Source organism: Azolla caroliniana, unplaced genomic scaffold, assembly GCF_043228905.1.
Source record: "Azolla caroliniana isolate FFs.n. ecotype wild unplaced genomic scaffold, voAzoCaro1.0.p SCAF_17, whole genome shotgun sequence".
In the NCBI taxonomy this organism is placed as follows: Eukaryota; Viridiplantae; Streptophyta; class Polypodiopsida; order Salviniales; family Salviniaceae; genus Azolla; species Azolla caroliniana.
Window position 1 is genome coordinate 4,383,506 of NW_028230452.1, and position 72,089 is coordinate 4,455,594.

Here is a 72,089-nt window from a genome sequence, read left to right on the forward strand (position 1 = left end):
GTTGGCTTTATCTGTCCTGTAAAGAAATCTACATGGCTGAGCCCGATAGTAGTCGTACCAAAGAAAAACGGCAAAATTAGAGTCTGTGTCGACTACCGGAAGCTTAATGCGGCGACGGTAACTGATGCATTTCCACTTCCATTTACGGATGGAATTTTGGACACAGTCGCCGGCCATGAGGTATACAATTTTTTAGACGGATTCAGCGAATACAACCAGATCTGGATGCACCCCGATGACCAGGAGAAAATGTCTTTCGTTACTAAATGGGGAGTGTTTGTTGCTGTGGTGATGATGTTCGGACTCAAAATAGCGTCGGCAAAGTTCCAAAGGATCATCATGGAAATATTCGGAGAATTCATACCGGCGTTCATGTAGGTGTTCCTCGACGACTTCGCCGTTTACAGCCGGGAAGGAGACCACCTTCAGGACCTCCGACTGTGTCTAGAAAAGTGTAGGGCTTACCGGCTAAGCCTGAATCCAACGAAGTGTGTATTCAACGTGTCCAGCGGAACACTACTGGGGCACATTGTGAGCAAGGAGGGCATCGCCGTGGATCCAGACAAAGTAAAAGCAATCTTGGAGGCACCGGCACCAAAAACGAAAAAGGCATTGAGCCGTTTCTTAGGCCAAATCCGTTGGCATAGCCGAATGCTCTGGTATTTGGCGGACCTAGCTACACTATTGCATGTTGCGGTACACCGAACACCGTTCCAGTGGACTGACATTGAAGACAAGGCATACCGGGCACTCAAAGTTCTATTGTCGCAAGCACCAGTAGTGCAACCCCCGGATTGGGCGAAAGAATTTCATGTGTTTGTGGATGCGTCCGACATTGCAATCGGGAACGCGCTGATGCAACTTACAGAGCCAAGATGGTAACGACTCGTATATTACGCAAGCCGGAAGTTATCCCAAGCCGAATGAAATTACTCCACCACGGAAAGGGAAGCTTTAGGCAATAATCTACAACGTAACAAAATTCAGGCACTATTTATTGGGAAGAAAGTTTTCCTTCCATGTAGATCACTCGACACTCCTCTACCTAGTGTCCAAAGCGTCACTTACCGGTAAGTTGGCCCGGTGGACTTTGCTGTTACAGGAATTTGAATTCGAGATATTCCACCGACCCGGCATACATGCGGTAGCAGATTATTTAAGCCGGTTAGATTCCGGCGAAACTGGCGACGGAGTACCAGACGAGTTTCCGGATGCTGAGCTATTTCGAGTCACTGTAGAAACGGCAACAGATGAAACAGTGGCACCAAAAGATAAGTGGCTAACGAATATGCACCAATTTCTGAGCACCGGATTGCCTCCGGAGGAGATGAACCGGGACGAGAGGAAGCACTTGGCGGTACAAAGCCGACACTTCTGTTTATTACAGGACACGCTATACCACAAAGGTGCGGATGGTATATGGCGACGAGCGGTGCACAAAGATGAGAAAGAGCTAATACTACGGGAAGCACACTACGGAGTCGCTGGAGGCCATTATGCCGGGGATGCTACGACAAGGAAGATATGGCAAAGTGGCCTATGGTGGCCGACTACATTGAAAGACGCAGTTCGGTACGCAAAAGAGTGTGATCTATGCCAACGAATGGGCCAGCCAACGGAACAAGCTAGGATGACGCACCAACCCGTACTACCGCTCGAACCATTTCAGAAATGGGGACTGGATTTTGTCGGACCATTTAAACCACCGGCAATGAGAACTGGCAACCGATATGTGATCGTCGCGACGGACTACTGCACTAAATGGGTGGAAGCCAAAGCCCTATGAGACAACACCGTGGCGTCGACGACAAAATTCTTATACGAATACATTTGGTGCCGGTATGAATGCCCCATAGAGCTGATAAGCGACCAAGGAGGACACTTTCTTGGACAGGTAGTGGAGAGCTTGACGTCATTCTATGCGGTAGTTCATAAACGAAGCACCCCGTACTACCCACAAGCCAACGGATTAGCGGAGTCAACAAACAAAACATTACAGAATATCCTGCGCAGGATCGTTAATGAGAATCGGACAGATTGGGACACGAAGTTGCACAATGCGCTCTGGGCTTACCGAACAACGTACAAAACAAGCATATGAACAACGCCGTTCCGGTTAGCATTTGGATTAGAGGCAGTCATGCCGGTTCTAGGTACCGAGCTTACGGATCCAGATTAGGGAAAGACTTAATGAAAAGGAATCGGAGGCAATTCAGTTAAAGGCTCTGTGTGAACTAGAAGAACACCAACTAGCGAGCATCATGCACCTGGAATTGAAACAACGGCGACGGAAAGTGTTTGTAGATTGGCACCGGAAGGGAAACGAAAAGATGTTCTGAATCGGCAAGCCGGTACTAGTGTTCCAGACCCGGATGGGTAAAATGCTAGGCAAACTACGGTTTAGATGGACCAGACCGTACTGGATCACACGCGGGTTCAATGGGTCTTACCAGTTAGGGACACTTGCCGGCGAGGTGCTGGGCAAATGGGTCAACGTATTTAGACTAAAGCCATACCAAGGACCTATGCCCAAGAACCCATTTGAACGAAGGGCCGCCACCGAATCAGACGCCGGTAGGCCAACCACGACGGCAACCCGTGAGGAAAACGGCTACCACCAAGCTGGTAAGGGGGAGCACAAGCCGGCAACCGGGGAAAGCATAACGACGGCAAACCGTCAAGAGGCCGGCAAGATGCGCGTTTCGGGTAAGGGTCCGATAGGACCGGAGAAAAATTAACCACACAATTAATTTTACAAAAGAAAAAAGAAAAAAGAAAAAAGAAAAAAATCAAATGGAATCAAATAAATCATGAAAAGGAGTGGTGGAAACGGCCATGCAAACGAGGAGTAAAGAGGCACGTCGAAAAGGTACGAGGGGCTATGAATAGGACCTTAAACCACCGCCACATGGCACGCAATGCTATTATAGTACACGACCTGCACATGCGGAGGCTCGAAAAAGGCGCCAAGATACAGAGAGAAAAACCCCCGCGCATTGAGACCTTCTCCTATCGTGAACCAAGGAGAACATATGCAGACAGACGTGTGAAGATCAATCGCAGAGAGCTCGCACACAGAGAACCCTCTCACTCAGAACTTTCTCTCTCACACTCTCCCTACCACCAAACCTCGCCAACGCTCTCCGACCTCGACGCAGAGATGGATTGCCAAACACTGTTTGAAGCCGCTAAGAAAAGGCTATGGCAGCACGGTCTGGAGGGTTTCTTAATGATCATGGAGGCGACGCCACACAAGGAGGCCGAAAAGATTATCAAAGAAATCGACACAGAGGTGATCACGGAGGAGGCGATCCGTGCGTTGACAGGCCTTCCGGAGGGAGGCATCTACACGATCGATAATCCGACCTCCGAGCAGCTCATTAAATATTTCGGTGAGTACTCTCTCGCCAGCAAGGGCTACAAGACACAGGGCGGCAAAGACATGTTATTCCGCGAAATTTCCCATGTACTCCATGAGTTTGGCCACGTATACCCTCGACCCCCCGTTATGCCTCAGAACCGAGCAGGCTTGATTATCGCGACATACGAAGGGGTCAAGGTGGATTGGCCGGTGCTGATCGCCGATGGGCTGTGTACGACTATTGATATAGTAAGAGGAAAGGACGGCAAGGAAGGCCGGAAAATATGGCATGCGGTGACGAAATGGCTCACCCTATTGGCGCCACTGGTCGAGCCCGTCCAAATCAAGAAGCGGGGAAGAGCAACGGACGGCACCCCGAAACCTGCTTCGAAACGGCAACAGTTGTTGGCCTCCAAGGCCACTAAGGGGAAGACGGCCGACGCAGAGAAGGCCGGGACTCAAGCGGAGGAAATGGAGGAAGAACCCACGGAGCACCTCCAGTAGCGGCTGGTGAAGAGCACCACTGAATCAGCCGGGAAGCGTTCGGACCCACAGAAGGATGTAACGCCCGCAACTCACACTGAGCATCCCATGCCAAGGGAGGCACCGGAACCGGTTCGGATGGAACTGGTCACAGAAGTCCCTACACAACAGGCAGCACCGGCAAGCCCCGTAACTCAAGAGCCGGTTATACAAAGGCCAACCTCCTCAGCCGGCCAAGAACAAGTAGACAAGGGGCGACTAGCCAAATCACACCCAGAGCCGAAACGGCAAAGTGGTCAGTAGGCAGAACCAGAAGTGCAGCTCGACGCAGTAAGGCGGGACCAGTCACCGACAAGTGAAACCATCAGCCAACCTGCCGTGCAGACACAACAACAGTGCACCGGCAGCCAATGGCTCCGGTGGATAGGAGAACAAATTGCTGGAGTAGTCGGATGCATAGAGGCGGAAGAAAGAGCGCAAACGGAACGGTTGCTCGTCACAACCGATGAACTAGAGACGGCCCGGTCAAGGATCCGGTGCCTCGAACAAGACTTGGATCAGATTACAGAGGACATGGCCAAAATGGCCTTAACTGCCACACAAGTCCAAGCACCGGTGACTCCGGTTGATGTACATATGAATAAAACCCCAGAGATAGAAACTGTTCCAGAGAAAGATGCGGTGCGAGCCCAAGAGCTTGCGGAATTAAGAGACGAACTGGCTGCACAAGAAGCGTTACAGAGCCACGAACGCAACTTGAAGAAGGCGACCGAAGAAGAATTAAAAAAGACTACTGAGAACCTCCGCCGGGTAGAGGAAAACCTGCGTAAAGGACATCATGCGTACGACCGGCTAAAGGAGGAAAAAGAGGAATTGTTGTAGGAAAAAGACAAGCTACGACGGATGGCGGAGACGGAAATTGAGAGGCTGAAGGAAGAACTCTGTCAATAGAAGGACCGGGAGGACCGCGCACGCCGACAGATGAACCAGAGGCTGAAGCAGAAGACCAATGATTTTGATCAACCGCACCGGGACTACAAGCAGCTGGAGACGGAGTATAAGCAACAGCAAGAACGGATGGCCGAGCTCCGGCAAGAAGTTGATAGGGCCACAACGGCACTCGCCAACGAACGAGCTGAGAGTTCCAAGCTATTGGAGGAAGCGGCAAATGACAGGATGGAGCTCCACAAACAGAACCATGAAGACAAGGAAAGAGCGACAATGGTATTACAGAGGTTGCAAACAACCTATCAAAATCAATTGTGGCATTATAGGGAGCAGGAGGCAGACATGGTCCGAATCATCAAGCAATTGAAATAGGAGCGACAAGCCGCAGAAAACAAATCATGGATGGGAGCTAAACGGATCCAGTGCATCCTCCAGTCATGGTTCACCAAGACCAAAAGCTTGATTGACGAGAGCTCTGTGCAATGGTGGATGAAATGGGCGCAGAATACGGCGGAACTCCAATTGTTTAGAGCGGACGTAGAAAACCGGCGGAAGGAGGGTGACGACTGTTGTACGCTGACATCGGAGGACTTCATCGCCATAAGGGATGAGCTGGCCGAAGATTTCACAGCCCTGGCGGATGAACAATTGGTGCAGGTCCGACAGCTCGTAGCTCAACTGGACGATGATCGACTGGAGGCTCAAATCCAGTTTGAGAGCTATGAGCAATCCCGGCTTCAGGAAGAAAAAGCGAGAAAGGCGGCAACGGTCAACCTTAGTGATGAGGAACCGTCGTCGGTACTAGGACCAGACGGGGACCAGGCCGGGGTCAGTCAACCAGAGACAACTCCGACGGAGGAACCAACAAAGGAAACGCCGGTGCCAGAGCGACAAACGGAGCTGCAGCCCCAAACGGACAAGGCACAAAAGGAGCAGCCACAGCCACAAATGGAACAACAGCCACATCAGCAACAACAGATTCCCGACGAGCCATTGGAAATTTTGGAGCAAAGCATTCTGGACATTTTGGACGAAGCGTAAAAGGGCCGGATAATGGGTTCGACGTACAAGGTACTGTCCCACGGGCGTGCCATGTGTTACCGGCTGGCAAGAAGGCTTAAGGAGGTTCAAACCAGAGTGTGAAAAGGAATAGTTTATTTGGGAACTGTTGTAATTAGTAGTCTTAATATATATATTAATATATGAGAAGATGTGGACGGACGGACCGTATGCCGATCCGGATCCAGACCGATCCCAAAAAGGTGCCGGTTGGCACCGTTTTGTATTTCGCACCGGAGACCTATATAAAGGCCCAGTTACAATGTAATCGAGAGCGGATAATTAATAGAACTTATTGCCTTGATCTTTCAGTATTGATTACCTTTCTGTAATCATTGTTATATCTTACACGTGTTAATGGTGTGTTGCTAAGTAATCGATTAAGGTCTAATTAAGAGTTGTGCCGTAAGTCATCTTGCCATAACACCCTTTGGTGAAGTGTCTTAAGTGGACACCCTGTGTTAGGCTTTGTCCGGCCCTAGGATTAACATCTAATTCTATGCAATGGAAATGAATTAGATGTGTGTGTGTGTGTGTGATAGAGAGAGACACGAGGTATACAAAAAATTAGAAAATTGTATATTGACAAGAATAATAACCGACTTACATGAGGAGAGGGTGGTTATATAGTCACCTTCTCTCTATACTCTCTTACTAAAACTACCCCTCGGGAAAGGGGGGAAAAACTGAATTACCTTATAACTATGTGTCATAGAAGTTCTGTCTATGACACATTAGTTATTGTTATATAGTACTAGGGTGTTCACACACTTGGATATTTCTAAGGTGTGTTCCCACACTAGGGAAGTTGAGTTTGATTTTCAACGAACACTAATTCTTGTTTAGACTCCTTTGCATGGTCAATTGTCATTTGAACATTTAAAATGTAATGTAAAATGTCTCTTTTTGCTAATAACCCATATTGAGCATTATGAATAATAGAAGGTAAAACGTTATGTAATCTATTGGCCATCACTTTTGCGAAAATCTTACACATTCCCCCCATCAATGAAATAGGTCTCCATTGAGCAAAGGAAGATGGAGAACGCACCTTTGGCAAAATCTTTATCAAGCCAATCTTCCAAGAATGAGCCATTTCCTCAAATGTCCACACCTTACGAAATAAGACCGTAAAAGGCCCATTTAACTTGATTATATATTTCTTAAAGAGTTCATTTGTTAATCCATCCCACCCCTGACTCTTATCATTAGCAACATGTAACATGACATGTGGAGTGTGAAGTCTTCTCATACAACATCACATCCCCCCTAGTTCAGACTAGGAATCGACAATGGTTTGGTTTAGGCTTAACCAATTTGGCTTATCCAAGCCAAAACAGTTAAGCCTAAACCATTTTGGGGTTCTCAAACCTTAACTAAAAGAGATGGTGGGTTGCCCCCATGCTTATCAAGTTGGATTTAGAACCCACCATTGATGTTGCTTGGCATTCAAAGTAGGGATCAGCAACGGCTCGGCTCAAGCCTAAACCATTTGGCTTAGCCGGTTTTAAATGGCTTAGCAGCTTGAGTTTGGCTCGGCTTGGCTTGAGCCTCGCCAAACCGGCTCAAGCCAGTTAAGCTGGTTAGAAACTTTACCAAGAGAGGGAGAGGGAGGGAGGGAAACAACAGACAAGGAGAAAGAGAGAGTGTGTGTGTGTGAGGGAGACTAAACAGATGATGAGAGAGAGAGAGAGAGTGAGGGAGGGAGAACTACACAGACGAGCAGAGAGAGAGAGACTACACAGAGGGGGGAGAGAGAGAGGGAGAGGGAGAGAGTCGAGACCACAGATGTGAGAGAGAGAGAGTGGGAGGGAGAGCTTGTACAATGTATACTATATAGTGAGAGGGAGGGAGAGAGGGAGAGGGAGGTAGAGAGAGAGAGAGAGAGAGAGAGAGAGAGAGAGGTTTCCAAGCCGGTTCAGCCTAAACCGGTTCGGTTTGGTTCAGGTTTGAGATCCCTTAAACAGTTTAGGCTTAGCCGGTTTGGCTTGGATCAGGCCAAACCGGCTAAGCCTAAACCAAACCGTTGTCGATCCCTAATTCAAAGCTAGAAGTTGCTTGTTTAATTTGGTTTGACAATTGAGAATATAAGCTTCAAGTGGGTTTTGTGAGTTTTTTTTCATATATAAGCAAAGACATTTAGGATCTTGATGTGTAGAAAGCAAAAAGTTTGTATTTTACTTTATGGCTTTGGGATTGTATGCATACATTTAACTTTAAATCTTGGCATCAAGGCAATGTTTTTCTCACATAAGTTGCTTAATCATTACGTAAGAGATTCAAATTGTTCCACCTTGCATCTCATTATATTAATCGAATTGCAGAGTGGTGATTTTGATCATAATCCATGCAATGGTCATGTTTCTAAAAATCAAGGTATTCAAATTATTAAAAGAGATAATCTTATTCTCACTAGGCCCTTTTTACCATGGAAGATGACATCCATGTTAAACAAATTGTCCAAATGTTGCATCAAATAGTATGTTTAGAATTAAATTTTCTTGTATAAGGAAGGTGAATAATTTAACCCATTGTCTTCATTGCTTATCTGACATTCAACTTAATTGTTTGCATATTGTTCTTCGTACCATCAAGAGATGTATGATCCACATTTCATCGCATCAAGGGATACATAACTCATTCCTCGGATACCAATTATGCCATCACCCCCAAAACCTCAAAATCATTGAAGAAAATTGAAAATGAGGTGGTAATACTCTTGAACCCACTTGTGCAAAGACCCATCAGAAAAAAAACCTTCACAGTTTAGTTTGAAACCATGTACTCTTCACAAGTTTGCTCATTGACAATTGGCTTTACAAGATTGGAAACAATTCACTTCCTGCAATACAAAGAATGTGTATGTTGAGAGACAAGCTCAACATTGGGTGCTAACCCAGTGTGTAGACTGGGTGCGTAAAACCGTATGCAAAATATGGCCGTAGTGGTGTGTAAACCGAGAGGCCGTTAGAACGTTATTCCTCGTAAGGAATAATTTTAGGGGTAAGTGTAGGATGCTCATTTATGAGCAATCAGGTACTGTAAGTACTTGTGTCAACTCGATAGTCAAGGCTTGTATAAAAGGTGCTCACGAGCACCAAGCATGTACAGAGAACATACAAAGAATTACGATTTTGAATATAGTTACGTTCTCTCTCTCTCTCTCTCCCTCTCCTTCTTTGTGATTTCTGTGTTTTACCGAACCGTCGTACTTCCGAACCATGCACTCAGTGTCTTATGCATATGCTTCCGCACACGTATTCTTTTACATGGTATTAGAGCGCGAGGGTTGAGACTTCTCTGCAACCGACAGATAAGCTTGCGATAAAGATAGAGTTAAGTTATTGTCTTTTGTCAGAAAGGATAAGATAACAATATGGACAAAGGAATGGCAAGCTCGCTATCGACTAAGAAGCTCGATAGAAGCAACTACGCATCTTGGTCGTACAAGATGCACCAGTATCTACTTGGTCATGGTTACTAGAGTTAATTTCAAAGGAGCTAATGATGCAACACCTGAATCGACACACAGAGATTTTTCGGCTTGGGAACAAACGGCAAGTAGAGTTCTTTACTGCTTCATGTCATGGTTACTTGGTCATGGTTACTAGAGTTAATTTCAAAGGAGCTAATGATGCAACACCTGAATCGACACACAGAGATTTTTTGGCTTGGGAACAAACGGCAAGTAGAGTTCTTTACTGCTATCGACTAAGAAGCTCGATAGAAGCAACTACGCATCTTGGTCGTACAAGATGCACCAGTATCTACTTGGTCATGGTTACTAGAGTTAATTTCAAAGGAGCTAATGATGCAACACCTGAATCGACACACAGAGATTTTTCGGCTTGGGAACAAACGGCAAGTAGAGTTCTTTACTGCTTCATGTCCTGTGTGAGCGACCAGCTCTTGAGCTACATTCGGGATGCTAAGACGCCAAAGGATGTGTGGGCGAATCTCAAGAGTATTTTCACCGCTAGCACAATGGCCAGGAAGCTGCATCTCAGACAAGAGCTTAGCAATGTCCGACAGAAAGATCTGTCTATGGCCGATTATATGGCCCGAATCAAGGAGATATGCAATTCCCTCGCCTCCGTCAACGTAAACGTCGAGGAGGACGAAATAGTGCAAGTGTTTCTTGGAGGGTTAGTGTCAAAGTTCGGAGCATTCCGAACGGCGGTCTGCACAAGCGAGATTACGTCTTCATTCTTCGAGCTTCAGTCGATGTTGATCGTGGAGGAAAATCACGCGGGTGCATCAACGAGTACGCATACCGACAACAAGATGTTGTACACGGAGGAAGATAGGCCCCGTAGTCGTGGCGGCCAAGGCGGATCGGCGCGCAATGGAGGCGACCGAAAAGAGAAGAACGTGCAGCATAATCGAAATGCCGGAAGCAATTCCGAAACCTCCGGAAGTAGGGGAGTCACAGCGGCGCCAGAAGCCGACAAGAGAAGGCCGCGACGGAATGTTGGTACTGTGGCAAGAAAGGCCACAGGGAGAGCGAGTGTTGGAAGAAGAGAGCTGATTCGGACAAACCCGAATCAAGCGGAAGAGACGTAGGAAGGCGTCAAAAATCGCACTACGCCGAAGGCTCCGAATGAGCCGGAAATGGATCGGGCCCAACCTTCGTAATGAAGCACAAGGCCAATTCGATGGCCGTGAACACCTCGAAATCAAGCGAGGTGTGGTATGTTGATTCCGGAGCGTCAAATCATATGACGATTCATGAGGAATGGTTCTCGTACTTGGAGAAACTAGAAAAACAAGGAGTGGTCAAAACGGGAGACGACACTCTGCATACCATCGAACATGTCAGAGAAACTCCTCTCAGCCACATCGGGTAGAAAGGGAAACTTATGAACGTGTTGCACATCCAGACAATAACCAAGAACCTGGTGTCGGTTGGTCCGATCTTCGACCAAGGGATGCAAGTTCGATTCACGCACCTCGGGTGCTACATCGAAGAGGAAGGCCAAGTTATTGCGCAAGGGCGTAGTGAAGGGACAATGTTCATCGTCGACACCAATCAAGCCGGAACCACGTTGTTTGCTAGAGGACAGAAGGTCGTGTTGTACATCGACTTGTGGTACAAGCAGTTCGGCCATGTTAACTTCCCACGTCTTTGTGAAATGCAAACGAAGAACATTGTTTTTGGTTTGCCGAAATTTCGAGACTATAATGGCCAAGTCTGCAAAGCCTGCCAACTTGGGAAACAACATTGACTTCCATTCCTCAATGAGCGTAATCGTAGTTGAAATCCATTGGATTTGATCCATTCGGATCAAATCCATGTTAACTTCCCATGGCTTCGTGAAATGCAAACGAAGAACATTGTTTTTGATTTGCCGAAATTTCGGGACTGTAATGGCCAAGTCTGCGAAGCCTGCTAACTCGGGAAACAACACTGACTTCCATTCCCCAATGAGCGTAATCGTAGTTGAAATCCATTGGATTTGTTCCATTCGGATGTGTGGGGACCAGCACAAAACATGAGTCTCAATGGAAGACATTACTTTGTAACGTTCATCGATGATTTCACTCGGCATACCTGGGCGTGCTTGATCGCAAAAAAGAGAGAAGTCTTCACGTGGTTCCTGAAGGTGAAAAACCTTGTGGAAAGGGAAACAGGGCGTAAGATCAAGTGCCTACGGTCCGATGGCAGGAAGGAGTACTTCTCCGACCAGTTCACGAGTTATCTACAGAAGGAGGGAATTCGACACGAATTCTCATGTAGATATACGCCAAAGCAAAACGGCGTAGCCGAGCGGAAGAATTGGACGATCGAAGAAGCCGCTAGGGAAATGCTTGAAGAGAAGCATATGCCGAAGTTTTACTGGGCTGAAGCCATAAGGACAATTGTTTACTTGCGGAATCAAACCTCTACTAATGGAGGAGTGTTGCCACATGAGTTGTATTTCGGAAAGAAGTTGAACTTAGCACACTTGAGGATTTTCGGCAGCATTGCGTATGTGCATGTGCCGAAGAAGAAGGGGAGGAAGTTGGACGCCAAAGCCGAGAAGTGTATCTTGGTCGGCTATTCAGACGACCGGAAGGGGTATAAGTGCTATAACCCCCGGACAAAGGAAGTTCGCGTAAGTCGAGATGTCGTGTTCGACGAATCCGCTTCGTGGTACTTGCCTTGACCTCCAATACCTCATGATTCTTAAGAAGAGGTCAGTGAGGCTGTGATGCCTCTGCGTGATGAGGATATCGGAGCTCTGATAGAGAGTCTTATGTCATTTCCGCTAACTGGGCCAAATAAGGGGTTGGGCCAAGATGGCCAACCAAATGAAGAGCCGGCGAGTAGTGGAGACTCGGTCGTGTTGTCCCCGCGTATAGAATCGAGGAGACGGTTTACACGTAAAGAAAAAGGAAAGAAGAAAATGTCGGAATACGATTTTGGCAATGTTGAATCAGACCGGAGTGAGTCCAATTTTGGACCAATAAAAAAGGAATCTCCACGGAAGAAGTCGAAATCAGCCGAAAAGGTCGTGAAATCGGGTAATCACGAATTACGCCAATCTACTCGCCTGAAGAACCCCGTAAAGAGGTATGGGTACAATGAATACATGGCACACCATTACGCATACATGACACGAGTGGTGGAAGTGCGTGAGCCGGAGAGTTACGCAGAAGCGGCGGAAGATGCAAACTAGCGTGCCGCGATGGAGGAAGAGATGCGCTCATTGTCGGACAACAAGACTTGGGACCTGGTTGAAGCACCTAAAGGTGTTAAGCCGATCAGATGCAGATGGGTGTTTAAGGTGAAATACAACACCAACGGCTCGGTCAACCGATATAAGGCCCATTTAGTTGCGAAAGGCTACACGTAGAAGCACGACGTAGTTTACGACAAGACCTTCGCTCCAGTCGCGAAAATGACTACCGTTTGAGTTCTGCTAGGAGTAGCTGCAATCAAGGGGTGGCATCTACATCAGATGGATGTAAAGAATGTGTTCCTACAAGATGATCTTGAGGAACAAGTGTACATGGTACAACCCCTTGGATTTCTATCCGAATAGAACACTTCGGTAGTTTGTTGATTGAAGAAGGCGTTATACGGACTTAAGCAAGCCCCACGAGCTTGGAACGCAAAGATTATGCAACGGTTGCGTAGAATGGGGTTTATGACATCAAAGTCAGACTCCTCATTGTTCGTTCGGCAAGGTCGACATGGACCGGTTTATCTTTTACTTTAGGTTGATGATTTAGTCATCGCCGGTGCCGACCTGGATGAAATCGGCCGCGTAAAGTCTCAGCTTGCGGCATCGTTCGACATGAAGGACCTTGGCGATCTTCATTACTTCCTCAAGATCAAAGTGATCCATTCCCCCGAAGGCATATTGATCAGTCAATGTCATTACGCGTTGAATATGCTCTTCAAGTTCGGGATGGCAGATTGTAAGCCCATCTCAACCCCTCTAGATAGAAACGGGTAGCTTTGCCGAGATTCGGGAAAGGCATGCAACCCGACACGGTTTCAATAGATTGTCGGAAGCCTCATCTATTTGACGATCACTTGGCCGGACCTCAGCTATTCGGTCAGAATGATCAATCAATGTATGTCACAGCCCACGACCGAACACCTTTAGTGCGCGCAAAGGATATTACGATATGTCAGTGACACGAAAGACATGGCGTTCTTGTATCATGCAAACGTAGTCGAGCAGTTAGTCGGCTACACGGATATCGATTGGGCCAGAAATGCCCACGATCGTAGATCCACCTCCGGATACGCATTCTCATTGGGAAGTGTGGCGATCACGTGGAGCAGTAAGAAGCAGCTAACATTAGCACTATCGAGCACTGAGGCCGAATATCGAGCGACGACTGGCGCTACGTGCAAAGTCATTTGGCTAAAACGAGTATTACGGGATTTGCACATGGAGGTGTCTGATCCAACGATCATGTATTGTGACAACTGTTACCCGTTCCTTTGGGTGAACACCTTCGATAGATCTGCGTCTATCGGTCTTCAAGGGCGTGGTACGTGAAGGCTCGTACAAAGGCGTCGAGAGAGATACAGGGCTCAGAGAGAAAACACTAGCGAGGTTTGGATAGACGTGGCGGCGTGAAACTCATAGATATAGATTGAACCACAGACTCATGCAGCAAAATAGGCACAAATAAGATATATTACTATGGCAAAAAAGGATTACAGAACACGGCCTATGGTCGGTGACCTTTCGAGTTTATCTAATTCGAATGACTAGACTAGTGCTTCCGCCTATAATTTTCTTCTCCCCCTTTCTGAGGTACTGCCCCTTGTTTAAATAACTTTTCCCCTAACACACCGTCGAGCCATCGGTGGCCCGTGATACTCGGACTTGGCGTTTGCTAATTTCCTAATTTTACATTTCTCTCCTCTGGACAACACCTGGCACGCCCGTGGGACAGGACCTTGTCCGTCGGACCCACGACTTACAAAATACTACAAAATTACAAAAATTGCCTTTTAGGCGTGATCCTCGTTTCATTCCTCCTTTAAGATGTCGAGGATGCTTTCGGGGTCCGGGGAGGTGGTAGGGTGGTCTGGTTGGACTGTCAGTGCGGGGGGTTGAGTTTGGTCCGGGGGTGGCATATCTTCTCGGGCGCCCGCCTCGGGTGCGGCTAATTCTTCTAGTGGGGGTGTGGGTTCGTGGGCGCTGGCCTCTCCTTCGACAGGCTCTGGTACCGTGTGGACGTCCATGGGATGTCTGTTGGCCGGGGCAAGTTCCTCCTGTGCCGTGTCTGTGATCTCCTTGTTGGGAGGTTCTTCTTTCTGCTCTGTGGCCGTTGGAGGGCTCGTGGGAATGGCTGCGAGTCGTTCTCGTTCGAAGGCTTCTGCTTCCAGGCGAAACAGCATCTGACCGTCATTGAAGTCCTCCATTATTTGCTCGATTGCCGCGGTGTGAGATTTTGCCAAGGACTGGTAATCCTCGGTTAAATCTGCATGCAGGTTTTGAATGCTGGCTTCGTCCATTTTGTAGAAGTCGCGGCCCTCCTTCCGTCGGTTCTCGGCGTCGGCGCGTAAAACATACAATTCGGCAGCTTGGGCTGCCCATTCGTCTCCTGCATGACTTAATGTTTCCTCGACCTTTTTGGTAAGGTGCTAGCGCTGTTTCTCGAGCAGTATGCGGATGCGTGTCTCATCCATGTCGGGCTGTGCTCGGATGGCTGCTAATTCCTGTTTTAAGCCGTCGACCTCGGCCTGAATCTTCTGTGTCTTTAGCTCATAGATGGTCTGACTGTTCTTTGCATCCCCGGTTACGAGCTGGAGAGCCTGCTCGTAACGCTTGGTGAGTTCTTCGGTGGCCTACTCCTGTTCTTTCTAACATGTTGTCGCGTTGTTACGCGCGTGCATGGAGAAAGGCAGGACCACGGGGGTCTTGGACTAGAGAGCGATGGAGCGTAGGAAGTCGTGCTTCACTGTTTCCGGGGCATCCCAGAAACACACCGGAAGCAACCGAAGGGAGAGAGAGAGAGATTAACACCGACTCACACACACACACACACACACAGCCACACACTCGTACACACAACTCGACTCGACTCGTGCCTTATGTACAGAAAACGCAGGAGAGGGTAAGCACCCGACGCCAACAGCGACGCGAATATACACAGACAAACGTAAACGTATATGTATGTATATATATAAAGAATACATTCCCGGCTTCGAGTCGGACCAAGATAGCTTACAACAGTCGTCTGTTGTCAAGCCGCCGTCGGGGAGCAGTCGGGCTCGTCACGCCGAGCGGGGTCTTGCACAGGAGATGAGCTGCAGCAAACCCTAAGCGAACACGAAGGAGAAGAAGAAGAAGAAGAAGCTAACTCTAAACCTAACGGTATACCCTCTAATGCAAAATGGGCAACCCCTTCACAAAGGGCGTTCCCTTCCTTTTATAGAACAAGGAAAGGGATGCGTTACAATGTGGGACAAATCCCGACTTACATGGGATTGTCTGTCCCGACTTAACTACTCTTCGGCGGCATAAAGGCGCCCTCGATATTCACACTAAATGTACATGGGTGCGTACACACGCTGCACCCCGCCGATGTAGCCAATGTTTCCCGGTTTCCGCTTGTGGACGAAAATCTTCACGACATCCGCCCCCACCTAACCGCACATCCACCGGTATGTGCCAAGTCCAGTTGAAGGGTGAGAGATTTCGGCCGGTGAGAAACCGATCTTCCGTGATCCGCATCTCGGCTTGCTGCCGGTTTGATCCGTCGGCTTCGAGTCTTCCTTCGCGCTCGCCTCCCCGTAGGCTCGTTCGACCCGTCGATGGGTCCTCTGCCGCGATCTCCATAGTACGCGTTCTTTCGTTGGCCCTCGTTAGGCCGTATGAACGCCCCGCTTCCCGCCGTATGCCCGATGTCCTCCGCTTGAGGCATGCCCATAGTGGCCCGCTTGGCCTCCGTTGTCCAATCGCGATGTCCCGATGGTGTTTCGCGTTGCCTTCGTCCTTCCGCCGCCACCTCCCTTCTCCATGGTCTTACATTGTCGCGTCGGCTCGAACCGCCATGGTCTCCAGAACGGTGTGGGGATCCCTTTCCGGTCTGATCGTGCATCGCTGCTCACCCGCATACCGGTGTCCTTTGCATCCGAGGAACACCCCGTAGTAGCCCGCTTGGCCCTTCCCGTCTTCGTGCTACCGCGATAGGTCCTGAGTCTTCCACTTGCCGTCGTCCCCTCGCCCCCACCAGCTTGTCATCCCGGCTTGCCGTGTCAGTCTTTGCTACTTCGACGGAGCTACCGAGATCTACGAAGCGAGTGTCGAGGATCCTCCTCCGGCCTCTCTTGCCATCCCCTGACTCCGACCCTGTGTAGTCCACTAGGCACTTGTGACGTCGTTCCCGGCACCTCCCTCGTGCCGTCTTCCGCTACCTTTGTTCGGCACCGCCCGTGCCGAACACCGTCCCGTAGTCACGCTTTGATCCAGCCCGCGATGGCCACTTGCGAGACTCATGTTCTGTCCAAGGTGTGCCTTTCCGGCTGACACACCTCTCCGTGTTTGCCCTTACCGGCTCCTTCTGAAACCTCGTGTCGTCGGGTCCCATTCCCTACCGCCACCATCCTTCTCCCTCGGTCTCACGTTGCCACGTTGGCCGAATTGCCGAAGTCTCCGGATCAGTGTGAGGGTCCCATAGGACCGGACTTCCTTACGCCCATTGTCTTCGTCACCTCGCCGCCACCGTCAGTATCTTGGTCTTACGTCGACCGCGTTGCCGACTGCCGAAGTCTCTAGAACCAGTGTGAAGGATCCTCCGTCAACCGCCCTTCCGTAGCCCCTTTTGTCTTCGTCACCTCGCCGCCATCATCAGTATCTTGGTCTTACGTCGACCGCGTTGCCGACTTCCGAAGTCTCTAGAACCGGTGTGAAGGATCCTCCGTAGACTGCCCTTCCGTAGCCCCTTTTGTCTTCGTCACCTCGCCGCCACTGTCAGTATCTTGGTCTTACGTCGACCGCGTTGCCGATTGCCGAAGTCTCTAGAACCGGTGTGAAGGATCCTCCGTACACCGCCGATTTGTCTTCCTGACCCGATCCCGGGTCGTCCTTTTCCACATGCCGAGAGGGTAGTTTACTCTGCACCCTCTCCCGTGGTACCGACGTACCGTGTCCTCGGCCTCTTCGTAGGCCTGCTCTCTTCCTCCCTCCCGGAATGGTTATCCAGGAGCCCGCTCTGCCCGGTTCTCGTCCGTAATCTCAACCTTCGCCCAGTCGGTCTTTCTCCCCATGTAAAAGAGGGCGGCCCCTTCATGCCGGTCCCGTACCCCCTTCCGTATTGGCCCCTTCATGCCGAATCTGGCCCCGATCGAATGGCCCACGACCGGATCACGCTTTACCCGTATCGGAATGCTGATCTCCACGTGTCGTGTCCGTCCTCGGCCTCCTCGCAGGCCTTTTCCCATCCGTCTTCACTGGCATCGCGCATGGACTCCTCGGTACCGCCATCCATCTCCTCGGTCTTACACGGGCATACGGGCCAAATTGCCGAGTTCTCTGGAATCGGGTTCGTGGGCTTTTGTCCGCTCCTTCCCCATATCGTCTCGCCGGTGATTCTTGGCCTTTCGCCGCCGCCTTCCTCCGCTTGGGACTCACGTGGGCACTCGGGCCCGACTGCCATCATCTCGGGAGCAAGTGTGGGAAGACACAAAGAATCGCCCGTCCGTTTTACGCCCTTGTCCGTAGCCACCGACTCTTCGTGGTCGGCGGTCATTTTCTTACCGATCGCGCAAGCCCCGTCTAGGCTTGCTTCTCCAAATACCCGGATCTTGGGCTGACATGCCCGAAACCGCTGGTCCCAATGTTCCGATTCCGCGATCGGTATCTCGGCCTCGTCCTTGGCCGTTCTATCTCTGCAAGTCAAGAGGGCGTTTCGTTCCGCACCCTCTCCCGTGGTACCGTCGTACCGATCTTCCGTTGTCGCGTGGGACAAGTCCGTCTCCTCGGTCTCAGCTTCTGGCCTCGATCCTCCCTCTTCCTCGAGCATCGCTTTGAGCGCTGCGTACGCCTCCGCAATCCTAGCCCCAACGTCGACCCTTGCCGACTATCTTTGCCGTTCGGCCTCTTCCCGCTGTGATGGCACGCCGTCACATACCTTCCTCTTAGCCTTCTCGGCTCGCTCGTTGTCTAGCCTTTGGCACACCCTTCCGACCTTCGACCAGTCCTCCGTAAGCCCATTCGCTCCATCATCGTCTTCGAGCTCAATCCCAATGGCTTCCCGTTCCACTCGGTCGATCAACCTGACGAACAAAAGGACTTTGTCCGCCCCCACCAAACCTTGTTCCCGCTCTGGGAGCCGAGCAAGTCGTCGCTTGAACTCCCGGAATGCCTTCGTCGCACCCCGGTGGGTCTTTGCCGATGCTACCCACTGGTCGAAGTCGTGCAGTCCCCAGCTCTTCCGCCGTCCTCCGTATGCTTTCAGGAGCGCCTCTTCGAAGGCCTCCCACGAACTATGAGCCTCATTGAGCTCCTTTACTTTCGCATGCATCCGGACAGCCACGGCCCGACAGAAGAACTCCAGCCTCAACGCCTCGTCTACGCCACACTCGTCCATTTCCGCATTGTAGGCTTCCAAGTAAGATGGGACTTTGTCCCCGTTGAAACGGGCGACTCTTTCGACCACTCGCTCAACCGCTTGTTGTGCTGCTTCTCGCCTCATCACCACTCGTGCCGACTCCAACACCATTTCGGCCACCATCTCCGCAAGGTCGTCGTCTTCCGACTCCATCCTCCCTTGCCGCCTTTCACGTCGGGTTCACCAAAGATGTCGCGTTGTTACGCGCGTGCATGGAGAAAGGCGGGACCACGGGGGTCTTGGACTAGAGAGCGATGGAGCGTAGGAAGTCGTGCTTCACTGTTTCCGGGGCATCCCAGAAACACACCGGAAGCAACCGAAGGGAGAGAGAGAGAGATTAACACCGACTCACACACACACACACACACACAGCCACACACTCGTACACACAACTATACTCGACTCGCGCCTTATGTACAGAAAACGCAGGAGAGGGTAAGCACCCGATGCCAACAGCGACGCGAATATACACAGACAAACGTAAACGCATATGTATGTATATATATAAAGAATACATTCCCGGCTTCGAGCCGGACCAAGATAGCTTACAACAGTCGTCTGCTGTCAAGCCGCCGTCGGGGAGCACTCGGGCTTGTCGCGACGAGCGGGGTCTTGCACAGGAGATGAGCGGTAGCAAACCCTAAGCGAACACGAAGGAGAAGAAGAAGAAGAAGAAGCTAACTCTAAACCTAACGGTATACCCTCTAATGCAAAATGGGCAACCCCTTCACAAAGGGCGTTCCCTTCCTTTTATAGAACAAGGAAAGGGATGCGTTACAATGTGGGACAAATCCCGACTTACATGGGATTGTCTGTCCCGACTTAACTACTCTTCGGCGCCATAAAGGCGCCCTCAATATTCACACTAAATGTACATGGGTGCGTACACACGCTGCACCCCGCCGATGTAGCCAATGTTTCCCGATTTCCGCTTGTGGACGAAAATCTTCACGACAACGTGGCCCGGATTTGTTCCCGTTCGACGATTCTCTCTTCTTGTAGGGCGAAGTAGGAATCTGATAAGGCGTCTTTTTGCTCCGAAAGTAGCTTGCATTTGATTAAAAACTTGTCAGCCATCTCTTTAAGGGTTGTACGCTGACTCTGCAGCTCGGCATTCTCCGCATTCATCCTCTCCTCCCGTTCGCGATTTAAACCTCCTGCCGTTGGTTCCAGTCGTGGGCATTGCGAGTGCGGCCTGTAGGTCTAGAACCTCCGTCTCTTTCTTCACCACTGTGGTTGCGTATTCCTCCAGCTTGTTTTTGAGTTCGGCTTCCTTGGCCGCGGCTTGCGCTTGTACCTGGCCTAGTGCTTCTTTCTGCTCGTGTATCCTTTGGTCGGCCTGGGCTCTTATCTCAGCCATCTTCTTGGAAGCTTCTTCTTTTAGGCGAGCCATCACCTCTTGATGCCGTTGCTCGTGTCTCTCGGCTCACCGTTGTTCTTCTTTAAGCTCCGCACGGTAATCCCGGAGCGGGGGTTCAGTCTGGGTTGCCACCTCCTTGGTTGCACGAGGTGCGGGTAGTTCGGTTTGCTCCACGGCCGTGGCCGCCTCGGTTATTGTGCAGGCATCGACCATTTGTAACGAGTCCGTTTGTGTACTAGCCTGCACCTTCAAGATGGAGTCGGTGATGGTGCTTTCATCCATCATCGTTATGCGTGGAGGCGTTGGGAGGGCCTTGGTGGTCGTTACTGGAAGGCTCGGGACTTGTTGTTCCAGCCGGTTTTGCTCCCCGGCTGCCAGCTTCTGGTTTGCAGCGTGCCATAGTTTTGTAGCCATCTTAGCCTGGTTTTGGGCTACTTTTATCTTTCGGGCCATGTCTTTGGCTGCCCGCGTAGTGCGATCCAGGTCCCGATATGCCTCGATAAGGGCCGTGTTCAACTCGGGGACCTCCATGAGGAGAGCGGCCTGTTTTGCCTGCTTCTTCCTCCCGATTTTTTGTAAAGCCCTGTCCTCCTGGGGCTCAATTTCACCTATTAGCGTGCGTTGAATCATTTTTGTTTCGGCGTGCTCTTCGCCATCAGAGCGGCTGCCGCAACTTGGGCTCTGGCGAGGAAGTCGACCAGCTCGAATGACGTACCGAGGCGGAGGAGCGCACTAAATTCGTGAGCCTCCGTGGGGAGGTCCTTATACCCGAGGACTTCATCCTCCGAGATCTGTGTTGTCTGCCCATGCTCGATTGTTCCCTGGTTCAGCGATGCCTCCGTAGGGGTGATGGCCAGGTTGCTCTGTCTGACCACTAAGGCTTGCTCCTGATGTGGCTCCTTCTATTCTTCCGAGGACTCGCGGTTGAGTTGTCTTCTTTTGCCTGGTTGTGTTTGGAGTTCCGGGGCCGGTAGTGTTGTTTCCTCCGACTGCTTCCTTTTCTGGGGTCTTGGTGGGACAGCTTGCTGTGTGTTGGAGCGTGGGCTAGGTCCTGGGGACGTTACCGAGGGGCGCAACATTGGCTGACGAATGGTGACGTCATCGGCCGTGTTGTCTGCCGCGGTTACCTCCCCCTCCCATTCTTGGCAAGTCTCGAAAACTACCCTTTTTTGTTGGGGCCGGGCGGTTGGTGGAGCAGATGCGGTTTTCTGGTCGGCGGCAGGGGGTGAAGGCGATGTGGGCTCCTCCCATGCTTCGTGGCTGATGGCCACGAATTTCTCTCTCTGCCTCCGTGGTGGTGGTGGGGACGTGAGTGCGCGAGGGGAAGGAAGCGAAGAGGGTGGGTATAGCACCATCAAAAAGTGGGTAAGAACAGACAACATCTTCTTACCGGACTGAAATGAAGCTCAGGCGGCGCGGAGTCCTTCGCCTGTGATGATTCCCCAATCGATTCTGTTTCCTTCATAAGCGCTGATGATGATGGTTTCCTTGTTCTGCGGCATGCTTGTTGGGTTTGTATGTACGAACGCATACTCCATCAAGATACGAGCAATCTCCCCGAAAGCTTTGTTGGGCCCGCCATACGTGCGATATGCCTTCCCTGTGGCTGAGTACTCACCGAAGTACGCCTTCATCTTTGATGCCGAGGGTATGTCGACCTCATGGTCCCCTCCCCATTGCAAGTCCAAAACAGCCCGAAGCACGTTGTTGGTGATGGCTTCGAGACTTATACGTTTCGCCACAGTTTGGGCATCTGGGTGTGCGGGGGCATCGATGATCTTCAGGTAACCACCCATTCCTCGTTCCTGGAGCCAGGCGCAGGTTTCTGTTGAGGCGGTAAGAGGCATGGTGGAGATGGAGGCTAGGTTCGACTGTGTGGAAGCGTGAAGCAAAGTGATGAGGCGAGGCCGAGCCACAGGAGGGACAGTAGGAAGGGGAAGTCCAGCAGAGAGGTTATGAGATCGAAAGAGGGCTTGAGAGCAAGAGCGCTTCGCGTTTTGAGAGCGAGATGGAGTTTCTGATCTTGAGAGCAATGGAGATGGGGAGCGATAATGGTCTGTGCTGCGTTTTGGAAATTGTTTTGGTAACTTATTCCTAGGGTTTTGTGCCTGCAGCGAATCCTGAAGATTCTGAGTCGTGGGTGCCATAATAAGTGACTAGCACCACGTGTCCTAAAGGTGAGTGGGGTGCTTCGAGTGTGCTTTGCATGTGGTTTGCATGTGTGAACAGTTTAAATAGGTACTAACTGAGTGGTGGCGAGGGGTGCTCCTAAAATTGGGGTGCCTAAGTGGGTGGTGTAGGTGTAGCTAAACAGTGACTAAACTATGGTTAATCCTACCTACTACTACTTTTATTAATTTCAAGAAGGTGGGTGAGTCCTTATTCAGGGGGACACATGGCGTCCTCCGTGGTGATCTCCCGAGTCTCGTTGGTGCCGTGTGGCTTGGTAAACGGGTTGGGTGGTGTCGTCCCTCGATATGGTCTAAGCCGAAACCCATTGGCCCAGCTTTTGACCGTGTCGCCGGCGAGTGTGCCGAGCTGGAACGTCCCGTTGAACTCGTCGATAATCTAGAATGGGCCGGTCCACTGAAATCTTAATTTTCTTGGCATTGACCCGAGTCGTGTTTGAAAAAGAAGGACTGGTTTGCCGATGGTGAGCTCCTTCTCCAGCCCATGTCGATTTCGATCCACGAAAGCCTTGCGTTGTCGTTGGCGTTGTTCGAGCTGGGCCATACTCTCTATCCTATCTTCCCTGAGTTCGAGGAGTTGTTCTAGCCGGTATTGCTCGAATTCGGCCTCGGGGATCCATGCTTTGACTTGAACTCGGAGGCTCGGAACTTGGAACTCGACGGGCATTACGGCTTCTAACCCGAACGCCATTCGAAAGGGAAGTCGATTGGATGCTTGTTTTGAAAGTCGTACGATACGCCCACAGCGCGCTCTGGAGTTTGTCGTCCCAATCGGTCCTGTTTTCATTGACGATCTTCTTCAGTATGGTTTGGAGGATTTTATTTGTCGATTCTGCCAAGCCGTTCGCCTACGGGTAGTATGGTGTGCTTTTCTTGTGCACCACCGCGTAGTGGTGTGTCAGCTCACGTATTATATGATTGATGAAGTGCCCACCTTGGTCACTAACGAGCTCGATTGGACATCTGTAACGGCACCAGAGGTGCTCGTACACAAATTTAGCCGTGGATGCCGCCGTGGATACCGCCGTGTTATCTCGAAGTGCCTTAGCCTCGACCCATTTGGTGCAGTAATCTGTGGCAACGATAATATATCTATTCCCTGTTCGGGCTGCGAGTGGTTTGAAAGGACCTACAAAATCCAAACCCCATTTTTGAAATGGATCCAACAGAAGAATCGGCTGGTGTGGCATCCGTGACTGTTCCATTGGTTGCCCCAGACGTTGACACAAATCGCACTGCCGGCAAAACTCGTGAGCGTCTTTCTTTGTTGTCAGCCACCATAATCCACTTTGCCAAACTTTCCTTGCCGTGGAATCCCCGGCGTAGTGTCCCCTAGATACTCCTTGGTGGGCTTCCTGAAGAACAGCGTTCTTCTCGAACTACCGAATCGCTCGGCGCCATATGCCGTCCGAGCCTTTGTGGTAGAGAATGTCCGAGACGAGGCAAAAATTCCGGCTCCGCACTGTTAGGCGTTTTCTCGTGTCAAGGGTCATGTGCTCAGGAGGTACACCGGTAGTGAGAAAATGGGTCATCTCCGTGATCCATTCATCTCCGTTATCGTCTGGTACCGTGGTCAGGTTAAATAGGCTAGCATCCGGTAGCTCGTCGTACGTTGTTTTCGCCGGTTCTCCTGACTCAAGACGGCTCAAGTAGTCGGCAACGGCATGTTGTACCCCGAGTCGATGCTGAATCTGAATATCAAACTCTTGTAGTAGGAGCATCCACCGAGCCAACCGTCCGGTGAGGGCTTGTTTATTGACCAAATAAATAAGGGCCGAGTGATCCACGTGAAAGGTAAATTTTCAGCCCAAGAGGTAATGCCGAAATTTATTGATGCTATAAATCATACCGAGAACCTCCCGCTCGGTGGTGGAGTAATTCTTTTCCGCGGTCGAGAGCCGTCGGCTGGCGTAGTACATGGGCCTATACCAATTCGGGGGTGTGCATTGCATCAGAGCACTTCCAATGGCGATGTCTGAAGCATCCACGAAGACATGAAACGGTTCGGACCAAACCGGAGACTAGACCACCGGGGCATGTAACAGCATTCGTTTGAGGGTCTGATAGGCTGTGTCCTCGACTGACGTCCATTGGAAAGGAAGGCGATGGACTACCACGTGTAAGGGTGTCGCGAAATCGGCCAAGTGTTGTATCATTCGACTGTGCCACCGGATCTGTCCCAAAAAACGGCTTAGTGCCTTAGCGTTCGAGGGTGCGGGGGCCTCCAAGATTGCCTTTACTTTATCCGGGTCCATAGCGATGCCTTCTTGACTCACAATATGGCCAAGAAGGTTGCCGTTGGTGACTAAGAATGCGCATTTCGCCGGGTTTAAACTCAATCGAGCTTGGCGACATCGGTCCAGGCAAAGTCGTAACTGGGTCATGTGTTCCCGTCGATGGCCATACACGGCGAAATCGTCGAGAAAAACTTGCATGAACGCCGGGATGTAGTCATGAAAGATTTCAGTGATGATGCGCTGGAACATAGCCGGCGCTGTTTTTAGACCGAACATCATAACTTCTGCTACAAAAACACCCCATTCCGTGACGAAAGCGGTTTTCTCTTGATCCTCCGGGTGCATTCTTATCTGGTTATAGCCGCTGAACCCGTCGAGGAAACTGTAGCATTCGTGGCCGGCTACCGTGTCGAGGACGCTATCCGTGAATAGGAGAGGGAAACCGTCGGTGACTGTTGCCGCGTTAAGCTTCCAATAGTCGACGCAGACGCGGATTTTTCCGTTCTTCTTTGGGACCACTACGATCGGGCTCAACCATGTAGCCCGTTTAACAGGACGAATGAAGCCCACTCGGAGTAACTTGTCAATTTCCTCTTTGACTTTAGCGGCGTAGTTGGGGTTCATCCTGTAGCGCCTCTGCTGAACCGGCCGAGTGTTGGGTAAGATGTGAATTTGATGTTGGTAGTATTGAGGATCCAACCCCTTCATATCGGTGTAAGACCAAGCGAAAACATCCTGGTAGTTGGTGAGTAATTTTACGAGGCATGCCCGTTCGCCGATTGGTAGATTATTGGCAATTTGTATCGTACGGGGATTCTCGTCCGAACCGAGGTTTATTGTTTCCAGGGTTGATGCTTTCACTCGTTGTGAAACGGCGAGTTCGCGTTCGAAAGCCTCCCGAGCATGACATAGCTCGGCAACTGTGGTTGCATCGGGTTCATCCTGGGGTGGTGACTCCTCCGTGACTCCCTTGTCTTTAGATGGCTCGATGGTTAGTAAGACATTGATTTCGAAGAGAGGAATGATCGTGGGATGATCATCTAAGAAGTCATCGACCTCCTCATCGGCCAATCCGTCGAGCATATGGACCCCTTCCGCGTATAACGGCGAAGTGTTGAGGGCGACGGGGACTCGTTCTTTAGTGATGATCTGGACTTTTGTCTTCCCTCTTCGGAACGAGATCATGTTGCGTTGCCAATGTTGCTTGATATTCGTTGTACGCAACCATGGTCGACCTAGTAACATTGGGTAGGCGCCTTGTGTCTCCAGTCGTAGCACGACAGCCGAGATCGTGAACATGTGGCCTCTGAGTGTGAAGTCGAGATGGCGGATTAAACCAATGGGGCGAACGGAGCGGGTGTCGGCCATCTGAAGCCAAAAGGGGCATGGTTCCCATTGATTCAGGCTGAGTTTGAGACACGTTGATTCGCTAATAACGTTTACGCCGGACCCGCCGTCAATGATGCATCCGTGCAGGTCTTGTCCCTTAATGATGATTCGCACGGCTGGGTTCTGAGAATCCATGAGTGGTGGACCAGTACCTGCTTCGGTGAGGTGTACCGGTGGTGTCACGGTCTTAGTATTGGCCTGTAGTGCCACCAGGGTGTCCCAAAATCTCGGCATGAGTGGTAGCAGTTTATGTAGGGGCAGCGAGATGCGGGAATTGGTAAGCACATCCCGTAGTTGGTCGTCCTCCGATGACGTGGGTAGTGCCAGGGTTTGTGGTACTTCACTGGGCCCGTCCCTCATGTCAGTTTGCATGCGTGCGGCATTATTTTTATTGGCCATGTCGACCCATTTTTTTGCTGCCTGTCGTACTTCATCCTGGATTTGCCACTGAGTAGTCTGTGCTTTACTCCGGGTAGTGACCGTTTGAACATCGGCCATGATACTATTTACCGCGGGTGCCTTGCCACGGTTGGTTGTCGGACATTGCGTGGCGTAGTGGCCTGGTTGGTTACATTTAAAACATGTCACGTTGGCCGAGCTACTGGTGTCCACTCGGTCTGTGTGTGGAAGTTGTTGTTGTTGATCCTCGGTCTCGTTTGGTGGTGGGTTGTTCCGAGGTGCGTTGGAGTTGCGCTGGTCATGTTGAGGAGCGTCCCATCGGCGGTTGTGATTAGGTCTTCTATTGTTGCGTGTGTTGCGATTGCTGTTTCGCCGATCCATGCGTGAGCTCCTTCGGTCATACCGATCATCGCGATCGTCATCATACCCAGCATAATCGTCGTGCCGGTCATCGCGATAATAATCACGGCGATTATCACGTTGGTAGTCGTCGTTTCGGCGCCATCGATCCGGGGATCGCGGTTGGTCCTTATCCTGGTCGCGGTAGATATATCGCTCGTCCTGCCGAGAGTATGTATTGCGTGGCTCGATCTAGCGGACCGGTGCTGCCGTTGTGCGGTTCAGCATATTATATTCGCACTGCTCGATCGTGTGAGCTCGAGACTGACAGATCGGACACTGTGGTCGGTGGGGACATTCCAGGGCCAGGTGCCCTGATCCTGAACACGCAGTGCATTGGAGGTGGCGAAAGCGATTTTCCTCTTGGGGAAGAGCGTTTTGCAAGGATGTCATCGAGAAGGCCGTGCCGTGCTGATTCCGATCGAGGGCGAGAACGCGCGCTATGACTTGTTCGATAGTATGGCTGGCGAAATTTGTAAGTGCGAGAGTTGTTCATAGAGGCTCTCATAAACTGGTATATGTTGTGCCGAGACATCATCGACCACTTGTCTGTAGAGATCCTGGAACCGGATCGTGAACTGCGCGACCGTTTCGTGCGGTTCCTGGCATATAGAGAAGAATTGCCGTAGCAATTCTCGTTTAGGCACCTCGCGATGAAAAAGTTCAAGGAACTTTGTGCGCACGATTTGGAAACTGGTGGCCTCTCCTATATCGAGACGAGAGTACCATCGTGTGGCCGGTCCCTCGAGGGAGAGTGTGAACTCGGCAATCTTCGAGGCATCGATTTCGGCCGGTGTGAGGCGGTGCGTGGAGTGGTTAGCCTGCCACATGGATATGAAGGCACGGACGTGTGACTCCACGTCAGGTCCATCAGCATATCGTGGGTATGGGTACGGCATGATGTCGTACTGTGGTTCTTCTGGTAGCACCGGAAAAGGGTTTAGTTCCGGTTGATTGACCTCCGGAGGGCTCGACAGGGGCTCTGGTGGTGAATCCACTCGCGATCGAGTGTCCGGTGGCGAGGATTGCATTGGACAAGCCCCCGATTGATCGGGAAAGGATTGGTCAGTGACCGCCGAGTCGGAAGTTCCTTCGACTGGCTCAGGGCGTCGGGCAGGTGGCCGAGACCTCGTGGTGCGGGAGGGCACGATAACGGCGGCTGGTGGTTACCTTCAATGAAGTTCGTTGTGCACTCATAGTTGTAACCGGGCGTGCCAAATTGTGTTACCCGTTCCTTTGGGTGAACACCTTCGATAGATCTGCGTCTATCGGTCTTCAAGGGCGTGGTACGTGAAGGCTCGTACAGAGGCGTCGAGAGAGATACAGGGCTCAGAGAGAAAACACTAGCGAGGTTTGGATAGACGTGGCGGCGTGAAACTCATAGATATAGATCGAACCACAACCTCATGCAGCAAAATAGGCACAAATAAGATATATTACTATGGCAAAAACGGATTACAGAACACGGCCTATGGCCGGTGACCTTACGAGTTTATCTAATTCGAATGACTAGGCTAGTGCTTCTGCCTATAATTTTCTTCTCCCCCTTTCTGAGGTACTGCCCCTTGTTTAAATAACTTTTCCCCTAACACACCGCCGAGCCATCGGTGGCCCGTGATACTCGGACTCAGCGTTTGCTAATTTCCTAATTTTACATTTCTATCCTCTGGACAACAACAACCTCAACAACATCCACCTTGCGAAAAACCCTGTATTCCACGCTCGAACTAAGCACATTGAGGTGCACTACCATTTTGTTCGCGAGCGTGTCCTTTCTGGTGAAGTTGAACTGGTGTATGTTCTGACGGGTCGGCAGATTGCCGACATCTTCACCAAGCCCCTTGGTCTCGACAAGTTACGACATTTCTCAGTTGCGTTGGGGTTGCGTCACCTCGACAGGCCGAACTTGAGTGAAAGACAAGAATAGGAACAAGAGCATGAAAGGAGCAGTAGTAACCGCGATGTTGAATCAGATGAAGAATTCGATTTCGGGCCGGCTGAAGAAGCCGAATGAAAAAACAAGGGTTGTAATCGCAAGGAAGAGCCGAAGACAGCCGAACAAAAGGGAAACAAAGCCAAGAAAGGCGTAAAGGCCAAGACTAAGACATGGTCGGACGTAGTTAAGGGCCTGAAGACAGAAGACGAATTGGAGACAACCAATTCGAGTGAAAGAGGGAATGAATCGGAAATGTTCGATTCAATCATAATGTTCAATTCCGATACGCCGAATCAACTAAGGGCCAAGCGGAGAAAAGAGCAGCAAAATAGGCGCCAAAATGGGGACAACAAGGGAGCTGAGAAAGGCCACATGAGTAGACAAGCGGACCAAAAGGGTTGAGGTGTGCGGAATCGGACGGGTCGAGGAGCACGAGCGAGGCGTAAAGCCAAGAGAAGCTAGAGCGAAGATCCGAAAAAGCATATGGAACCTCAAGTTGAGCTTCAGGGGGAGTGTTGAGAGATAAGCTCAACATTGGGTGCGTAAACGGGTGTGTAACCCAGTGTGTAGATTGGGTGCATAAAACCGTATGCAAAATATGGTCATTGCGGTGTGTAAACCGAGAGGCCATTAGAACATTGTCGTGAAGATTTTCGGCAATGGTGTGAAAATTGGGAGGAATGTCCAAAATCGAGTGTGGTTCTTCACACAAGACATGAAACAATGATAGTGAAGATACTATTTTAGATTAGCTTAATATCTTGGTATGGGAAGATAGAGGTCTTCAAGAGCTTCTGAATGTACTTTACAATATTTGAAACAGACAAATAAATGTCAAGTTATGTGGGTATGAAGTTGCGAAAAAAAGAAAAGAAAAGAAAAGAAAAACAAACCTGTTAGATGTCCCACATAGATAGGACAAACAAGGATCCTACAATATATAAAGCAAAGCCAAAAGCTATTATTTTGTGTCTATGTGTGTAGCATAGAGAGGTCAAGGTCACTTAAATTAAGTTAATCAAATGAATGGATGTGGCCTAGCTACTTGCAAAGGTTTTCGCCAACCAAAACCAGACCGGCGATGGCAGTTGACGACGGATCCGGCAAGGCGGCAACAACCGGTGACCGGCTAGTCTAGTGACGGAACCGGCTTGGGATGTAGACCAAACGGGTGCAAATCGGACGGATCGAGGTGCGGTCATCGGCCGGTGACGGAACCTGCTCGGGATGTGCAAATTGGACGGATCGGGATGCGGCAATCGGCCGATGACAGAACCAGCTAGGGATGCGGACCAAACGAGTGCAAATTGGACGGATCGATTGATCGCGGTGCATGGTGTCTTAAAGATATTTTGTGTAATTACAAGACCAAAAGCCTAATAGTATTTTGTTCTTTAAAAAGGGATGTATGCAAGACTTGAACATTGCACCTCCAAGTTGAGAGTCTCATACATGAGAGCTTAGATGATAACATGGCAAGCCTGCATTCCGTGCATGTCTTGCACCATATGCATGGGGGCATCTATAAAAGAGTGGAGGAATGAAGAAAGTGGGGCGATGTATTAATCAAGAAATTAAAAGTAAGAAATTCGTTATCCAATTGATGTACCAATCTTGTTCTTCAAATCTAAAGTCAAGAGTTCAATCTTAATCTCTCTCAATCTAAAGTCAAGCGTTCTATCTTATCTCAATCTCTCTCTCTCTCTTTCAATCTATCTTAATTCCTTTCTCGCTAAAGCTAGTGCAAACTTCGAGTCCTTCCGGTCCAGAACCCCAGCGGTTCCGCCTCACGATCCGCACGTAGTGACGAATCTTCACGACAACGTTATTCCTCATAAGGAATAATTTTGGGGGTAAGTGTAGGATGCTCATTTATGAGCAGTCGGGTACTGTAAGTACTTGTGTCAGCCCGATAGTCAGGGCTTGTATAAAAGGTGCTCACTGAGCACCAAGTATGTACAAAGAACATACAGAGAATTACGGTTTTTTAGTATAGTTACGTTCTCTCTCTTTCTCTCTCTCTCTCTCTCCTCTCCCTCTCATTCTCTGTGATTTCTGTGTTTTACCGAACTGTCGTACTTCCGAACCATGTACTCAATTCAGTGTCTTACGCATACGCTTCTGCACACATATTCTTTTATAGTGTATGACTAGGCAATGCTAAATTCAGTCTACTAAGGCTACATGAAACTATGGCTAGAAGTTGCCAAATGAGTTAATATGGCTACAAAAACAAATGCATGCATAGCCTCCCCAAGAATAATAACACCATGAGCACCCATAAATGACGAGGTTTACATCACACAGGGATAAGAAATTGCGAAGATGTGAGACATATACATATGTAATACATACATAGATACACTCACGCACACTCACTCTTGTAATAGTGAACCACATAGAGTGTACATAATATTTCACACCAAATCATCATTGTGTTGGTTATAAGCATCACCATATATATATATGACATCATGATATATGCACTGGTTTCTTTGGGATGAAGTTGCACTACAAGATCAAATGCATGTTTTCCAAGGTCAGCATTTCCATGTATACGACATGCACCGAGCAAACCCATCCAAAAAGACAAGTCACCCTCAAGTGGCATGATCTTCAACATGTTTATCACTTTACAAAAATCTTTGGCTCGTCCAAGAATATCCATCATACAAGCATAATGCCTCAAGTTTGGTAGAGTACCAACATCTATATTGATGCATTTAAAATTGGTAGATGCTTTATCTACCATTCCGACATGGTTACAAACAGAGTAATAAGAGATATGTTACATCTCTTCAAAAAACCCACAAATTTGCATCTCTTCAAAAAACTGCAATAATGAAATAAAACTACCTTCTCTAGCATATCATGTAATATTTGTTGTCCATATAGCCACATTTGGATAGCATTTACCATACATACTCAAGAGTGTATTAGAAACAAACACATGCAAAACAAAACCTTTCCTCCAAGCTTTAGAATGCAATGCTCATCCGATGTGTAAAGATATAGATTTAGTCGATATCGTGGAATTAAATGCAAGTGTGGAGGAAGAAGTCAAGGCAGTAGAAGCTCTCTCCCCTCTCCCTCCCTCTCCCTCTGAGACGGAATTGCTTCCCATCGAGATCATGACCATGGAAAGGGTTATTGATCATATGCTTAAGGTTCAAAAAAGTCCCTCACATCAACTTCCTAGAATTGCAGGGGAAGCAAACAAAAAGATCCAAAAGACGCATAAAAGCAAAATTTTGTGTTCTAGTTGGATGCAAGATATTGAAAAATGGTTTGGTAGATGGGATGCAAGACACTTGCTTCATGATGCATCATTAGATTCCTCAGTAAGTGAGGCCTTTTTGCAACGCCAATGTATCATGACATGGGACAAATGTGGAGACTCACGCTTCACACATTATACTACACATGTTGCACCTAACTACAAAACCATATTCTTCGTGGAATGAGAAAACTGTACACATCGATACATGTTAGAGCCCATCCCGTTATCTGCCATTCGAACCATTGCTTCCATGCGACTTAGCTCACATGCATTGCGATGTGAGACGGAGCGTTGGGGCACAAGTGATGAGAGTGGCCAACACACTTTGCCCTAAACAAGTTTGAGAGTTTGGAGTATCACACTTTCATACAATGCTTTGCCTTTGATAATATTTGACCATGTTTTCCACATCTCTTCAACCAAGCCCAAACCTTGCATGAATTTCTCTCACAACCACAATGTACACTCTTGATTGCAACATTCATTGGTAAAGTTCTTGAACATTGAGAGTCGCTACTGACTTTCACACTTATCACGTGAAATGTAATATTCTTTGGTCTCATAGGTCATATTTGACCTCCGAAGACAATAATATAATCTATCTATCTATCTATCCGAACAAGCGATGACTCAACTCTCAGGCTCTCTAGGAACTTTTAAGTTCTGTATTTTTATTCTCAAGAATCTAACCAAATTATTAAATAACATAACCGGCTTAATCGTTTGAGCCGGTTTGGCAGGGTTCAAGCCAAGCCAAACTGAGCTCAAACCGTTTAAGCAAGCTCAAGCCTGAGCCGAGCCGGTAAACCATTTAAAACCGGATTAACTAAACAGTTTCGGTTTGAGCTAAGCCGTTGCGAATTCCTAGTTCAGACCCCCCGTAGACCCACTCGAGTAGCACATGCAAGATTATTTACATAACATATTTGGTGAACTTGACATGAAATATTTTTACCATGTTCGTAGTCCATATATTTTGTGCATAGATCAACTTTCTCCCTTCTTCACCTCTACTAAGATTCACCCCCTTAAGGAATTTAATCTTACCAATTGAGCTATATGTATTCATTGGTTTAATCCTCACCCACTAGAGACTCCTGCTCGTAGTTCTTTGACCAACCTTAAACTAAGGTTTTAGAAGTTTTCCTCCTTTGCATATGCTATGTCATGATGTTGTCTCAAAAGTTCAACAATGTTGAATGTTTAAGATGGTAAGAAAGCTGCTCCCAATTATTCCTCTTTGTCGTTTGGTGTTGATGCATTTAGAATAGCTTGATAGAATGTCTATGCAAATAGGTGCATGAATGCATCAAATCCACATATAGGTGTAACTTTTCCTATCTATTTGTGAGTGTTGGAGAAGTTGTGGAATTGTGTGCTTGTGATTGAAAGCCATGTTTGTGTATTTATGTGTGTGTATATATATGCATTTGGTGAAGAATCCACGAATATGTGTTTATTTTATATAAGTATTTGGGTATGAATGTGTAGCATGTGTGTGAAGGAGCACGGGTATTGTGGGTAGATATTGTGTTGTGGTTGAGTATGTGTACCTAGAAATTTTGTTTGGGGGGTGTAGACTCTAGGAAATAAAGCTTTCAGAACTAAAGGGTAGATGACTTTAAAAAGGAGCAAAGGTATTATGGGCATATATTGAGTTGTGGCTAAGTATGTATGCGTAGAATTTTTGTTTGGGGGTTTAGGCAAGATGGGTAGTATATGTATGTGTGTGTGTTTATGATTCATAAGGAGGGTATTAGGGATATATAAGCTTAAGGTAGCAAGGGTAGTTTAGAAATAAAATGAATTGAGGCAAGAAGGGTAGTGTATGTGTATATGTGTTTTGATTTTCCTTAAGATGGGTATAGTGGGTATATAACGAGCTTAAGGGAGAAAGGGTAGTATAGAAATAAAATGAATTAAGAGGGGTAGTGTATGTGTATGTGTGTTGATTTACTTAATGTGTGAATCGGGCAATACGAACAAGTTGATGTGAACCCCAGGTTCGATGCTACTTAGGTTCAAGAAGTGGGTAATTTCAATGTTGAAAAGCCTCATTCATGCATTCACAAGAGAACCACTTAGTTTATTCCACAAGATAACGAGCATGTTCTCTCATGGAGAGCCTTGACGAAGGCTTCTTTCACATTGAACCTAGGCCTGGGAAGCGGGTAAGTAAAAAAGTTGAAGTGCTTGCTCACGCAATCACAAGAGATACACTTCATAGGTTCCACAAGAGAACGGTCATGGTTTATCATGTAGAGCCTTTATGGGGGATTTCTCTCACTAAATTGTCCCAAAATGAACCTGGGAACCTATTTCTAAAACTGGACCAAGCCAAACACGACAATTATAACATAAACAAAAGTTCATTCATGTTTGCATGTTATGTAAAAATCCCGACTTTTTAAAATGTATTGGGTGCATTCTTTTGCTTGTGACCCCAAATATTATGAAGTTCCCTCCCCCTCGTATTAACAAGGGAAAAGTACCAGGATACCCCTGGAAGTTCGTCTATTTACCAGGATGCCCCTAGAAGTTCCAAATTTACCAAACTACCCCTATGTCCAAAAAATTACACTTTATAAAGTAATGATACCATTTTATTTGAACTCATTATTATTGTCTATCTACATTAATTCTCTAGTTTATTGGCCTAATATGAGATAACAACATTTTATGGATTAAAGGGCAATATATTATCTTTTTTTCTCTCTAAATTATAAAGTAACGTACATAAACTCCAATCTTAGGTGTGATGAATGCTATGTTCTATAATTCTCAACTAGAATGTGAATGGTGACATCATATTGCATGATCAAATTCAGTTTATAAAGTTGAACAAGAGGTTAAATTTGCAAACTATATTCTTAGTTGGATGTGACATGAGGTTCACAAGTCACATATACACGTGACAAATTTAGGCCATTTACATAGAATAAAGTTCGCCTTTACACAAAAGTAGTCAATCTCCAACATGAGTTGATTGAAGCTAGGACAAGGAATAGAGATCAATTGGGAGAACCGATTGTTTCACTTAGTGGGATTAACAAAAGAAAATATATGGAGATAGTGCACTGTCACTTCTTTGCAAAAGGGAATCCGTAGTTGCATGCATTCTAGCATTTGTAGAATGCTTGTAAATATTCATTGAGTTGCACAACTCCACATTCAAACCTAATAATTGAACCCATTAACTATCCCCACGTTGATAACGTCTCTTGCTCAATAGGCATACATTGATATATGTTTTATTTTGTTTACCTATGTCTACGATCTGATTTTATAGCTAGACCCAATGTAATGGGAAAACATATAACCAAAAAGTTAGGTGTAATTGTTCAAATACTAGTTAAGAATATTAAATCTTGACACATAACTTTAAACAATAAAGGTCCAGACCATTACATGAGAATCCGAGTTTTATTTAATGAGAAAATCATTGAAATCTAAATGCTTTTATACATTGAGTAATTTTAATGGCACTTTACTTGAATTTATTACTGTTGTTGATTTACATTTGTTCTCTTGTTTATTGGTTTAATATCAAAGTGTCAAAATCTGATGAGTAAAAGGGTCACACAACATGCGATATTATCCCTTTTCCTTACATTTTAAAGTATTTGTTCATGCCTTAATATAAAATGTGATTTCACCTCCTCATCAATTTTAGTTAAATAATTGCTCAAATAGAATCTAAATGATGATATCAAATCACATGATCAATTTCAGTTTGTATAAGTTGAAGAATGGGTAAAAAAGGATGCTTTGACTTTATGATTAATTGGATGCGACTTGAGCTTCACATCTCAAACGTATTGATTGACATTTGATAAATAAGGCCATTTCTATAGAATATAGTTCACCAATCACAATGGTAAAGTATTTGTATATTGAAGGGCATCGCCTTAGATATGGGTAGCTTCTTACATTAAGTTAGGCCACAAGGCATTGTAAGTAGGCTCATCTTCTTTTACTTGATCGGAGGAAGACTCCCCCCGATGTGTGTATAAGTCTCCTTGTAGACTCTCTATGTAATAATCCTTCCTAACTAATGGGAAAGTAGCTTCATTTTGGAAAATAAAATAAAAAACATTGTCGTTTCATGAGTACCGGTTAACATTACTTACAATAGGTAGGTAGGTGTCATATGTTGCATGAAGTTCAACTTCTCGACTAGTATATTATAATTTATACCATTTAGATTTCTATGCACTTATAGCAAACCTTTATTTAGAGATTATTAGATAAGAGGATTTATGTTTTCATGCACTTGCTTCATCTCTTCGAGAAATTTATTTTACCTAGTACTAGTTGTCCATATACCCGACTGATTTACTACTATATGATTGGTTTATAGCTAGATTTTATTTTAGGGTTTACATTATAAGTTGGAAAATGTGGCCACCTTTTTTGAATTTTAGTAAGATATGACAATTGCATAATCTAGAGAACTTCAAAACATCATTACCTGTTATAATTTGTCTTTCATCTATTATTTACTTCACCTTTCATGCAAGGGAACAATCAAGGTTCCTCGTCAACTTTATATTGTGAAATGCACATAAAGAGAATCCCAACTAGTCTGCCTTGCTTCTTACTCTTTGCTCAATTTATAGTTGATACATAGGTACCTATTTGGGTTGCCTTGTCTACATCCGTGCTAAAAGGGTGGCACAAAGGAACTAATGGACACTACGGTATTTATTGTGGTGAACTTTACAATTAATTAATATTGAAGTGAGTATCAACAATGCACATCAAGATATTTATTAATATGATTATACTCGCCGAGGTTTCATGTATCCAATCACCAGTGGTTTTATCAAAACACTTGGATATCAATTAATATTTGAGAACATAATAGTTTAATCGACATATACGAATATATTGTAACGAAAAACAACACATAGTCTTATAATTGTGGCCTAGATGCTTTTATTCTTCATGAAAGTTCCTATTGAACTTGGTGTTTTATATGGGAAACTTCAATCCTATAAGATTGAAGTGAGGACGCATCAAGATAACTATCAATGCCATTATACTCTACATTGGGTGGGATCCCATGAAAGCTATGGTTTTATCAAAACACATACAATGACTTGGAGGTTAAGTAATATATGAGAGAACAATAGCTTAAAAGAAGTCTATAAATATATTTTAACAAAAAAAATGTTGCCACGTACTCCTATATCTGTGGACAATATGCTTTTATGCTTTGTAAAAGTTCCTATTGAATTTGCTGTTTTTTTAATAGCAAACTTCAAAATTATAAGATTGAAGTGCCAATACGCATCAAGACAATGATCGATGCCATTATACTCAATGGAATTTCATGGAGATGGTTTTATCAAAACACATATAATATGACTTGGAGATTAAGCATATTTTGACACAATACAAGCGTGGAAGACTTCAACAACAGTATTTTAATATAAAAACAACACTTGTAGCCTTATAGTTAATGTCCACCCAACCTTTTATCAAAGCCATTGTCTCCGCAACCTTGGCCTTTCATTTTTTATATATTTGGTTTACGATGCATTATCATGCCTTAACCTCCACAACTTTTAGTATTTTAATGTAAAATCTAAATATTTTCAATTTATTCTTGCCCACGCAATTTTTGGAGAAGATTTCTTGTATCGAAAGTTTTATTGACAAGCTAGACATTAGACAACTAATGAGGTAGCCATCGAAAAAAGATTGAATTTGTTTTTTTAACACACATGCCAATCATTCTATAAACTATGTCAAACGATTCATTAATTTTCCCTCTCATATCTTATTATAAAAGAAAAGTTCAAAAAAAGTTTCACAACAACGACTCCTCACTCAGCCCCAACATCTACACTATGTGGCAATAAACAATGCACTTTTACAATAACATTATACTTAAAGAGGTTATGGTTGCTATCTCTTACTTAATATTATTTGAAAACATTTCAAATTTGGTAATTCTCACAAATGCAGAAACGGCCACGTTACAAACCTAATATGGCACTACCATTTGTTGGAGCAAAGTAAATCAACAATTAGAATAACAATCCATACTTATTGATTGGAGGGATATGCACATCATTTTCCGCATGTTGGTATAATGCGCATATGTAACCTAATATCATTGTTATAGAATACTTAGCATACACTAGGCGTACAATATGTATGCTAAGTATTCTACCTTTTGTTTTAAATACTTAGAATATGTGTACGCTACTTTAAATACGTAAAATACGAGTAAAACACATTAAATACTTCTTAAAATTTAAAGGTTCTTTTTTTCAAAACCAATAATTTTTAATTTTTTTGAACTTTTTGAAATGTTAAATACGTGGAATACGTCAAATTGTTAGAATATGTAGAATATGTGAAAATGTGAAAAACGGTAGTTCTAAAATGTAGAATACATCTAGAATACTTTAGTGTATTCTAAAACATATTCTACGCGTAGAATACCCGTTCTTTAACAATTATGCCTAATATCAATTTCAAAGATAGGTGGCAAGCCTTTTTGTGTAGGATCCGAGGAAAATTACAATGTTCCACAAGTTGATATGACTAGTAGTGTACATATCCTTGATATGGTTTCGAGCATGTGTATGAAATGTTTGGAAAGGCTACTAATTTCTTAATAATAAATTGCGACTATTTTGTCATCCGTGAATATGAGACCATATACTAGCATAGATTACAATATTTTAATGATGAGCAAAAGAATATGAGATCAAGGAGAATAATGGGTTAAGAATGCTTAACCGTGGAGACCACACATAAGCAAAGGACATGAGATAAACATAAAATGCCATTTGTGTCCCATACCACTAAATATTACCTTATGTTATATCGTGGTTATTGAATAATGAATCTAACGAAGAGAGCTTCTTCTCAACAATAGAGTCTTGACAACACCACATATCATAGGTCCTTATGGGTTTGTTGTAGTTCTTAGGATAATCGGTTTGCCAGCTATCCTACCCTTAATCCATTAAAATTAGCTATAGAATTGGTCCATATGGGTTATGCCTATACAATGTACTAAAGAATAAAAGGACTTGACAAATAAAATCCAACTCGATAAAGAACATTATGGATCGGATGATTCATATGATTAAAGAACACAACCCAATACATGTGAATGCACAATAGGATTCAAATAAAATCCGGGTCGATAAAAGAGTAATATGAATAGGATGATGCACACGAGATAAAAAAGCAACACAATACACGTTCGTTCACAAATAGAACTCAAATAGCGTTCAGGTTAGTGAGGAGCAATATGGATGTGACTGATCCATATGATAGATATTGAATTAAGTCACGCATTGCACAATAAAGAACAAATAATTTAACTTAAATAATAGAGAACAAATTGGACATGACAATTGACAATCAAAGATTTGAGACAAGAAAGCAACCCATTATGTGATAGAGCACAAGTAGGACTCAAATATAATATAAGTAAAAAGGAAAAAAGGATGGGACAATCCTCATGAGTCACGACCTAGAAAGAAAGCAACAAAATTATTACATGTAATAAAAGCACGATCTAATGATTCGAATAAAAATGCGGGGTTGACAAAGAGCAGTATGGATGCGACCGATGATACGTAGGAACTATTTGGGGATCGGATGATAAGGAATGATTTGGGAATTGGTTGGTAAAGAACAGTATGGATCGGGCGGACGATAAGGAACGACTTGGATTCAATTTGGCCGATAAAGAGCAATCTGGTATTTGGACGATAAGGAATGATTTGGGGATCGGGCGGTAAAGAGTGGTATGGATCGATTTGGAAAGAGCGGTATGGATTGGATGATAAGGAACGATTTGGGGATCGGACGATAAAGGAATGATTTGGGGATTGGACGGTAAAAGAGCGATTTTTGGATCGGTCGATAAAGAACGATTTTTGGATCGGGAAGAATAAGGCAGGAAGTGTCGTGAGAGTGCATCCTTATATGACCTCAGATTCATCATAATGTTAAAAGATCATTCATGAAATCATGTATGATGTAATGATCATTCATGAGAACATCATTGACTTATGTATGTATGTATGTATGTATGTATGTATGTATGTATGTCCACATGGTCAAATGCACATACATAGCACACACACACATATACATATGTACATACATATATGTACATATACACATACATATACATATACACATACACATACATATACATATACATATACATACGTATATATACGTGTATATATATATATACGTGCATGCATGTATGCTATGTGAAGTGTGCAGATAATCCTGATGATGAAATGATGAAGTCCAGAACCATCAGAAACTTTTAATCCCAACCCTAATATTCTGGCTATTGTTGCTGTTATATTTTTTTATATTTTTCTTGTATGACAATATTATGAGCGCATTCATCGAGATTCGAAATGTACTAAACATCATTAACCAGTGATTTATTAGGAGCAATTGATAAGAACATCAGAAGATCTTGGTAATTAATATACTAATCGTCATTAACAAGGGATTATGTATCAGCAATTGATAAGAACATCAGAAAATCTTGGTAATTAATATAATATATAAGAGGAGCTCATTCATCAAAATGTACTAATCATCATTAACAAGTGATTTATTTATCAGCAATTGATAAGAACATCAGAAAATCTGGGTAATTAGTATATATAAGAAGAGCTCAGTACATAGATAGGAAGATATGGGTGGAGGTCCAAGTCCAGAGCTGGAGGCATCCATCTTGAGCTTTTTGACGTGGCATTGGCTCCATGATTTCATCGCTCTCGGCAACTCCAAAACGATCCAGGTCATTTACAGTAAATATCATCATTGCTACGCATGACCCTTGGTCCTAATCACATTATCATTAAATTTGCTAATGTGATAGTTATGGTCCATCTGCATCTGCATCATACTAGTTATGGATGATGCCATCATCATATCATCATCTTTGTCCTTACTATCAGCATTGCTCATGGTCATTCATCATCTGCATAGCTTAGTTAGCTTATGGGCATCATGGTCATCATGAATCATGAAATGATTGCTTCATATTTGATCCGTTTTTGTACATATGTATGTTGAAGTAAAGGTTAAATTATAAGGTAAAATGATTTGGAGGGGGCAAAGTCGAAACTTGTTGGGAATCTGGTCATGTGTGATTTGTGTCATACAGTCTACAGGGGGCATTATACTTGTTATATGGCCTCATTGATCGATAAGTCCTCAATTCGTTCTAGGAGTAGATAGACATTCACATCTAAGACATTTTTTTCTGTGATTGTTGGCAAATCTGCAGACTTGTTATATGGCCTCATTGTTCGGTAAGTCCTCAATTCGTTCTAGGAGTAGATAGACATTCACATCTAAGAGGCGTATGTTTGACATTTTTTTTGTGAGTGTTGGCAAATCTGCAGAACTGTTATATGGCCTCATTGTTCGATAAGTCCTCAATTCGTTCCCGGAGTAGATAGACATTCACATCTAAGAGGCGTATGTTTGACATATTTTTTGTGACTGTTGGCAAATCTGCAGAAGATGCACTGCACTGTAATAAGAAATATGAAGAAAAATGAGAGTTGGAGGAAAAATGGAACTAGGGAAAAAAAGAAAGAAGATGGTGTTTAGCACTCATGAGGATGCATAAGAGAGATACTTTGTTTCGAGATAGAGAAATATGTGGAACAGTGTATCTGTCACCATAATACTAATTTGTTTGACTATGTCTGGGTTAGCCTGGCATAATCACCCACTAAACCATTTCTTTTCTTCCGTGACTAAAGAACTTTTAAAAAGACAACGTTAGGGTTAGCAGAATCTTCATGAATGACACAAGGAACAAATATTCATGGCCTGGATCGGAATCCAAAAGACTGATAGAATCTAGTGAAAATGGAGAGCAATCGATTTGCTACTGCTCTGATATGATTGTAATTGTAAATGTCACTCGATCAGAGTAATTTTTGACTCTCAATTATATTGGGAATCCATATGTATACTCTCCTTGTCTGATGGATTCCAATGTTTTACATAGGCATTGTCTATATCATTCTAGGTCAATATTTGATATTAGAATTGAGATGCAACTTCTTTAAGTGATTGGCAAGATTTCATGGGATTCCAATTGATTGAAATGAGATGTTTGGGTTGCTATAGGCATCAATATCCCTTCATATAAAACGCTTGATACTATATGTATATATTCAATCTCCTTGTCTGTTGTATTCTAATGTTTCACATAGGCATTCTCTATATCATTCTGGGTCAACATTTGATAGTAGAATTGAGACACAACTTCTGTAAGTGATTGGAAAGATGTCATGGGATTCCAATTGATTGCAATGAGATTCTGGGTTGCTGTAGTCATCAATATCACTTCATATGAAACACTTGATACTATATGTATATACTCTCCTTATCTGATGGATTCCAATGTTTTACATAGGCATTCTCTATATGTATATCCTTCTGGGTCAACAACATATATCGATATCTGTACATAGATGTACTCAAAAGTCACGCCGGACATTTACTGTTTTGTAGATGATAATGCAATTTCTAGTTAGGAATTGGGAAATTAAGTAGTTGTATGTTAGATTTAACCCTATGTCAAGCGAATAAATACTTGTTATGAAGGTAACTTCATGTGTTTTCTACACATACAATTAATTTTATGGAGGAGTTCAAGAGGTTTTATAATTGAGACCGTATTCAGCTTATGCCAAAACTCTCTAGACTTACATAATGAATTGCAAAAATTCCTATCCAATGTTGCTTCTAATGCTTTTAACAACAGGACAAGCCTGTCCTTTTGATACCTTTCAACTTATCTAATGTGAGACAAGGTGGATTCAATTTTGTTGTCATAGATGTTGTGGCATTCATTGCCAAGGCCTCAACATTTATACATTGTATCAATACTAGTTAGTATTTGTGACCCTTGTAAGGTATTTCTGCCTCTAGTCTTCTTGGCAAGAGGGTCAAAATATTTTTCTGAGTCCTCTCTACATCGGTACTACAAATACTGACAAGTAGTCTAGATGGCACACACAGAAGTACATAGATATCTCACACAACATTGTGACAATGTCTCTCTCGTATCAAAGTTTTGGTCCTATATGACTCTCCATCCATTCTTTGGGTGTAGATTTATGACTTTCTCTGCGTGGAGATGTCTGTTTCCTTATATTAGACTTGTGTGCGTGGTATGACCTAAGGTTGATCCAGAAATTTATGATGCTATTTAATGTTTCAGGCTGAAGACCTATACGACATGAACCCAAAGGAAACAACAGCTCACTGTGAACAACTTTGGAATAAGGCCATTGAAAAAGAGAGAAGAATATTGAATAACCCGGATGCCACTCCATCTATTTGGAAGCTCCTATGGCACTCCTTTGGAATTGAGTTTGCTAAAGTCTCAATTTGCAAGCCGATTTGGTTAGCTGCAGTAGTACTTCAGGTAAGTTATGGGTTGTACCATGGATAGTGTCCAAGCATGGAGAAAAATCATTGATGTCAAAATAATTACAAGTTTAAAGGTATTCATTTTGCTGACCTTTCTTGAGGAATATTTCATACCCAAGGCATATCATATCAGAATATCTCCTGAAATATCGTAACTTGATATATATGAATTATTAAAAATTTACTTGAGATTGGATAAAGAACTAACTTTTGTCCTGTGATAGAAAAATAATAAAAAACACCAGCATGGGTGTTGCTCATATGAAACTATAAAATGCTGAAATTATGATCAAGCACAGCTTATTTAACATTCTAGCAATGTACTTCAATAATTTTGAAGCATATGTTGGATGGAATCTATTTTGTGTAGGTGTGAATCAATTGTCAAATCCATTGAAATACATTATATTTGAAGACTGTGTTAACTTTGTTATCTTCCATCTTTTCTTGAGGTAAATAACAGAGTCTTATATTTGAAGTAACATATATATTTTCCATCTTTTTTTCAAATACATCTTTTCTTGAGGTATAGTAAGTGATGCTATATTGTTTCATTGGTTGCAAAATGATGTGCTGACTTACTATGTACATAACATTGAAATTTGGACATCTAAAGCAAGCCTCTCAGTGGAGTGGTAAGCTGTAATGCCTATTAATGGAGTGGCATGTTATATGTATAAGAGGAGACGTCATCTTTTTCCAACCCAAATATCAAACAGATTTCTTTTAAAATATTCAGGTTTACATATTGAGAGCGATGATAAACGTTATAACAGACCGACACAACTTTCAATTGTGGTGGGGAATACTACTTATTATTGGAATGTTCTTAACAATAATTGTTGCAAGCATAACACATCACTTATGCCTTGCATTGAGCATAAAAGTTGGTATGAAGATTCGTTCAACTGTGAGCGTGGCAGTTTTCAATTTGGTAGGTTAACGGGTACTAACCTGGTTCTCCTTAAAAGTCTTCTGAAATAAACAGACCAAAATGATTTTTTTTTTGCCATATCTCTTGGATTTTCACTACTTTTATGTTGCAGATTTTAAGAACGAAATTTGTCTCTTTGATTGGAGCAAATAGTGGAGAGATGTTGAATCTGGTCACAAATGACACTCAAAAGCTGGTTGATGCTGCAACATACTTCCATTTTGGTATGATGATTTTACTTGGGAGATCTATATCTCTAGTGTGTTTCAGCGTAGATGTTTTAATATGTAATATATGAATCTCAATAAAATAACTTCATGATGTCGCAGCTTGGTTTAGTGTTATTGAACTTGTCACAGTCGGTATACTAGCTATAATAGAGGCTGGCATTTCTGCAATTCCTGGCGTAATTCTATCATTTTTAACCATACCAATGCAGGTGAGTCCATATCTCTTTCTTATTTATTAATTCTGTAGTATGAAAATATATTATGATGCTGCTCTAGAAAAAGAGGTCAGATATTTGTTTTTCATATGGAAGTAACTTGAGTTACTGACTACACAATTGGGATACTGTATGATAATATCTCCCAAGTACCAAGAAGATTGATTGTGTTATATGAAATGATGATCTTCCATCTCTGATTTTATCACCACTAAATATAGAAAACTGTAAATGTGCATTGATCCTGATGATGGACATGTAGAGCTGTAGTGTTCTATCTGCTATTATATATCAGAGGCGCAGAAATGCTACTAATGTATCCCTTTATTTGTGAAGATTTGGATGGCTAGAATGTCCGGGAAGTTACGGAGGAAGGCAGTTAAATATACTGATGAGCGTGTACATTTAACAAGTGAAATTTTGAATGGAATCAGAGTGATAAAATACAATGGCTGGGTTGCCCCCTTTCTACGTCGCATTGCTGATTTGCGAAAAGATGAGATCCATAAAATAAGGAAGTCTTCTTTTATACGATCAGCAACCTCTACTATAAGGGTATCGATAAATTGTCTAATCACGTACACATATCTGATTTGTCTCTTTGGCTCTCTCTTTCCCAAAATTCTTGAATGCAATGTTAGTGCTGTTAACAGATAATTCCTTGTTTAGCTTTGTTATCACTGTTTATAGAGTAATGTTTGTTGCACTTTTTTTATACTGTCTGTCGTGACACAGGATTGCATTACCCCCTTGGCTTCTTTGCTGACTTTTGCAACATATTATGCAATTCATGATGGAAGCTTCATGCCAGCAAGTCGAGCATTCACAATTCTGGCATTATTTAGCATTCTTGTACGGACATTCTCAATAGCACCTTTAGGTAACTCTTACCAGACCATTTCTCCGTGAGAATAACAAATCTAAAGTAGTATTATTATTTCAAAAACATTTATCCATGATGAAGTACATGAAATGAAAAACTTATAATATTGTTAAGGTATACAGGTATTCAAGTCGGCAATGAGGCAGTTGTAGCAGTGAATCGTTTGCAGAAGCTACTTAGCTTGGATAGAGGAGACAATTCTATCATGGGAGAAGACAATGCATCAGTTGGCACCATATTCTCTAGTTCAATTACAATCTCATATCTATAATTGGTTTGGTTCATCTTCACCATGTTATGGTTTTGTTCATTAATGACACTACTTATTGGATGCAGATCATAGCGGAGGAATATCCAGATAAAGCCATCATGGTCAAAGATTGTTCATTTTCATGGGAGCTAAGAAAAACACAGAAACTTATAATCTCTGACAAATCTAGAGACATGAACCAACGATCTGATGCAAGCAAAGGGAGTTTCCATAAAGTACATATAGACATTGAACTAGAAAATAAAGCAGAGAGATATATTCAAGATTTTCAATCCACACAGATTCATGATACCCAAAACAAGTCAACAAAAGAATCAGTATTAGAGGATATCAAACTTTCAGTGGAGAAAGGTAAACTGATAGGAATATATGGTGCCGTTGGAAGTGGCAAAAGTTCGCTCTTGTTTGGGATCTTAGGTGAAATGCAGGTATTATGCATTTTGTTTTTAATTCTATCAGAAAATCTATTTGTTGGTTGATATCTGTGAATGAAGATTATTACTGCTCCTTACAGTGCTTAAAAGGACAAGTATTTGTTCAACGTGATGTGGCTTATGTGCCTCAGCAACCTTGGATACTTAATGATACAGTTCGGAGAAATATAGTGTTTCAAAGTCCTTATGATCCCGAACGTTACCAGAGAACTGTTGCTGCTTGTGCTTTAGAAACTGATATCTTGCAATTTGCCGGTGGTCATGATGCCGAAATTGTATGTCTTCTCAATAATTGTTTTATTACCTCTGAATACTTCAATGATGATGATGCTCAAACCACTCATTCTCTGATTATGTAAATACTTAGATTTTCCCAAATGGAGATATCTATGCCTACATTCCATGGAAATTTAGCATCTCTACAACTCCCCCTATCACATGATGATAATTCTAAACACATGATTATCCTTGATCAAGGATTAAAGAATGTTGTAATACTCTCTCTTTTGACCCAAAAAATCTAGTCACAAATCTGGTATTAAAATTATGCATTTCCTAGTTCTATAATAAGCTTTCTTGTGCTCTAAATAATTATCACTGCTGATATAATCTCTCATAGGTAACATTACGTATTTATCTGCTACCTTTCCCTTGCTAGATAATAATCTGCTACAACGAAAAACAGTTCTATGAATCATTGTTGTTTAGTATGGTCTTAATGCATCTGAATAATGTTATAACGACCCTCTTTTCTATCAGGGTGAAAGAGGAATTAATCTAAGTGGAGGCCAGAAGGCACGTGTAAGTCTTGCACGAGCTTGCTACAGTTCAGCCCCTGTTGTTCTGTTGGATGATCCTTTTGCAGCTGTTGATGTGCCTACAGCAAAACATTTAATTGATAATGTTCTGAATGGAATACTGAAAGAGAAAACAGTAATTTTAGTGACACATAATAAGACAGCACTTTCTGTTTGTCATCACATCTATTCAATGGAAAATGGCCACTTGCTAGATGTAACTTGTGTTGAGGAAGACTCATTTGAATCGATTGATCCAAAAAAGATTGAAAATATCATAAGTTCATCCGCACATGATTTTCAAAATGATGAGTATGATTCTATCATGGATGTTGATGAAATGATCATGAAAGAGGAGGCTCTTCCCGAGAGAGAAGAAAAGTTGCAATCGCAAAACATCAAATCACATATTTTTGATATCAAGAACAGGGCTACAGTGATGGAAAATAAAGTTGAAGGATCTGTGCATGCATCAACATGGATAGCTTATGGACGAGCATCTGGGGGGTATAATCTTGTCCCTTTTAGTTTTCTTTTTCATTTATTATATTGTTTTTCAAGGTTTACGCTATTTTTTAGGAGCTTTGATTATCATATCATTTATGTAGTAACATTGTTACGGCATTAGCAGTTGTAATCTTGATCATGTCCCATAGGTCTTGATTTATACAAACCCTGTTACTCTGCTTGAGTAACTCATAACTCATAACAGTAGAGAGAAAGAAACCAAACCAAGTGATGAATAGTTATTTTCTAAATGAAACCATTCATAAGCTGTAGTATGAAACGAACAGTTCACCATTGCAGATGCAGAGCCAAGTAGAAAATTCTATTATGAACTTTATTTAAAAAGAATCAAAGGTTCTAATTAACAGTTGGTTCAAGGAGAGAACCAAAGAGAGTTATTACATTAGCAACACAGAGAATGTGGGTAGAGTAAGTATGAGTGTGGGATGGTCACATTCCTTATGGGCAAAGAGGTTGAGCTGTAATTTTTTATTTACCAAAACAGGGATGTATATTATCTGATTGTAGTGCCAAATTATCGGAGATTGTTGCGTATCAATGAAATGATCATCTGCCTGGAGTTCTTCCCATCTCTAGCCTTACGCATATTAATAATGTCCATCCATTTGCCTACTGTGAACAATGCATGACCTCATCCTCATATCATTCAGTACAAATTTAGATGCATTTTTTCATATAACCTTCCATGTATTTTTCGAAAACCTTCAGAAAACTCAAAATAGCAGCAGAAAAATTCCAAAAGAAAAACTGGAAATATCTAAAGAATTTTTTTCCCAGGCTTTCAAAGAAATGAACAAATTTGTGAGGGAAAACAGCCTGTTCTTAATCCTATAAATGGCAGAAACGTTTGATAGTTTCCAGACAGGCTGAACTGATGTTTTCATGCTATAAGATACTTTACATGTGTTCTGTTTGTTTTCCATTTATTTATTTATTTGCATCAATTTTCTTCCCATTACCTGTTTTCTAGTTTAGCAGGCCATGTCTTGACATTTGAATCTCTTCATATACAATTTGCATTTATAATGATAATCTCATGGATATGGAATCTAGACCTGTTCCTTGAAGACCCTATAGATTTTATTTTATTTTCCATAAAAAACTATCCTCCATTGGCATTAAAATTAAAGTGGACAATATACAAGATAATCCAATATTACAACGAATATTGTATAGCCATGTCGAATGACTGTAGTCAAATCTTTCTAGGTAAAGATAAATAAACTTTCTAGCCAATCTTATTCATGTTCGGCATATCCAAGAAAAATGTTTCATCCAGCAGTCCCATTCTTTCAAATCTCAGCATGCATCTCACATTCCTTCATAATCTCCTTGCATTGTCAGTGTCTTTGCACTTGCAATACATGTCTATAAGAACATTGCTCACAAAGACATTCAAGTCATAACCACTTGCAACTGTATGGTTGTCATGTCTATCATCTGATTTGCAATAGTGATGTCTGCTAACAAACCATTTTTATAATAAGGTTATGTAATTGCTTAGCACAAGCCAGATTTCCTTCTTTTTTGCATCTCTTTATAAGAAAAAATACCGATTCCTTTGGAATAGTTTTTCCTTCAGTAAACAATTCCTAAAAATCTTGAAATTCCTTGTTGATTGATCCATCTTCATGCACCTCACTGAAAGCCCCGGCCCCCAACAGTGCCAAAATAGTGATCCTTCTCTTGCACCTGATAATGCTTGTATTTGAAGGTATATCATTGTCAACCAAGCATGTTAATTTGACTCTAATATATAAGGGCAATGCTTTTGTGCATCTCCGATTCTTGCAAGAATAAAGTATTATCAGCTAGTGTCCCATCTGATGCCCAGAGCAATGAAGAAGTTTGTGGGGATAACAAAGACCTTATCACAATTGTTAAATTCAGTATAGCGAGTGGGCAGTGCATTCCAAGAGATTACCAATCCATCTGGAACATGGTCAAAAAACCTACTTGAGCAGTTTCAAGTAATCCAAACTTTGCATACATATCAATGAGCATTATAATTACTGATTACAAGATCATGTTTCAAACCCTGTTTGCAGATACTGTTGTGCACTTATTGTCCTCTTTCTACTTCTTGAAGACCCTATAGATTGATGTTTCATATAATATATTAACATGTTCCCAAGTGTTTCACATGTTTAGTGTATAATATCAAAAACTAAGTGTACTCTGGAACAAGATGTTTGCAAAAGTATGCAATTCTTACATTATGATTGGGGTGGGGGATACAGTTTTTTTCCTTCTGGATAGACCAAGACCTGTTTTTCTAGGAAATTGATGATTTCTATGTCCTTAACAATTGAAGCTATTTATCATTCTAAGTTGCATAACCATTACTAACCCTTTTTTTTTATGCAGACTTGTCTTTTTCTCTCTGGTCTTGATTTCGTTTATGATTGCTCAATCTGTGCGAATCATGGTAGTTTACTGGTTGAGTGTGTGGACAGAAAGAAAATACCATTTATCTGAGGATCTTTACTTGATAGCATATGCAAGCTTTGCAATTGGAGCAACCATATTATCTATTTCCAAGGCCCTTCTATTTACTTATGCAACGATGATTGCAGCTATAAAAATGCATAATCAGATGGCAGAACGAGTGCTTCGTGCACCACAACTTTTTTTCGATCAAGTAAACAATTAATTCCCCATCATTTTTTCAAACTCATATCAATATCAGTAAATTATAGGATGAAAGTGTACACACTCATACAGTTCAACATGCAGAATGTGACAGGTAGAATTTTGAATCGCTTCAGCAAGGACCAATCTTTAGTTGATGAGGTATTACCCATCACAGCCCAGGTAAGGACTGGTTTGTTTTCCAGTTGTTATTTGTTGTTAATGGGGAAAGCATTAAAAGAGTAATTTATATCTTCTGTTGCCAAATTGCAGCAAATGCTTGAGTATTACATATTGAGCCTTGGAAGCCTATTGATGATTGGAGTGCTCATTCCATGGTTTTTATTAACGTTTCCTCCCTTTATCCTTTTCTTCATGTATGTTCAACGAAGATACGTAGTCATCTCCCGTGAACTTAAGAGACTTGAAGCAATTTCAAGGTCACCTGTGTATGCCCACTTTTCCCAGACACTCCAGGTAACACAGTCTACAATAAAGATTTTGCTTTCTGTATGTTGCCCAACAGTCCTTTTAAAATAGAGGCGATGAAAATAAGCTCTAATCAGCAGGTGATATTTGTAATGCTTCATTCACCAGACCTCTTTCTTTAAACATAATTTATTTGATCATAGATGGATTGAAAGTTAAACATGCCAACTGTGCAGTGTGACTTATCTCCTGATTGTAATTAAATTTTTTTGACATATATGGATTGCAAAAGTAGAATTTACAAACACTATTTTGTCATATCTTATGGAAGATGAATATTCATGACTGATTGAAAGATCACTTCTAAATATTTGAGCAACCATATTATCTATAAAATAACATCACCTATAGGATTAGAGGGCAAGGCCAATGTATGACCAAATAAGCACCGTATATCTATGGGAGTCAGTGATCTAGAGATGCTGATTTACATCAGAAATGCTGCTTGGAAAAAGTTGAATTTGAGGTTCCTTGTTAACACATAAGTATCGTGTTTGCTATTTCCTACATGGTAATGATAGTAAGTGGATATGGATTATACATATCAAGATCAGATTAATCCGGCTGCTTTAATGGAGTACATCTTGTATAAATAGCTACTTCAAAGTATGCAGGATATTTATACAAGGCTTACTCCAAGTTATGAGTAATTAAAGTTTCATTGTTTATTTCTATTATAAACAAGACTTTGAAGTAGATATTTATACTTCAAAGTATAATAGAAATAAACAATGAAACTTCAATTACTCATAACTTGGATGTTTACCTTGTAAGGGGCTTCCATGCAGATGCATGTATTTACACAATGCAGGATATTATAGAAAAACAGTATAATAACAGTTTGTGTTGAGCTGAGCAAGCTATACACTTGTATATACTGTAATATTCATCTATTATGTTTCTTATCTTAATGGGTGAATGCTTATGGCAGGGTGTTGTTTCTGTGCGAGCTTACGGCGCACAATCTGAGATGCATGAGAAATTTATATCGTTAATAGATGCAAATCATCGACCATTTGTTATGTTTTTCCATGTAGCACGTTGGTTGGGAATACAACTCGACTTTGCCACTACTTTATGTGTCATGTTAGCATCAATTCTTGTGCTTGTTCTTAGGCACTCAATCTCTCCGGGGCTAGCAGGTACAACGTTACAACCTTTTGCTAAATACAGATAAGCAACAGTGACATAACTTATTTATTGAACATTGCTGTTTTCCCTACAATATTTTTGTGAACGAATTCTATTAGTCCTAAAATTGCACGAGTCTTGAAGTACCATTCAATAAAGAAGAAAAATAGGACAATTTAGATTCCTTTTTTACCAGGGGCATAGAAAATTTTCTATCATAAAAATGGCTACATATGGTAGCTCTAACATACAGATCAAGCTGAAAAATACTATCATCATCTCTCAAAGGATTGTGGCCTACATAGATGATTCTCAGATACACTAGATCCACGATTAGAAATAGTGTTGAAGTTTGTGCTGACATGTATTTGTACTCCACCGAACAAGCCAGGAGATTTGTGCCACCGAGGGAGTGATAACTTGGTTCACAAAACACGGCTTCGTTGAGATGTGACTAGAAGCATGTATTTCCAAATGATAAGTGGATTTTTTTTACCTACTTTGAAGATCATAACATTATTTGAATGGAGATTATTTACACTTCAAGTGGCACACATGGTAGTTGGAGTATAAATACCTAGTTTTCTCCCAACTAAGGATATTGATGTTTTTCTTCAGGGTGTACATAAAAGGTTAAGACCCTACCTACCTGAAAAAGATATGTGAACTAAGACATCCTTATAATGTTATACCTCTGTTAAATTTTTATTATACTATCACACGTGATTAGGAAGATAAAAAGAAGGGTATTCCGCATAATTTGTTATCCACTGAATTTATTAGGCTTCTTATTCTTATTGAGTGTTTATGTTTTCGTGTGAAGGTGTTGTATTAATTCAAAGCTTGCAAGTGACCAACTTCATGCAGTTTGCGGTTCGGCAAGCAGCAGAAACAGAAAACTATTTGACAAGCGTAGAAAGAATTGAAGAGTACGCTACTCTTGCATCTGAAGCAGATCCGACAACCCAACCGGGAATTATTGATAAAAATTGGCCATCACAAGGAGAAATTGAGTTCAAAGAGTATTCCATGACCTATAGAGTGGAATTGCCACCAGTTTTAAATGGAATCTCATTCAAGGTAAAGCAGAAAAATAGAGACGGATTAGAAAAGACAATAGAAATGCATTAAAGAAAAGAAATGAGAAAAAACAATTAGATCAATCCTTCCTATGGGGGTATATAGAAACCTTACTTTATCCTTCATGGGCTTTTTGACTAGGTCCATGCAGGAGAGAAAGTGGGGATTTTAGGGCGGACGGGTGCCGGCAAGTCAAGCTTGGTTGCAGCTCTTTTCCGCATTGTAGAAAATGAGAACTGCTCTGGGGATATATTCATTGACAACATAAACATAAAGAATGTTGGCCTTGATGATTTACGCCAACGACTTTCAATAATTCCTCAGGTTAGTCACTACACCAAAATGTTAAGTATCATATGGGTATGCTCATGTAATGTTAGGTCTCATATAGTTGTTGTTATGGGCATGAACCATATAATATCCCGTGGTAAGATTGTATCCTACTATTCTATACACGTGGAGAAAGTGTGAGGGTTAAACGAGAGTGTAAAGAAGGGAAGGATTACTTTTAATCCTTGGGATTGAGACAACCCATTAAGGCCAAATGTGAACTTGCTTGGGGGACTTAGGTTTGGCTATAAATATGAGGCCTAGCTACCCTCATTTGACACATTATCAACTATGTCGAGACTCTGTCCTTGTGGTGGATCAACTCTTGTAGCGAACGCACTAGTACCAGGTATGACTTGACGCCACAAAGGTGGTATGGGACATCAATCGAGGCTCGAGTTCGTCTCGATCCCTTCGCTCGGGGGTGGTTGGGTGGATCGACACCCTTCTTTCTCTCTCCTCTCTTATTTTTCTATCTATTATATCCTTATCTCATGCTCACAGTAGGATCTAGCTCTAACAGTTGTAGTTATGGGTAGCTTATTTTCCTTCTATTTATTTATGCATTAAATGATTTTTGGTAAACTATTTTTTAGAAAACATTTTACCTGTCAAATATAACTTCAACATATCAACCACATTGATATCCATGATTTTTAACACGTGATAAGTGGGCAATGCTATAATTCATTTCTTTCTATTCACCAACAGGATCCGGTATTGTTTCAAGGCACTGTTAGGTTTAATTTGGATCCCTTTCAAGTGTATTCGGATTCAGATATTCATGAAGCCTTATCAAGTGTCCATCTCTCAGCAAAGATCCACAGCTTGGACAGGGGCTTGGATAGTGTTGTAACTCAGAATGGGGAGAATTTTAGTGTTGGGGAGAGACAATTAATGTGTCTTGCCAGATCTATGTTAAGAAGGTATTACATTGATACATCCCTTTTTATTATAAATTATAGCCGTATGAAATAGAAATCTTCTGATGGTTTAAAATTTCTACGTCTTTTTTGTCCATAGGCTACTAAATTGATTTAAACATCAAATAAATGTAACCTCTGATACAAAACCTTGGAAAAAATGGTACATAGTTTGCTAACAATAGGTCTATATCTCTTGAAAGAATCTAGGAAAAAGAATAAATATATCAAGAAGTTTTTGGTAGTTGTATTTGGATAAATAGTTATTAACTCAACAAAGGATCTGTTTGGCAAAAAGAATAAATATATTAAGAAATCTATATCCTTTTTTGAAGTCTACCATGATAATTAACCATTTTTGTTAACCGGATTGATTCAGATCAACTGTGATTGTGATGGATGAAGCAACAGCAGCAATTGATGGAGAAACAGATAAGCTGATACAAGTGACAATAAGAACCACATTTCATGATTGCACGGTGCTCACTGTGGCTCATCGGATTGATACTGTTATTGATTGTGATCGTGTCCTAATACTTCGTACAGGTGGCCATGTCGCCGAATTCGGATCTCCAATAAACCTTCTCGAGAATCATCCAGGTGCATTTGTGTTTTTTCTTCTTTTGCATTTTTATACACATGCTCACTAGAAATCAGATGTAAAAATATGTTCCATGGATGTTGGGCTCAAAAAATTTCAATTTATGGAATCCTTGTTTGTTGCATTAAATTTTTTATGGATTGATGATATTTTCCAGGTGGTAGTTTTGCTGAAATGGTTCGAAAAGCTGGTCCAACCATCTCGCAAAGGTTGCATGAAGCTGCATATGAAGCTGCAAGCAAAAGAATAGTGAACAAATTATAGAGCAATTTAGAGGCCTAATCAAAATTAAATGTTATATAAAAAGGTTTAACACTAGAATGAATGGTGATATGCACAATGAATTTCAATCGTTATCTTCAGACATGAAGCCTAACATTTGGATCAAATAGTTTAATAATAAAATTTTATCTAAAGATTACAACTTCAAGATAAACAACAACACATATTAAATGCTCCCTTTAAAAGCTGTACAATGTCAAACATCACAATTGAATATTTCTTCAAATCAAGCATTGAGCATTGAAACATAATAGAGAATATTACCAATATGTTATTGTTGTCGACAAGACTACTTTTCATGATGTACCATAGCATGGTATATACTTGAACATCAGCATTTATTGACACACACCATTCATTTGGTTAAACTGTTAGATCTCTAATGATCTAACTCGGGTATGTATAATGACCCTTCTCGTTCAAAAATATTATTGATCGATGCTTGCTTACATAAGCTTTTTGAGTGCTAAAATGACCATCAACAAAGATAACACCTACATATCTACATATTGCTACGTCGAAGTGTACAATTCTTAGATTTCCTTACCAAGAGTTATGTCTTATTCGAATGTTCTTCATGAGAACCACCTCAAGCTCAAAGTGGTGTACCACTGTCTACTCTTTTGTTGGTGAGAGAGAGTATCGATGGCTCAAGCTACTAATGCATAGGCTAACTACCAAAGAAAATGTTCGGCAAGTACCCTATGACTTAATCACTTATACAAGATTAATTAGATAGCTTAAAGACTTCACCACAACCAGGAGATGCACAAAGAGAAACCACCATCATATCTTAGCTTCTATTCATCCATGCATAAGATAGTACTAGGGATCAACAACGGTTTGGTTTAGGCTTAGCCGGTTTGGCCTGATCCAAGCCAAACCGGCTAAGCCTAAACCGTTTACGGGATCTCAAACCTGAGCCGAGCCGGTTTGTGAACCGGCTTGGAAACCGGTTTAGAAAGCTCCCTCTCTCTCTCTCTCTCTCCCTACCTCCTCCTCTCTCTCAGATGATCCACTATATAGTATATAGTATATAGTATATAGTATATATTGTACAAGCTCTCCCTCCCACTCTCTCTCACGTCTGTGGACTTGACTCTCTCCTCGTCTGTGTAGTTCTCCCTCACTCACTCTCTCTCTCCTCGTCTGTGTAGTTCTCCCTCACTCACTCTCTCTCTCCTCGTCTGTGTAGTTCTCCCTCACTCACTCTCTCTCTCCTCGTCTGTGTAGTTCTCCCTCACTCACTCTCTCTCTCCTCGTCTGTGTAGTTCTCCCTCACTCACTCTCTCTCTCTCCCATCGTATGTTTAGTCTCCCTCTCTCTCTCTCTCTCTCTCTCTCTTTCCCCTTGTCTGTTGTCTCTCTCCCCCTCTCTCTAAAGTTTATAAACGGCTTAAACGGTTTACCTGGCTTGAGCGGGTTTGGCGAGGCTCAAGCCAAGCCGAGCCGAGCTCAAACCGTTAAGGCAAGTTCAAGCCTAAACCGAGCCGCTAAGCCGCTAAGATGTTTTCAAGCCGGCTAAGCCAAACGGTTTAGACTTGAGCCGAGCCGTTGCCGATCCCTAGATAGTACATGCTTTAATGAGTACAATGATTAGGCTTAATACATATAGGTGGGGAAGAGCCTTTACAAATGACTTATGGTTTCGCCTTCATTGTTCTTTCTTATTTACCTTGGGCGGTTACCTTTTAGTGAGGACAAAACCAAGGATTAGTTTTTCAATCTGGATGATGCTCACACTGTTCACTATTGATGTTTTTATAACAAGTTCAGCCTTCTCCATGCCCTTGTCACTTCAACCAAACCCAAAGACTTCTTGCATTTCTATGAAGCTATTGTATTACCATTTGGCTTAAAGCTCTCGATATCATTTTGTTCTATCCTTTTTCTTTCTTAGTATTACACTAAGTTTAATACCAATGTTATGATGTTTGCGGGTTCACTGTAGAGAGGGAGTAAAAGGGATTGCTACACTTGTTTACTTGAAGATTTCCAAGGTCTTATTGTGAATTTTCAATATAGCTTTGGAGATAGAGATAGTGTGAGAAAAACAATCAACAAGATTTGGTTGTTATGATAAGGAGATCACCCTTTCTTAATGTACACAATAGATTTTCTTCTTTTGGGGCTATCATAATCCCATGTCAATGAAGAGGCATTAATCAATGAATTTGTTATGGGCTACAAAGTGAACATCAAAATAATTTCTTCGTACACAAAGATCTCAAAACCCTTATAGATAACATGTAGTATGATGCGATAATGAGTCTTTGAATGATGTTCTAGGTGCTACTAAACAATGCATTCCATATTGGACCCTACCTATGCTTTATGTCATGTGTCCCACCTTCAATACCTTCGCAAGTGAAAGTCCCCAATTCTATTTCTATGGATAGTCCCACACTAATGGAGATCAAGGTGGCACATTCCTTTCTATAACTGAGAAAAGTAGTGTCTTTGTAACTTTTATTATAGTGACTGGGAAAATGGAAAAAAAATTGTGTTAATCAAGTGCTTGTGATAAACGTGATCCAATAAAGAATTCCTCATTGCTAGATAACGCCAAGGCTTTAACTTTAACAACGAATGCGTAGTAGTTATGAAGTTTGCAGATTCAATGACAAGTTCAAAGTGAGACAACCATGAATCCCTAGGGGCGGGCAGACCATGGCCACTACAGAAGATATGAATGCCCTCTTACACCGATGCGATACACAATTCTACAACTTGTTCAAGGTGTTTGCAATGTGCTAACCACTATTATAGAACACGACAAATTAACGATGTAAAAACATATCCCTAGTTGTGCCGTTGTGTAATGTAGTTAACGACACAATGCCTCTACATCATAATGCGATGTTTAATGAAGCATCACATAATGATGCCCTACAATGGCTAGAAAAAAATATAAATAGGAAAGCTCTCTTCAGTTTGATTCTCTCTTGTTATTGAAGTTCTCTCTCTCTCTCTCTCTCTCTCTCCTAGCTTGTTTGTGGTCTTTGTCCCTACCTGACGTTGATGCCCACATTCTCCATTTTGCTCAAATTATGAGAAATTCGCTCTTGACATTTTTCCAGCTCTATGGCTCACACTCTTCCACCCGCGCGCACTCATTCAGAGTGAAAATGTTGGGTAAGCTAACAAAATTTGTTGAAATAAAAATTCCATTAATAATCGTCATGAATTAAAAATAGTCATAAATGGGAAAAAAATGGAGATGATCTCCACTAATTTGACTATTCCTCATCACTATCTAATAAAGGATGATCATTCTCTTCTCGTAAGTGTTCCCCTTGATCCTTGGATGGATCTAGAAAACTCTAGCCGATCCGTTTGTCTCGTTTGACCTGGGAAACATCTTCAACTCCATTACTTTCGTGAAATTTAAAAATATAGGAGTTAAAATTTTAATTCGAAAAAGTCTAAAATCATAGCTATTATGCTATTTTTTGCTCATCCATCGTAGGTGAGCACCCATTATATTTCATCTACAAAAAAACATGAATTAGGACTACTTAAAAAGTTATAGTTTCACGAAGAAAATTGTGAAACACAAATTTACACTTCGGAAATGGGTTTTAAACCCTTTTATGAATTAGGACTACTTAAAAAGTTATAGTTTCACGAATAAAATCTTGAAACACAAATTTACACTTAGGAAATGGGTTTTAAACCCTTTTATGCCATGTGCACACAAACTGCACGAGGTTACTTATTTTTCCCAAAAAATGAGTTTCCTATTTTAGGACACAAAATCATTGAATTAGTGAAGTGTGAAACAAAGGATCTAGCATATAATGCATAAGAAACTAAAGTGGGTCACATCATAAAAAATTGAGCCATACCTTTTGTTGTGGGGATTGCACATTAAAATGCCTAGGTGGCCTTGTCAAGAGATGGTGGCCTTGTTATACCTTTTCCTAATTTCGCAATCCTCTTGTTACATAAGTGAAAACTAATGTTAGATTGGTGCCGAAGACTCTTTTTTACTTTCAATACACTATCATAGAATAGAGCATTGCGACGTCACAGTTTTTTATAAAACGTGTCACTAAGAAATGCTAGCAAAGTTTGCCTAATGTTTCCATATTGGAAAGCACGTTAAGCGATGTGCACTACAAAGGCATCACACAATAGTGCGTCCTTACACATCGTAGGACAATGTGAATTGAAAGGCATATGAATGTATGCGTATGAATGTGCATGTACACATGAATCAACGTATGTATGAATGTATGTGTACCTATGTGTGAATCTATGTATGTATGTATGAACGAATGTGTGTGTGGGGTATGCATGAGTGAATGGATGTGTGTGTCGTGTATGTATATGTGTGAAAGAATGAATGTGTGTAGTGTATGTGTGAATGGATGAATGTGTGCGGTGTACGTATGTGAATGAATCGATGATTTTATAATATATGTATATATACGAATGAATGAATGTGTGTGTAGTGCATGTGTACGAATGACGGAATGTGTGTATTTTGTATGAAAGTGTATGTTCATATGAAACAATGAGTGTATGTCTATAGAAAAATGCGTGTGTATGTGTATTCACATATAATTGTTTGTGTCTATCTGTATAAATCAGCATAAGTATGCATCTGTATTCATATCTAAAGGTATGTATGTGTATTCACACACACACACACACATATATATTTCCAAAAAAAACTCCTTCCATTAGTTATAAGTGTATTCACATATAAGTGTTTGTGTATGTATGTATAAATCAATGTGAGCATATGTATACATATAAATCAATGTAAGTATGCATGTGTATTCATATCTAAGGGTATGGGTATGTGTATTCATATCTAAATGTATATGTATGTGTATATGTACATTGAAACTTTAATACTAACTATATGTTTGTGTAGGTATCAATAAAAATTCTGCATGTGTGTAACACTAATACTAAACCTAAACCCTAATCAACGAGACATACCTTGCTATCAAGCAGGAGATGAGCTCTGTATCAATTTGCCACATTGCTGCTTGTTGATGGCGAGAGCTTCTTGTCTTATGAAAATGGGAATTTATAATCCCTCTTTTCTTATATTTAAAAAAAGAATATAAAAAACGTTGCACATTGATGCCTTTCTATGCAAGTCATTTTGAGAGACCTAAAACAATGTCATTGTGCAATGTATTTAGGCATGTCCTTTTCGTGTTCCAGTGTGGAAGCATTGCATAAACTTTGCTCACGTCACACATCTAAGCGATTAGCAACATGCGCTTGAGGCATTGCTTTGTGACGCAATTTAGCAAAAACGGGGCGTTGCTAACCACCCATTTGGTTGGAGAAATTTATGGCAAGCCAATCAATTCAAGTCTTGTATAGTTGATTTTCCAAACAACATAGTCATTTCAGTTATAGATTTTCAAGGAGCAAAACAAAATTCAATCCATGTGTCGGTGGTTAGTACACTTGGTAACAATTTTTGTTCATATAACTTATTATTGAGTCTCATGCGATATACATAAAGTAATTCATTTCTTCATTATATTTGATGATAAGAAGCATGATACCTTGCTTGTCCAACCTTGTCTAAAATTATTGTGGAAATGGTTGTTAGATCAACATTTGGAACTTACACAACATACGGTTTGGTTTGATGAACTTGCATCGCAATTGAAGATTAAATGACCATTCTATTTTGTTAGGAGATATCCTTGTGAAATAGGATTGGAGATGACATCAAACTTTTTCAAGTCTGGCCATAGAAAAGGCGAATATGGTAATAATAGTGGGTGCAGTTATAAAGGGGGCACTTATTCATGAACAATTAAAGGCCGATGGCGTGCATATGTATCGTGGTAGTCATGTAGTGGAGTATTTAAGAGAACATATGTCATCTAATTCAACTTGTGTTTACTCCTCACATGTTTGAGATATCAAACAAGTATTTTAGTAAGTGAAGCCAGATGAAGTAAATAGAGAGAACATATGGGAATGCCAAGGAATCCCGTAACTATCGTATGTGAAGGTAGTTGAGACATAATCATCATGTTTGGTACAATTATTATGATTATTTGCACATAATCATCATGTCTGGTATTTTACACATGTAAAAAAAACTCAAGTAAGATACAAATAAAAACTTTGTTACCATAATGACTTCATTAATTAAGCAATAGAAAAGTGTCAAAGCTTTCATTAATCAGAACATTCCTAAATTACATCAGTTTGAATACATTTAAGGGGTATATTCTTGTCCACATGTGTGACAATGACCAAGTTCTTCGAATTGAGTGGAGCCTCCCTCATATGTTGTCGATATACTCAACTCGGTGGTGTGCATAACTATGTTTGAACTTGGTTGCAATGAATTTTCACGAAGTAGTTGCAAAATAAGACAACATTTTTGAATATTTAGGTATTTATCAAGGACTTATCTACACTATACTCTAGCCACTCTACACCATTAAGAACTTATCTAGACTATAATCTAGCAACTCTATCCAAAATTCTTCAAGGCTATTGAATCTTACATTGTTCTTCTCTTCACAAATTTCCCTTAACCAGAAGAACTCAACATTTTTTATCCCCATTTTGGTAAGAGTCTATCCCATACATATGGCATGGTTTATCACTTCAAATAAAAATATCAAACCACTACACATCTCATGTAAAAAACTAATCAGTGTGCTCCCTTGGGCTTCATCCTTTGTATATTTACAAGGAGTTTATGAACCTCCAAAATCAAATCTCTTGGCACCCTTACATTGTTTGGGTTACTTTGGGTTGTGATATAATGTCAAACTTTACCTTTGTATACACTTGGATCTTTGAGTTGTTTGTTTGCAGGTCTTGCTTCTAAGTTGCAATATCTACCTTACACCAATGACTCTCTGTCTTGATGCTTGTTGTTACATCTCTTCTCGAAATGGCCCCAATAGTACTTGTCACCTCATCTATTTGCAAAAAGTAAACCAACCATGCCACATGTTTCCTACATCTACTCTTAGAATGAGGCCCTTGGTGTTGGTTGTGACATCAAAAGTTTTTGTGAAATGTTAGTCTAATTTGTTGCAACTAATTCATACCCTTACGTCTCTATGGTATCAAGAAAAATGAGTATAATCACACTCACAAAACAACAAAACCCTTACAAAAGAACAACTTGACGGCACAACATTCCTCTTTCAAAACAACCTATTTCTTGAATATTCCTCAACATTATATGTACAATGTTCATATAAAGTATAAACCGGTGTCGTGAAGAAAACCGGCCTTAGGCGGAATTGGTGAAAAAGGCGCAAGAACCGGCCCTTATGCACTGGCACAATATTGATAGGGAGTACATAATTAGGAATAGGTAGGCTGATGAGAATATCCTAGGAAGATTATATTTATAGGCTAGTGAATCGAAGCGGATATTTGTCCGAAGGGACAGAGAATAAAAGTGATGTGACCAGGGTGTAATGGTCCCTCCCCCACGGCCTATAAAAGGGAAGGGAAGAAGACTGAGAAGGGTATCGTGTTTTTGGCTAGGAGGAGGTGCTATCGGACTAGGAACCAAGCTCTCTCCTCCTCTATTGTTGTTCTCTGCAGGATTTTTGAGTTGGTTGCCTCTGCTTCGAGGAAAGCCGTGTGCCTTCTGGCAAGGCTCTATTGTGTGTGTGCGTGGGTGTGTGATTGTCTGGGTTGGGTCTGTCGTCGGCTATCCGACTGTAATCTTGCAAACAGTGTAACCTTTACTGTTAATGTAATCGAATCTCTTGTTTCTCTCTCTCTCTCTCTCTCTCTCTCTCTCTCTCTCTCTCTCTCTTTGTGTGTGTTTCTGTGAGTCTCTCTTTTACGTTGTCGTGTTACTACGTGCGTGCGTGTAGAAGGGGCAGGACCACAGAGGTCTTGGACGAGGGAGGAAGGGATGCTGAGAAATCGACTCCGGACACGTCCCAGAGGCAACCAAACACGAGAGAGAGAGAGAGAGAGAGAGAGAGAGAGAGAGAGAGAGAGAGAGAGAGAGAGAGAGAGAGAGCATGCGCGCAACATTGACTCTTATGCATAGGAAACAAGGGCTATGCTCCTGACACCACCAAATACACCAATATGCACAAACAGATGTGAGTATATATATTACAAGGGAGAAGATACAACCCCGGCTTCGAGTCGAACCAAGGTAGGGTAGGTTACAACAACAATCTGCTGCCAAGACGCCGATCGGGGAGCTCTCGGGCTCATCGCGCAGAGCGGGGTCTTGCACAAGAGACCGAGCAGAAGCAAACCCTAAACATACACGAACTCTCAACCCACACGACGGCGACGAAGAAGAAGAAGAAGAAGAAAGGAAACTATCAAGATGAAAACCAAAACGAAACCCTAGGTCGAAGCAAGAATAAGTGAAACTGCCTAGCCCTAAATCTAACGGTATACCCTCCTAACACAAAATGGGCAACCCCTCAACAAGGGACCCCTCCCTCCTTTTATAGACCAAGGAGGGGAGGGCGTTACAATGTGGGAAAAATACTCCCCTTTATTCTATACACCATTTCCTACTATACATGTGCACATGTTGCACACCACCGACTTGCCTATTCCACCTCGGTTTTACACTATAGCCGGAAATCTTCACGAAAATGCGAATGTGCGTCTTGTTCCGATACACATACTGGATCATTCAGCCGACAAGTGCTGCCAGTTGCAAACGGGCCTAACCGGCCTACGCTTGCGCTCTTCGCCCGCTCCGCCTCCTTCTCTTTCTCTTGCTCCTCGGTTCAGGGCCCCCGCGGTCCCACCTTATTTCCTACCCGAAAGCGGAACAACATGACATATTTGGTGAACCCGACGTGAAACAAGGTGGCAGAGGAGTCGAAGATGAGGGGATCGGAGCTTGCCGAAGCCATTGCGGCAGCAGTCGATCGGATAGTAAGTGCTCGCGAGGGCACATGCGCCCTTGATAGGGCCATTGAAGCAATTGTCGGCACAATAGGCCGGTTCGGTGGGAAGAATGCCATGAGCTATTTGGTGTCCTACCGAGCCGAGATGGTGATGAGGGACATTTCGGAAGATAGGCAGCTGGCCGGATTCCCTCAGGTGGCAACACCGGGCATTCACGCGGAGGTGCTCGAGGTGTAGGCCGGATGCGGGACTTGGGAAGAGTTCGAAGGGAGGATCCTCGAAAGGTACGGGCTCAATGAAGCGCTTCGGCTATCGAAGCGAGATTTCATGGATTGGGTGGAGACCCCCGGAAAGGGGAGGAATGTGTCATCGCTTCTCTGGGAGTTTGAAGAACGCTTTGCGCAGCTCTCGGCACTGGACAGAGCAATGCTGGACACAAGCCATGTCTTGTTGTTTGTCAAAGCCGTGCATGCACGGGATCAAGACCAGGTGGGTCTCCTGTTGGAGACGGATGACGGGCTAATGGCCGACTGGGCTGTGGTGAAGAGAGTCTGCGGCCGCTTTGACAAACGGTGTGAGTGGGGCGACGAAGGATCGTCGGCGGCGAGACCCGTCCCGACAAGGAAGTTTGACGAGCCTTCGGCGGCACAAAAGGAGGAAACCCGAGATTGGCTCGAGATGGGCTCGACCTCGACCGACATGGTCAAGGGCGCATTCGGAGGAGAGGCTCTTGAGGAGCTGACACAAATGGTGCGCGACCTGCAGATCGCGCAGGCCCGGAGAGACAGCGGCGAATAGTCCCATGACCGGAGGCCTCCGGCTAGGCAGTGGTGCGACGCGGTCGGCCACGCTCGGAAAGAGTGCGTAGATTTTGTAGACGCGCTTAGAAGCAATGTGGTATACCTATGGAATGGGCGGGTGCATACCAGTGACACCCAGAGACCCCTATAGATGAATTTCGGGAGCGGAATGAAGAGGTTGATGGAAGAAGCAGCAGCGCGCCATGTAGAGGCCATCCATTATTTGGCGTCGGCCGGAATCCGGGTCGGAAGCGAGGAAGGCCGAAAGACGGAAGACTTCGGATTCTGGCCGATGGTGATAGAAGGCCTCGTCGGTGTATGGCTAAGGTAGGAAGAAGCAGACCATGCGGAGAAGCGGATCTGAGAGGTTACCGGATGGGATGACCCAATTGAGGAGAAAACCGGATTCGTGGAAGCGGCGTGCCAGAACTACAAGGTTTGGGTAGAAGACAAGCGTGCGGGAAAAGCCGGAGGGGCGGGACCCTCCCAACAGTATGAGACCCGGTTCGGGCCAAAGCGGAATGATGCCGGTAACCCTAGCGCACCGGATAGAACGAAGCGGGCCGATTACTGGCTGAGCACGGAGATTGAGAGAACGACAAACCTACAGAAGGTTCTCGAGGAGCGGGTTCTCGACAGCAAGGTGGAGTTGTTGCTAAGGGAGGTGCTCAGGATCGCCAAGAAGGAGTTCCACGATTCCATCGTGGACTTGGTGAAGCTTAAACGACTCTCGATGGAGCTAGAGCTGGAGAAGCCGATGGAGGTACAAATGTTGCACTTGGAGGATGCGGCCTTGGAAGACGAGTTGGTAGAGAGCCACTATTCGAAGTTGCACTGGGCAAGGGCTACTACGGAAACCCCCGTTCGGGTCGGGGACGTCCAGGAGCCGGTAGTGGCGCTGATTGACCACGGGTCAGAGATCAACCTGATGTCTATGGATTTGTATAAAAAAGGGAAGTGGCCGATCAACACCAAGCACGGGTGGAAGATTAGTGCGGCAACGCGCACCATGGAGGAGTTGCACAGGGCTTGCCCGAATGTACGTGTGAAAATCGGCGATGTCGAGATTGATCAACACTTCTTTGTGCAGGAGACATCCTTGCATCTGGTGATACTCGGCGAACCGTATATCACAATGACACGCATGGAGACAAAGGTGATGGATAATGGTTCAGCGTACGCATGCGTGAAAAACCAGGATGGGTGGCACTCTGTCCAATTTTTGACAGTGCGACCGAACCATGAGTGTAACCGCGAGACCCTCGGTGGCGACAATTGAGGGGATTTTTAGAGAGGGCTATCAAGGCGTGGGGCCGTGATAGTGCGGACACTCCGGCAGAACCCCACAAGTGTACTATACGTAGGAAGCTTTGGGTCCCCGGCAACGGAGGATGTACAGTAGCCGGCGTCGGTGGTCGGGAGAAGAAGATGGCCGAGGAACACTTCAGAGAGTGTGGAATCCTCTTCCCCGACGAAGAAATCAGTAGCGCCATGGAGGCGGTCTCTTTCGATGACACCTTGGGGGAAATGGGAAAGGTAATTGGTGAAGGCCTTAGTGAAGACCGAGTGATTCCGGTCAACTCGATGGATATGTACGAAGTCATTGCCAACTTTGGGGAAAGGGTCAGGTCGGATCAGACGGCCTGCGTAGATCCAAAATACAAGACTGTGGACCGAAAGGTGAGGCCAGTCGCGGCACCCTTGCCGGGGGTCAACAAGGAATGAAAGAAAGGGGTTGCGTGGGACCCAAGTTTGCGGAATCCTGTTGACATAGGACACCGGTTCACCGACATAACGCTACGGGAGCTCACGGTTGGTTGGGGTGGCTTCCTACTGCTGGCGGAGGAGGAGAGGTTTCGGAGAATGCTCAAAAGGCATGGGAAGGCCTTCGCATTTGCGTCGGGGGAGATCGGGTGCGTAGACCCGACGATCGTGGAACCAATGGTGATCTTCACAGTACCGCATATGCCGTGGAATCTCAAGCCGATTCCGGTACCTAGAGCTCATATCCCGAAGTTGATGGAGCTGCTGAAGCAGAAGGTGGAGGTGGGCACATCATCGAGCTGTTGAGTGCCCCATATTCGAACTGGTGGTTTATCGTGCTGAAGAAGAATGGCACGCTACGCTTCATTCAGGACCTGCAGCCCATCAACAAGGTGACCATTCGGAATGCAGGTGTCGGACCGACCATTGACGAGTTTGCGGAGGCCTTCGCTGGAAGGTCGGTCTATTCGGTCAGTGATTTGTACTGGGGTATGATCAGTTCCAACTAGCCATGGAGAGCAGGGATATCACGACGATGCGGACTCCTCTCGGCTTGGTGCGGATGTGTACCCTACCATAGGGAGGGACCAACTTGGTGGCACACATGGTGAATGCGATGAACAAGGTGTTGAGGGACTGTATCCCGGACATCACCATGCCGTTCTTGGACGACATCCCGATAAAAGGGTGTCCGGTGTCGAGTTGTTACGCTCTTCTCGTGCGGAAAGAGGTGGGACCGCGGGGGCCTTGAACCAAGGAGCGTGAGAAAGAAGAGAGAGAGAGAGCAGCTTGCAGAAACACATAGGGAGAAAGAGAGAGAGAACAAGGCCTTAATTACAAAATCAATAGCGATTACAACCGGCAAGCCGGCAACAGACCCAACTCAGGCGAATACACACACACACGATGTTGGGATTACGGTCCCTTCGGATGGGATGGTCGGATCCGGTTTCGGTTTCGGATCCGGATGACGAAGACCCCGGTTTCGGCACCGGATGACGAATGTACCCGGAGAGCGATCCGGATGCAGGGACATATCCGTAAATATGTTCGCTATGGGCCCCTGAGGCTACAGTTGTAAATAGCCCAAAGTCATATAAGTATAAATATGACTTAGGGCAAACAGTTTTGAGTTGCTGATCTTTTTTCTGTTTTTCCACTTTAGAGGAGTGAAGAGAGAAAGCAGCCGTGAGAGAGAGAGAGAGAGAGAGATAGAGCGCGAGAGAGGAAGAGGTAGACGCCTCTGTGTATTTCCGCCGCCTGTGGCGAGGACAGCGAGCTCAAGGTCGTCGCCTTGGAGCTCGTCATTGTATACTTCTCTTTGTATAGTGTTGTTTGGAGTCTTGTACTCCCGTGGTTTTTCCCATCTAGGGTTTTCCACGTTAATCACTGTGTACTCGTGTATTTGTCTCTTTGGTTCCTATTTTCTGCTCCATTGATCCGCGATTACTCGGTTGTGGCCGGGTGAAGAAGGTGAATCAGAGCGACTATTCCCTACAAACTGGTATCAAAGCGACTGTTGCAGAAAATGGAAGGCGGCGGCAGCGGGCAGCCGGGGATGATGGTGCTGAACGCGCAGAATTACGCCGATTGGAAGATCAAGATGGAGGACCTTCTGATCGTTCGGGACCTGTATGAACCGATTGACAGGTCGGAAATACCGAAAGGGGTACTTGAGTCGGAGTGGAAGCTCCTGAACCGGAAAGCCGTAGCGACGATCCGACAATATGTCGATGTAAGCGTCCTACAACATGTGGCGAACGACACCAACGCATATGAGATGTGGAAGAAGCTGTCGGGCCTCTACGAGAGGAAGAATGCGTTGAACCGGACCTCCCTGATGAGGAAGATAGTAAATCTCAAGTACCGGGACGGCGAGAGTATGGTGGAACACGTAAGCACGTTCATGGGATTCGTGAATCAGCTTGCAGCGATCAAGTTCCCGTTGGAGGATGCAATGCAAGCCATCATCCTGATGTGTACATTGCCGGAAAGCTGGGAGAACTTGGTGGTGACTCTCAGCACCTCCTGCACCGAAGATAACTTGTCCCTACAAACGGTAAAGACAAGTATTTTGAACGAAGAAGCGCGTCGGAGAGATAAGGAACCGGCCTCCGACCCGAAGATGTTGTTTACCGAATCGGATCGGGGAAGACAATGGAACCGGAGTCCGCAAAGACGGGAGAAGTCGGGGACCCGGTCGCAGTCAAGAGGAAGGCCCACATGCTTCCACTGTGGGAAGCCGGGGCACTTCCGAAAGAATTGTCGGCATTACCGAAAAGACAATGGAACCGACAACACCGATTCGAAGAAGTCACCGGAGAGAAACGGTGCATACTGGGGAGCCACGGACCGGAATGGTTCGGATCGGCGAGGACAGGACCGGAAAGGAACGACGGCACTCGCGGCAAGTGAAGAGGAGATCATGCTCATCACCGAAGAAGGTGAACTAAACATTGCCGGCGATGAGACGACCTGGGTGGTCGATTCCGGAGCATCGTTCCACCTGACCCCGGAGAGAAGATACTTCTCATCCTACACAGCCGGCGAGCATGGCTGTGTTCGGATGGGAAACGAAGGTACGTGCCGGATTGCCGGCATAGGAGACGTGTGGTTGACAACCCCGACCGGATGCAAAATGCTGCTGAAGAATGTCCGACACGTTCCGGAGGTCCGACTGAACCTGATCTCGGCCGGGAGGCTAGATGATGAAGGCTACACGGGTAGCATCCGGAACGGTGTCATGAAGTTCAGCAAAGGGAGCTTGATAGTGGCTCGGGCCCGAAAGGTCAACACACTGTACCTGATGAATGCCCGGTTATGTCCGGAAGAGCTGAATGTGGCAGCCGACACTGCCGGTGAGCTGTGGCACAAAAGACTGTGCCACATGAGTGAGAAGGGGATGAAGAGGCTTGCAGAAGACAACCTTATTCCAGTGAAGCATGTGCACCTGGAGAAGTGCACCGATTGCCTGGCCGGTAAGCAGAACCGAACTTCCTTCCACTCAAGGCCACCGACGAGACGTAGCGCACCATTGGAGTTGGTGCACACTGATGTGTGTCAGGTAGAAACGAAGTCACATGGCGGAGCCCAGTACTTCGTAACATTCATCGATGATCATAGCCGAAAACTGTGGACGGCACCGATGAAGACAAAGGACCAAGTGTTGTGCGTCTTCAAAGAACTCCACGCGAGAGTGGAAAGGGAATCCGGCAAGAAGCTGAAAGCGATACGAGCGGATAACGGAGGGGAATACCGGGGGCAGTTCCAGGAGTACTGTCGCTCGAAGGGAATCCGACTCGAGTTTACTGTGCCGAAGACGCCGGAACTGAACGGGCTGGCCGAGAGGATGAACCGGACCATAATGGAGAGGGTCCGGAGTATGCTGGCGCATGCGAAATTACCCAAGGGATTTTGGGCTGAGGCAATGTCGACGGCGACATATGTGATAAACAGATCACCCTCAGTACCTTTGGACGGAGACACGCCGCAGAGAGTGTGGACTGGAAGGGAAGTATCCTACCGGCATCTGAAGGTGTTCGGGTGTCTCGCATACGTGCATGTGGCAAAGGACCGGAGAGGAAAGCTAGATCCAAAGACCCGGCCATGCATATTCCTCGGTTACGGCGACGACGAGTTCGGCTACCGAGTATGGGACCCGGTTGACAAGAAGATATTCCGGAGTCGTGATATCATCTTCATGGAGAACAAGACACTCGCCGACTGGGAGTCGGAGAAGAAGATGAAGAGCTCCAAGTCGACCGGTGAGGATCAACTCTACGGGGAGCAGTCCCGACCGGCAAGGGACCGGTTAGCACTCGAGGATCCGGCCGAAGACGGTGAAGAAACAGAACCGGCCGAAGAAGATGAAAATGATACCGGAACCGGCCCCGATCCCGAAATGGATTCGGATGAAGAAGAAGAATCGGAAGAACCGGTTACCGAAGCTCCGGAACGGAGATATCCTCTAAGAGAGAGAAGGGCCCCCCGGAGATTTCCGGAACCAGAGCATGTGCTGCTAACCGACGAGGGGGAGCCGGAGAGCTTTGAAGAAGCAAAGCATGACACCCAGAGCCGCAGGTGGTTGAGTGCCATGCAGGACGAGATGGATTCCCTGCATGAGAACCACACATATGAACTTGTGGAGTTGCCGAAAGGAAAACGGGCACTCCGTAACAAGTGGGTGTTCAAGCTGAAACCGGGAGATGCCGGAAGCCCCCCGAGATACAAAGCCAGGATCGTGGTGAAGGGGTTTCAGCAGAAGAAGGGCGTCGACTTCGACGAGATATTTGCCCCGGTAGTGAAGATGACCTCCATCCGGACGGTGCTGAGCATAGCGGCAAGCATGGACCTCGAGGTAGAACAGATGGACGTGAAGACGGCATTCCTTCACGGTGACCTCGAAGAAGAGATCTACATGCAGCAACCGGAAGGATTCGAGAAGAAAGGGAAGGAGCACCTGGTATGCCGGTTGAAGAAGAGCCTTTACGGACTGAAGCAGGCTCCCCGGCAATGGTACCGGAAGTTCGACTCCTTCATGACCGACGAAGGGTACCTCAAAACGCAGTCCGACCACTGCGTGTTTGTGAAGAAGTTCGAAGGAGGAGACTCTCTAATACTCCTCCTGTACGTGGACGACATGTTGATCGTCGGACGGGACCAGGTCAAGATACGGATGCTGAAGAAGGCTCTTCACCGAACCTTCTCAATGAAGGACCTGGGTCCGGCGAGACAAATACTAGGGATGCACATCATCCGGGACCGGAAGAAGAAGCAGTTGTGGCTGTCACAGGAGAAGTACGTGACGAAGGTGCTTCACCGGTTCAACATGTCGGAAGCAAGACCGGTCGGATCGACCCTCCCGGCAAACTGCAAGCTGTCCAACAAGCAAAGTCCCAAGACAAAGGCTGAAAAGGAGGATATGATGAAAGTGCCATATGCCTCAGCCGTCGGGAGCTTGATGTACGCCATGGTGTGTACGAGACCGGACATCGGATATGCAGTCGGAGTGGTGAGCCGGTACATGAGCAATCCCGGCAAAGAGCATTGGAACGCGGCCAAGTGGATACTCCGATACCTGAAGGGCACGGCAAACGTGTGCCTCCGATTCGGCTCCGGTAAGCCCGAACTCGACGGCTTCACCGATTCGGATATGTCGGCTGATGCAGATACCAGCCGGTCCACATCAGGGTATGTGATGACGTATGCAGGGGGAGCAGTTTCGTGGCAGTCGAGGCTGCAGAAGACGGTTGCGTTGTCAACCACGGAGGCGGAGTACATGGCAGCTGTTGAAGCCGGCAAGGAAATAATATGGATGAAGGACTTCATTAGAGAGCTCGGTATCCG

General features: G+C 44.1%; 1 protein-coding gene across 3 annotated transcripts; it reads left to right on the forward strand.

Moving 5' to 3' along the window:
• The first annotated feature begins 40,762 nt into the window (after nucleotides 1–40,762).
• On the forward strand, nucleotides 40,763–55,593 carry LOC147852919 (uncharacterized). 3 transcript variants are annotated; one of them, XM_087332732.1, is made up of 20 exons: nucleotides 40,763–40,908; nucleotides 43,357–43,563; nucleotides 44,308–44,502; nucleotides 44,615–44,726; nucleotides 44,832–44,941; nucleotides 45,284–45,502; nucleotides 45,683–45,827; nucleotides 45,953–46,056; nucleotides 46,167–46,529; nucleotides 46,616–46,810; nucleotides 47,295–47,839; nucleotides 50,228–50,501; nucleotides 50,597–50,674; nucleotides 50,765–50,968; nucleotides 51,912–52,122; nucleotides 52,935–53,191; nucleotides 53,333–53,515; nucleotides 54,233–54,447; nucleotides 54,824–55,044; nucleotides 55,203–55,593. In XM_087332732.1, exons 1-20 carry the CDS (start codon nucleotides 40,804–40,806, stop codon nucleotides 55,307–55,309), a joined length of 4,050 nt encoding a protein of 1,349 aa, XP_087188858.1. In that variant the 5' UTR covers nucleotides 40,763–40,803; the 3' UTR covers nucleotides 55,310–55,593. The 3 variants fall into 3 exon arrangements, with proteins under 3 accessions (XP_087188858.1, XP_087188860.1, XP_087188859.1); XM_087332734.1 differs by lacking the exons at nucleotides 54,233–54,447; nucleotides 55,203–55,593 and having other exon boundaries at nucleotides 54,824–54,990; XM_087332733.1 differs by lacking the exons at nucleotides 54,233–54,447; nucleotides 54,824–55,044; nucleotides 55,203–55,593 and adding an exon at nucleotides 54,029–54,201 and having other exon boundaries at nucleotides 53,333–53,566.
• Nucleotides 55,594–72,089: the final 16,496 nt, after the last annotated feature.

Bases quoted from the DNA above. Each gene is read 5' to 3' on its own strand.
- LOC147852919 (XM_087332732.1), top strand. From the start codon at position 40,804: ATGGGTGGAGGTCCAAGTCCAGAGCTGGAGGCATCCATCTTGAGCTTT. The intron at 44,503-44,614 runs GTAGGTTAACGG...TTTATGTTGCAG, and splicing joins GCGTGGCAGTTTTCAATTTG to ATTTTAAGAACGAAATTTGT. The intron at 46,530-46,615 runs GTATTATGCATT...TGCTCCTTACAG, and splicing joins GGATCTTAGGTGAAATGCAG to TGCTTAAAAGGACAAGTATT.